Source organism: Triticum urartu, chromosome 4A, assembly GCF_056163025.1.
Source record: "Triticum urartu cultivar PI428250 chromosome 4A, HENAU_Tu73, whole genome shotgun sequence".
Taxonomy (NCBI): Eukaryota; Viridiplantae; Streptophyta; class Magnoliopsida; order Poales; family Poaceae; genus Triticum; species Triticum urartu.
In genome coordinates this window covers 46320543-46392631 of record NC_141876.1, presented here as the reverse complement: position 1 = coordinate 46392631, position 72089 = coordinate 46320543, and positions in this window count along the sequence as shown.

The window sequence follows — 72089 nt, the reverse complement described above, 5'->3', positions numbered from 1 at the left end:
CGTCCCCCACATACGTGGGTGTGTGCGAGATAGATACAAACCTAGACATAATGCGCCGTCCATCCCCATGCCTCCGTCCAGTTCGACCACCAGTCACCACCACGCCCCACTCCTCCTCACCTTATCTCTCATCTTTCTCCCTCCATTTTTATATACAAGGGGCCACTATCAAAATTACATTTTGCAGATATACAAGGCCACTAACACTAATCGATGCAATATTAATGGTGTTTGCCTCATGGTACTAGCAAAGGAGGACATTAATTATCCCTTGCATGCATGCGGGAGTTTGTAAAAAAATGCATCTTGATGTTCCGTGCAATGCACGGGCATCTTGCTAGTCCATGAAAACAACACATGGCAAAATTCCACGGCGAACGAGGGATTTGAATATGTTGGGAGAGGCTGTTTGGATCTTGCTCAGGGTAGCCAAAATATTGGCGACCCTTTTGTCCACCGGAGCCTTTGCCACCGATGAATGAGGAATGGCTCGGGTGCTCATGTTGTCATGCATCCTCCAGCGCGCACGTTGGAGACGAGCTGTGTTTTTTTGTCCCACAACGCCGCCCGAGCCGCCCGCAGACCGACCGGCGACCCGCAAATTACGCCATCCAACCGTAGCCGCACACATTATGACAGCAACTCAACCAACCGGACGAAATTCATGCAAACACGTAGACAAACTGATATTTCATATAAACAACGACGGAAATCATATAAAATACCGGATTTTCATACAAACATGACGGATTTCATTACATTCAAATGAACTACGCGGTGCTAGTTCTGGATAGCACAGGTATATCATACCTAGCCTAAATGGTCTCCTGCCGATCGATTTGTGTTCCTCATGTCCGGCAGCACGATCACCGGACTGCCGGGAGCCCCGGAGGTATATGCTTCAGCGCAAAGGACGGCTCGCTTCCCCACTGCCCAACTGATATCATTGGCTGGTGCCGAAGATGATGGTGGCCGGCACCGGTTCGAGTTCATCACCGGCCACTATTTCGCCATGGCCGGCACCGGCTTGAGTTCATCCTAACATTCCCCTCTTCCGTGGAGACCATGCGGGGTCGACGAAGGTCCTCGCAACAAAAGGATCCGGCAAGACACCTGTCGGTGTCAAAACCAGCGGATCTCGGGTAGGGGGTCCCGAACTGTGCGTCAAGGCCGGATGGTAACAGGAGACAAGGGACACGATGTTTTTACCCAGGTTCGGGCCCTCTCGATGGAGGTAATACCCTACTCCTGCTTGATTAATATTGATGATATGGGTAGTACAAGAGTAGATCTACCACGAGATCAAGCAGGCTAAACCCTAGAAGCTAGCCTATGGTATGATTGTTGTATATGGAGTTGATGTCCTACGGACTACAACCTTCCAGTTTATATAGACATCGGATAGGGTTAGGGTTACACAGAGTTGGTTACAATGGTAGGAGATCTTGAATATCCGCATCGCCAAGCTTGCCTTCCACGCCAAGGAAAGTCCCGTCCGGACACGGGGCGAAGTCTTCAATCTTGTATCTTCATAGTCCAGGAGTCCGGCTACCCCCCTAATCCAGGACTCCCTCAGTAGCCCCTGAACCAGGCTTCAATGACGACGAGTCCGGCGCGCAGATTGTCTTCGGCATTGCAAGGCGTGTTCCTCCTCCAAGTCCTTCATAGAAGATTGTAAACACCAAGAGCAGTGTCCGGCTCTGCAAAATAAGTTTCCACATATTGCCATAGAGAGAATAATATTAACACAAATTAAATCTGCTGACGTATTCCGCAGTGCGTCATCACACTACGGCCAAGTCCTTTACTCGAATCGTTTTTACTTTTCCACCTCAGCATGTTTTGCGAGGCGGTTTCCTTGGCACGTCTTGTCAAAGTAGAGATCGTGTACCCCTTTTACGGGATTCTCATCAATACGGACGTGGGTAACCCAACCGTACCCGTTAGCACGTTTCCTCGATTAAAGACGAGTCCCAAACAATTACGGGGAGGGCTCTTGGTATTCAACCTCTTATAAAGAGACCAAGGCCTTACTCCTTTTTTCAATCGCAAGCGAGTTCGCCCGTCGCCTCGAGTTCCAACACACTAGGCTCCAGATTCCAGGCGCTTCGGACCTTCGACGATGTCAGGTTCTGACCTTCAAGGCCGATGGACGCCCTCCTCCGTCACGAAGGAGGACGTACTAAAGTTGAGGGAGGCTAAGTTCCTGACCGGCGAAATTTCGCATAGGTTGCCTGCTCAAGGGCAGGTCATTCCCAGTCCCCATCCCGGTGAGAGCGTGGTGTTCATGTCTCACTTCCTTCGGGGGTTGGGCTTCCCAATGGATCCCTTTGTGAGGGGACTGCTGTTTTATTACGGGCTGGAATTCCATGACTTGGCTCCGGAGTCCATCCTCCATATCTCCTCGTTCATTGTCATCTGTGAAGCGTTCCTCCGTGTTACCCCTCACTTCGGATTATGGCTCAAGACCTTCAAACTGGAGCCGAAGATGATCAAGGGACGGCACGCAGAGTGCGGAGGCGCTGTTATGAGCAAAAATGCTGATGCTCCATGGCCCGAGGGCTCTTTTCAAGAGGAGCTAGGCTTGTGGCAACGAGAGTGGTTTTATATCACCGTTCCCCGAAGCACCAAGTGGGTGGCGCCTCCTGCCTTTCGCTCGGGTCCCCCACCACGGCTAGCGTCATGGGTCAACAGAGGGTTAGATTGGGGTTTGCCCAAAGATGTGCCCTTGTTGCAGGGCCGCATTAAGGATCTCTTGGAAGGAGACCTCAGCCTGGTCAAGGTGACGCAGGTCATGCTGATTCGCCGAATATTGCCCGGCAAACGTCGCTCCCTTCGCCTGTGGGAGTTTAATCCAGAGGGACCGCGAGCTCTCCAGAATTTCATGGGCGCAACGCCCGTGGAGATGTATAAAATGTTCTTCGGATCACACGAGATGTGTCCGGATTTAACCGAGGACGCAGGCCTAAGCTGCAATCGCCCGGATACTCAAGTAAGCAACCTTGTGCCCGGACCTTCTATCCGTATAATTGTCATAAACTTGCCCCTAAAAGAGCCGTCCTTTTAAACAGGAGTGGATAGCGAAGGCAAAGCTGATCAGGTGTCCGGCTCCCCTTCCCGAAACCAGGCCGGATCCCGTGCTGGTCAGGATGCCGGAGATAATGCCTTTGGAGGGAAGCAAGGGGCAGGACAAGGAAACTATGGCCTCCTCGAAGGAGGCTGCTCCAAAGGGAGGAACCGACAATTCCTCTCCTAAGGGGAAGAAGAGAGCCGCCTCTGACGACCCGGAAACCATGGCCTCAAAGCGGGGGAAAAAATCCTCGCTAGAGGGTCCGACGCCAGGGAGTTCCTCGGCCGGACTACGCCCTCAAGGGGATCAACCCTTCAGCGAGCCGTAAGTAGAGAAAGATCTTCCTTTTGAGGGATGAGGGAAATCCTTGATTTATATCTGAGAAGATTAACCAAATTTTTACCTTGTAGCTCGGACCTCGGCCCTTCTCAGCAGAGCTCGTCTTCGGGGGATCTCCTTCCGGAGATGATGGAGAGCGGGACGCCTCCCCCTGCCTTGCCGCCTAGCGAGGCGGGCGACCCTGAGGTGTCGTCGCGGTGGGTTTCTCTGAATCTGGCAGGGGCGGAAGATAGCTATGTGGCCCCCCGAGGTTCTCCGCGTCCGGCCTTCGAAAGAGGTCGTGGGTCAACTTCGGCACCGTCTGGTGCTCGGCCAGAGGAACTAAAGATTCTGCTGGGGCGAGCTTCTATCTTGGAGGAGCACCGTGTATTGATGGGCACGGTGATTGAAAGGATCTCATCCGCCGAGTGCGGATTGCATGAGGCCGTCAAAAGTTTACTGACGGGTTTTGAGGTACATTAGATAATGTACACTTTTGTCAGTTGCGCATGAATAAGATGCGCCCTGTGTAGATAGTAGCCCCTGAGACTCTGCGCGTCGTCAAGAAATGACGGCACGCGGAGGATCATAATCCCAGGTCTAAGATGTCGCCTTTGAATGTAGGCGACAGGGTGTCCGAAATCGAGCCGAACTGATGATTTTGCCGAACTAAAGTGGCAACTAGACGTGGCAGATGCCGACATCGCGCTTGTCAACAAGCGGCTTGATGAGGCTCAAGGTATTTAATTCCTCGGGCGGCATCAGGTAAGAAGAGTTTTATGCCAGTGTCTTACGATGTGTGTGCTTGACGCAGATGGTGCGGCCGCCGTGGAGAGTCTTAGGGCAGAACTTGCCCGAGCTAAAGAACAAGCCAGAGAAAGTGATGCAGCTGCCAAGAAAGCCCTTGAAGAGCTGAGAGCCGAACAGGCTGCTCATTGCCGAAGCAAGGAAAAGATGGCCGAGATGGCCGAAAAGTTAAAGAGCGCTGCAGACTGTTGCAGACTTCTTGAGAAAGAAGACCAGGCGAAACAAACGGACTTATAGAAGGCCGTTGCCAATGCCAAGGACGCGCGCTCTGCAATGAGAGCTGCGAAGGAGGAGCTGCGTCAGACCAAACAGATTGCGGCTGGAAAGCCCTTTATGCTGCGAAGGAAATTTTGTGATCCGAAGTTTGCTCCGTTGGACCGGATGTGGACTGTGGAGGATACCTATCTGGATTTGGCAGCGAGTGCTGCTGATGCGACCGAACACTTTCGAGATCAGAAAGATCGCGAAGTGGAAAAGCTTTTCTGGTCGCAGTTTCACAATCCTGAGCGTCCACTGGCAGTGGACGATCGTTTGGCTCAATGGGCCGAACTGAATAGGTTGTCCGGACTCGCCATGAAGTACGTCATGGGTCATCTGTGGCCGGGGAGATCGGAGCCGAAGAGTTATTTCAGCTTGGTGCAGCAATTCCTTGACGCGGTGCCGCATATTAATGCAATGAAGCGGTCAGCATGCATAGAGGGTGCAAGGATGGCTCTTGCCCGTGTCAAGACATACTGGGCAGAGATGGATACCACCGTTGTTGCGTCCCGAGATTCGGAGAAAAGCCGAGTACCCTCCGAGCACTATTTTCAGGAAGTCCTTGAAGGCGCTCGTGTAATAGAGACACAGTGCTCGAAAGATGCTATGTTATGATAGCATATGTAATTATAAAGTAATATTCTGATAAACTTTAGTGGCCTTTTTATACTTGTGCCTTCAAGTATTGGGAACACCTCCTGTGCGGCCGTTTTAAGAAATATATATATACAAAATCTGAAAGATGGCAGTCGTTGGCTTCAGCCCCCACGCACATAGTGCGGGGGTGCTCGCAGAAGACGCATTTTCACACTTAACCCAACGTCTTGGTCCTACAAAGGAGGTGATAGCGCAGCGGGCCAGGCAACCGGACTATAATGCTTTAACACTTTCACTTAGCCATAGGAGCTTGACAGTGAGACTATTTAGGTAGCCCCTTGGTGGCGATTGTGCTCGCCCGAGTTCGGGGCGCGTATGTGCCTGACCGGGAAGCGGCCCTTCGTTAAAGCGGAGGAATCCGATAGATTCCGATAGGTCATCGAGTGGCTGGCCAGTCTCACGCTACATCATGACAGTCAGTTTTCGGCTTTCTCTACTGAGGTGCTCGCCCGGCCGAACTGGGGCACAATCGCAGTAGTTCTCCTGGTGCTACCTTAGCCGATAGAGAAGAACGTAAGGTAGCCGAACTCAGGAGCCGGGCAACCCAACATTTGACCAAAGACATGATTCGGAGCTGATGCATATAATGCCAAAACTCGCGACGCCGAACACTCCCTAAGGTGTTTGGTCTTTATGAGTGCGGGAGAAACAACACTCTTTATTAAAAAAGCCCCTAGTGTCCAGGTACGTGCAAAAATTCTGACGTGGCCACATGCCAAGATGCCAGCCTCCTCCTTGGTTATATCAGAAAAAACCAGGGGATGTGTAGCAACAAGAGACAGTAAAAAAGGTGTACGTAGGGTCTTAATCTAAAAAGAATCCATTAGGACTGGTCCCTACTGCACGTCTGCGCCTGTGTCTCTGTTGTGCCGTATCCTGGACGGGCGCCGCACGACGTTCATCTGTAAAAGAGAGGAACTCAGTTGAAAACGGGTCGTGGTGAACAAAAGTTTAAAATAAACAAAGTGTAAAGTAAAATATATAAAATTGAGCTTTATTGTCTCTTATTGTATATGCATGGAGCCCCTAGTGCGGGGGTATGGCCACTAAGCCTGCATCAATGATGATTTTGTACCGAACTCGTCTATCCGCGTTCGTGGTCTTTAATGACCTATTTCGAAGTTTTTTTTGGCCGGTGAGGCCATTTTACTATGGGGCTGTCAAAGCGGCCGCACAGTCCTCCGCTTGGGGAGGCGCACTTTAGTGCTTCCCCTTCAAAGAGATGATGCCTCGTGGACCAGGCATCTTAAGCGTGAGAGATGAATAATGCAGTATTGCATTAAAGTGGGCGAAAGCTTCGCGTCCCAGTAGTGCTTGATAGCGACTTGAGAACGGGACGATATGGAAGGTCAGCTTTTCGCAGCGGAAGTTATAGGCAGAGCCGAATATAACTTCGAGTCGGAGAAAACCCATACAATGGGTGCCCGGACCAGGTGTTACCCCTTGAAAGGAGGTTTTGCTGCGGCGGATTCTTGCTGGGTTTATCCCCATGTGATGGATTGTATCCTGATATATAAGGTTTAGTCCACTGCCGCCGTCCATAAGGACATTTGAAAACAGGAGTCCGCCAATTATTGGATCGAGTATCAAGGCAGTCCAGCCCACATTCTTGATATTTCTAGAATAATCTAGCTGATCGAAGATGATTGGTTTTGACAACCAGTGGCGGGACCCTTTGGGGATAGGTCGTGTGGTGCGTACCTTTATGGGTGCCGCACGTTTTGTTATGTGAAGTAAGTTCACTGTTTTTACTTCTTGTGGGAAGTTCTTTTGTTTCCTGGTGCTCTGCTTTTGGGGTTCGTCCTCGTCTTCGCTTGGTGTGTCGAGCCCCTTGTGTTCGGCATTGAGTCTGCCGGATTGTTTGAAAACCCAACAATCTCTGTGGGTATGGTTAGCAGGCTTCCCGGGAGTACTGTGTATCTGACATATCCTGTCCAGGATTTTATTTAAGTTGGATGGATCGTCCCTGTTATCCTGGAGGGGTGGTTTTGTCTGATTTTGTCGTGAACCTTTGAATCCGGCATTGACTGCCGTGCTCTTCGGACTTTTTTCCTTAGTCCGGCGATGGTCCTTGTTGCGTCGCGGTTTTCCGTTTCCATCCCTGGTTTCAGATGTACTTGGGTTGCTGGGGCTGCACCTTGCCAACCAGTTGTCCTCTCCTGCACAAAAGCGGGTCATGAGGCTTGTTAGTGCGGCCATTGTTCTTGGCTTTTCTTGGCCGAGGTGTCTGGCGAGCCATTAATCTCGGACGTTATGCCTGAAAGCTGCTAAGGCTTCGGCGTCCGGACAGTCGACTATCTGATTCTTTTTAGTGAGGAATCTATTCCAGAACTACCGAGCTAATTCTCCGGGCTGTTGAGTTATGTGACTAAGATTGTCTGCATCCGGGGGGCGGACATAGGTCCCTTGAAAATTTGCTCGGAAAGCATCCTCGAGCTCTTCCCAACTTCCAATTGTGTTTTCAGGAAGGATTTTAAGCCAATGCCGGGCTGGCCCTTTAAGCTTAAGGGGTAAATATTTTATGGCGTGGAGATCATCTCCTCTATCCATGTGTATGTGGAGGATATAATCCTCGATCCAGACTCTAGGGTCTGTTGTTCCATCATATGCCTCTATGTTTACGGGTTTGAATCCCTCTGGAAATTCATAGTCCAGGACCTCATCGGTGAAACATAGGGGGTGTGCGGCGCCCCTGTATTTGGGTGTGCCGGATTCTGATGATGGCTTTATTGCGTTGCTTACGAGAGCTTGCTTTCTTGGCCCATAAATGGACCTAACTGGGCCATGATGTGAATCCTTAGGTGGGTCGCATGCCGATTTAAGTGTGGCGCCGCTTGCCGCTTTATGGGGTCGTCTATCCGACTGTGTGGCTTTCTTATTTTTTGAATGCGAGGGCTCTAGGGCTTCTTCGTCGAATTCAGGCAGTAGCTTTCTTTTCGGATAGCTTTTAGTGCGGCGACCGTCGCCGTATTTATCTGCGGTATTGATTACTTTGCTCCATCTAATCCGGAGTGCATCTTCCGCTGTTTTTAGCTTCCGCTTCTGCTTTTTCAGGCTGCGTGCAGTTGCAACGAGCCTCTCGTGGAGATTCTTCTGCTCCATGGGTTTATCCGGCGTGAGGTCGTCCGGAATGCCATTTTCGCCGGAGGAGGGATGTTCGGTTTCTCTATCCGTGTTGCCCTGTTCGGACGGTTGCTCTAAGGCCTGCTCGTCGTTTACCGGCTGGTCCTGCTCTATGGCTGGATTTTTATCGAGGCGGGGCTTGGGTCAGCGTTTACGCCGACGCTTTGATTGCTTTTTGGGGGGTCGATCTCCCGTTCCATCCCCTTTTTCCTCGTTGTCGCTTCCTTTAGGGGTATCCACCATGTATACATCGTGAGATGAGGTGACTGTCCAATGCCCTATGGGCGTTGGTTCATCGGTATCTCCTGCATCGTCATCCATGCTGTCGATGTCTCCGGAGTCGAAGTTGAGCACGTCGTTTAAATTGTCGACAGTGGCTACCAAGTGGGTGGTGGGTGGGCTTTGAATTTCTTCATCGTCCATATCCCATCCTTGCTGACCGCAGTTCGGCCAGGGCTCTCCTGATAAAGAGAGAGACTTGAGAGAATTCAGGATATCGCAAAAAGGCGAGTGCTGAAAGATGTCCGTGGCGGTGAACTCCATTATTGGCGCCCAATCGGATTCGATCGGCAGGGGCGCGGGGGGTTCGGAGTCCGGAGAGGAGTCCGGATCCTCGGAGTCGTGAGTCACGTAGAGTGTGGGGCCGGCGTTCGGCTCGATCACCTTTGAGATCGCAGCCCCCGAGGTGATGTGCAACCGCTCATCCTCGATTGACACAACTGGCTCCGAATTAAGGGTCACAGCTGGTGCGTTTGCGGCCTCCAGGATACTGTTCGGTGATAGAGCTGGATCATGCCGCGCGAGACAGTGCGGCGCGCTTGGTTGTGGCTCGAATCCGTCGAAGATCAAATCTCCGCGGATGTCTGCCATGTAGTTTAGGCTTCCAAACCTGACTTGATGGCCAGGGGCGTAGCTTTCGATCTGCTCCAGGTGGCCAAGCGAATTGGCCCGCAGTGCGAAACCGCTGAAGACGAAGATCTGTCCGGGGAGAAAAGTCTCACCCTGGACCGCATCGTTGTTGATGATCAAAGGAGCCATCGGGCCTAAAGGCGACGACACAGAGGAACTCTCAATGAAAGCACCAATGTCGGTGTCAAAACCGGCGGATCTCGGGTAGGGGGTCCCGAACTGTGCGTCAAGGCCGGATGGTAACAGGAGACAAGGGACACGATGTTTTTACCCAGGTTCGGGCCCTCTCGATGGAGGTAATACCCTACTCCTGCTTGATTAATATTGATGATATGGGTAGTACAAGAGTAGATCTACCACGAGATCAAGGAGGCTAAACCCTAGAAGCTAGCCTATGGTATGATTGTTGTATATGGAGTTGATGTCCTACGGACTACAACCCTCCGGTTTATATAGACACCGGATAGGGTTAGGGTTACACAGAGTCGGTTACAATGGTAGGAGATCTTGAATATCCGCATCGCCAAGCTTGCCTTCCACGCCAAGGAAAGTCCCATCCGGACACGGGACGAAGTCTTCAATCTTGTATCTTCATAGTCCAGGAGTACTGCTGAAGGTATAGTTCGCCACAGAAACGGGAGACGCGGTACGAGGCGGCGGCGTGGACGGCAGCAATGACGCCCGTGCGCCGCTCCTCGTTGAGCTGGCCTGGAGCAGCGAGTTGCTGAACGCGCACCGGCTTGGGGCGGCAATTGGCTCCGTCGGGCGAGGGGAGGGAGGTGGATCCGTGAGCTGCATAGCTCGTATCTGGCGGGCTACCCAGCCGGCTTGGATGCAGAATAACTACTCTCCATAAGCCATTGTAAGAGTGGACAAAATGGCGGAGGAGATAGGGGAGCGGCGGAGGTGTGCAATTCTTGGCCGGCGTTTGGCCTCGTTTAAATAGGAGATTAAATAGACGGCGGACGGGAGGATCTCGGCCGGCGTTGCGTTTAGCGCCAGCCCGGTCATGAACGGATGTGTGTCGAGAGTGGGTTTCTCAGCTTCCACACGGGCGGGTTTTATGGAGGCGTTTGAATGCGGCACGGAGGTGTGTTCAGCCGGGCGTGCCGCGAGTGGCGCCCTCGACTCTGACCTAGGACACCGTGCCGTTCTTCCACTGACGTGTGGGCTCTTTAGGTGCATGGCCTGCATGTCAGTGACCCAACGCAGGCAGCGCACAGCAGAGGAACCTTTGGTGGGCCAGGGCGGTCAGAAGCGGGCATTTCATAAACCGATGATTGTTCATTGAGTGTGACGTCATCTTTTTCATGTAGATAAGCCTACTATGTTGATAGCCCATTCGATACGTTGTGATTCATAAAGACCGCTGCAAACATCAATGTTCTGCTTATCACAGATAAGATTGATTAATACATGTAACAATCCATGTCCTTAACAAAGGGTGCATGCACGTATAGGTTGAGCGTGTGTCTTGCGTCGTGTGCTGTGTGCATGCAGGCGTGCGAGTGTTGCGGGCGTGCAAGGGTACGTTTCAGTGTTGCATGCATTGGTGCGTACGTGCGTGTGTTCGTGAGTGCATGTGTACGTGTCAGTGTTGCATGCCAGCATGTGTGTGTGTACGTCTCAGTGTTGCACGCCTACATGCGTGCGTGTCTTGCGTGCGTGCATGTGTACGTGCGGGGTGAGGCTACACGTCAGTCGACTCACTTTTTCATCTCTGGTCATTAGATTTTCCAGCCGTTGGATACGAAATCAAGTGCCTCCAGTTTATCATCAAACTCCACCCCCCTGAGCCGGCAGCCACCACCGGCCGAACCACCAGCCCCCGCCGCCCGCGGCCGGCCCGCCCTCCCCAAAACCACTCCCCCCCGCCGGTCCGCCGCCGCACTGGCCATCCCTCTAGCCCCCCCCCCCCCCGCCGAGCTTTTTCTCCGGGGATCCCCACCCCACTGCCCAATGAACACCACCCAACCGCCGGTGACTGCCAACCAGAGGTCTCACGACTTCGAATACCCACCGACCACTAATTTATTAACATTTCTGTCCTTCATTTATGCATTGACGGGTGGGCCCTATGGTAATGTGCGCTGCTGAATGTGGACCATTTGACTGGTCAATTGATCGTGTTATCAACAAATTACGGAGCTGTATGGTGAGCCAGTGACCATATGATCACCCTAAAATGTACTCCTATTTTATTAACACAGTACAGACTCAAACTACCATTTCTTTCTATCATATATGGGCTGACCGGTGGGCCCCATGGTTACGCGCCCCGATGGTGTAACACTAGTTGCACCGCGTGGAACGTTTGACTGGTCAATTAATTGTGTCATCAACAAAATACGGAGTTGCACGGGTGAGCCAGTGATCGTATAATCATGATATGTATTTTTTTAACATGGTACAGACGCAAGGGCTCATATATACGCGCAAGCACTCACCGCTATAAGCGCACACACGCGAACCCTACCACTATGAGCACCTTCGAGAGAGTGGGCCAGCATATATGATCTTGAGATTTTACGAAGTCACCATAGGTGCCTCGTAGTCGAGTGGAACATCTCCTCCCACTGAACGTACATCGCCGGAAAATACTGAAATTAACACAAGATAAATGCGAGCACTAGGACTTTAACCTTGGTGGGCTCGAGAAACCACTGTCCTCTAACCATCCAACCACATGTTGGTTAGCACGACAAAATGTATGTGGTGACCGAGATGAGCTTATTCTGAAGTCCAGTGACCATATCGTGCTTTCACTTCAAATACAATGACTGTAAGTGTCGTCAAAAAAATACGAAGCACGTATCAAATGCAATGTCCGTCAGTGTCATCAACAAAATATGGAGACGTATCGTGAGCTAGATACCGTTGTACTATTGTATATGCTTATTTTCTTAGTGGCCGATTGCGTGTGTGGTGTGGTGGGCACATCATTTCTAGTTGTGGTGGGTCAACATGAAGACTCATGGGTCGGTTCCATCCTGCGCCACATATAGGTTGGACCGAGACGTGTTATACAAAGACCCATGTGGAGGATTCGGCGTACAACACGAAGCTACCAGAGTCGCGGAGGACTCTATCCCCACTGGTGATAAGCTGACTATATATGATTTGTAGCCCTAGGCCCTTAGTATGTTATACAAGCTTGGGGGCTAGTTTGTCGATAGTATACACACACGCACAATGCCTAGTATTCACGTGCACTTTGTACACACCCCTATCACTAATATACAGTACTAGGAGTAGGCTCTTTCTTCAACTGCAAGGGTCCGATCCGAACTAGGGTAAAACTTTGCCTCGTATTACCATCCAGCCTAACAGCCAGGGATATCCTACCGAATGATATGATGAAATCATATCTGCCAACTACTAAGAGAGAGGTGTGTTGGGGGGGGCAATGTGTGCGAGGGAGGCCTAAAGATAATGTGCGTGCGGGAGACACGTAGGCACATATATGTGCGTATAGAGGGCTAGTAGAGACCGTGCATGTGTATATATATGCATGTGAGAGAAATAGTGTTTTCCAACTGAGATTAGTGAAAAGACTGGTACATAGTAGTCAGAAAGAGAGAGAGAGAGAGAGAGAGAGAGAGAGAAATAGAGAGAGCATGTGCGTGAGACACCCCGACACCCTGAGAGAGATTGTGAGCATGTGTGAAAGATAATTGCCGATGCATATAAAGTGTGTGCACTTATGCATTAGATAGAGAGATATATAACGCGTTTGTGAGAACGGGATGAGGCATAGTGCATCTACGTGTAAAAGGCAGTTCTACGCATTAAATTAAAATATAAATGGCATTATTATTTTTGGATGAGATCATGAATTTTGCAAATTGCGTATGGACGAAAATCGGTCTATCAAACACCCATACTCTATTGAATTCTAGCATGTGCATGTGTTTATTTCATATTATCGATCCATAGAGTGAGAGTGGTTTGAAATACATGCAATGGATGCTTTTGCAATTCATATATAAACATTAATTAGTGCACTCCATGTTGTTAGTGTGAAGCACTTTATACATTTGTCACTTGCATGGATACATTCCAAATTGCTAGCTACGAAATAGAATACATGTCGAATTCAACATAAAGGGGGTTTCGAAGATTCAAATTCATAGGAAGTGCATTCATCTATTTGAACACGAGATAATGGCATTTGTAAATCAGATGTAAAAGGGGGCATCAATCTTTGTTGTGAGTTTAAACATGCTATATATATTCATACGCATATCTAACTTTTTTTTGCAACCAAGGAGATTATATCTGGAACCATGCATGAACTGAGGTAAGTTGCATATTTTTTTAATATATACTCGTGTACAATGTATATTCAAATGTACCCCCTCCATTCCAAAATAATCATAGCTTTAGGGATTTCAAGAGTAAAGATTTGTGAAGTTTGACAACTCCTGAAAGTTCAATTCAGGAGAACCGAAAACGTTAATGCTTCTGCTCCCAAATATTGAACGAAGCGCCAAATAGGCCTCTGGTCACCCGAAACCGCGCGAGACTAATGTTTTGGTGGTAGGAAATTACTGTCCTGACTCTGGCCCGTGTAGCCTATCGGCCCGATGTCCAAAGGTCTAAACCTGGGTAGGTTTGTAACTTCACCAAGATGTCAGTCTCAACCGCCTCCGAGAAGCATTCATACGTCGTGGGCGCCTACCCATGCGCTCGGACGAAATCTATCCCGCCCACATTTGGGACACCTGACATGACTGTCCTACCCCCAACCCGCAATATGTCCGAAATTTTAGGTGGGGGCAAAGTTTGTAACTTTCCCCAAATTTCAAACAAGCGCGTCTCAAACCGAAACATTGTTCCCCCTTAGTTCCCCGCCTCCCTCTGTTTCCCCATTCATACTCCATGGGCGCAAAAACTCCCTCTCCACCAGCCGTGAAACCCCAGCCTCCTCCGTCCTCCACCTCATAGCGGCTAATCCACCGCAGCCCTCCTCCATCACACCGGAGCCGGCACCCCGACGTCGTCGTCCAACACAACCGCAACGCCCTCAAGGACTTAGCAGCTGAAGCCGAGGCAGAGCTGCCTCCACGACACCGACGCCGATGTGCGCTGTACCAGAACCACTCTGACCACGCCGTCATGCGCCTCACTGCTGCGGCTCCACTATCGCAACCGTCCACCGCACCGGAGCTGTTCCCGCTACGCCGTCGTTCACCGCCTTAGATCTGCTTCCCCGCCGCCGACAGACGGCCACCGCACCACACTCAACAACTTGGCCATGGGTTCGTCCAAGGCTGCACCGTCCTCCACAACTTCTGGTTTCCGGCGAACAACAAGAAGATCCTCGGAAAAACAGAAGGAGGACACAACACTGCCAGCAGAAAGAGGTACTCCTCTTCCCTTATTCGTGCAAATCTTACGTCTCCACTCACACCGTATTCATCCCACGAAAGAAACTAGTTGAGCACTTCTTACTGCATCTTCTTCGTGATACTAAATGCACAAGGTTTCCTCCCTTTTACTATTTCACCTTTGCTAGAGGTCAGTAGCCCGCATGGATTTCAATTCAGGGTCAGTCGAATCGCAATTAAAAGAAGCAGCACCCGCTTAGGAGCGCGGAGCACCTAGTCCACCTGTTCCCCGGGGAAGCGGTGCATCGGTGTCTATCATAGGGGTGTGGGGCGCAGGAGCTGCTTGCGCCTGATCTGGAGGTCGGCGGGGCTTGAATGGATGGCCGGGGGGCGGTGCCAAGCACGGCGGTGCGGTGAGGTCGAGGGGAGGGCGCATGCAGGGGAGGAATACTGGGCCGGTGGTCGCTGGCGTTTCGAGGAAGATCATCAACACTGACTGGATGGAGGTAGATGAAGGCGATCTGCCCGTTCTTTATACATCGGACGATGCAGAAAAAATGGACTGACCTATTTGCTTTCAGTCGACTGTTATTTTCATAGAATCCTGTAGTAATTTAGTGTGCCATGCATGTTGTAGAGCTATCATATGCCTCACGTCATTTATTTCTCACCGACCTGCTATCTGCTACCTTTACACTATACCAATTGTGCACACACTTCACCCATACTCACACTATTGTTTTTTTATGCATGGATATTTCAGACTCTAACGCAGTGTTGATGAATGCAGAAAAGAAAAGACAAAAGTCGCTCTAGTGTAATTCGAAGATAAGCACTAAGCGTTTCAGCGCTCTAATGGGTGTAGTGTCAGCAGTTGGAGACAGTAAACGTAGCTCTGCAGTTGATGATCTCAATTGCCACACACAACCATCCCAGGTGCGTGCTTTAACTTTGCACTGTCAAATGTGGTTGCATGTTGCATATGGTGTCTAGCTTGTATTGCTTCCAATTTGGTTAAATTGCATCTGCTTACTTTACACATTATACCTTTGATAATGACGTGCCTTCTTGTTTTTGATACATACTACATATGTCTATTAACCATGTTCGTACATCAAACTAATGCTCTTTTGTATCCCTCGTCAATCACTTATGATGAGACAGTCACCCGAGTGGGTTACTGTGAGACGCCCTACTCATTTAAAGAGTGCAGTGTCATCCTCCCCACATGATTCTCAAGAAACAGCAAGGCTAAATGAAGATAGTCAACGTAGCTCTCTAGTTGATCACCGCAATTCCCCCACACCACCATCGCAGGTGCTTGCTCTTACTTGGCAGTGTGATATGTTGTTGCATGTTGCATATGGTGTCTACCTTGTAATGCTTCTAATTAGGATAAATTGCATCTGCTTAGTTAACACATTATACCTGTGAATATGACATGCCTTCCTGTTTTTGGTACATACTACGTCTTTCTATTAACCATGTTCTTACATCAAACTACTTTTCTTGTGTATCCCTCATCAATGCTCCTAATTTGTTAAATTGCATCTCCTTAGCTTACACATTATACATGTGAATATGACACGTCTTCCTGTTTTTGGTACATACTACATCTACCTATCACACCATGTTCTTACATCAAACTACTGTTCTTGTGTATCCTGCGTCTATCACTTATGATGAGACAGTCACGCGCGTGGGTTAATATGAGACGCAATACTCTTATAAAGAATGCAATTTCATCCTCTCCACATGATTCTCAAGAAACAGCAAGCCTAAATGAAGATATTGAACATAGCTCTGTACCTGAAGACCGCACTTCCCCTACACCACCATCACAGGTGCTTGCTCTAACTTCGCAGTGTGATATGTGGTTGCATGTTGCATACAGTGTCTAGCTTGTAATGCTTCTAATTAGGGTAAATTGCATCTGCTTAGTTTACACACTATACCTGTGAATATGACATGCCTTCCTATTTTTCGTACACACTACATCTATGTGTTAACCTTGTTCTTACATGAAACTACCTCTCTTCTGTATCCTACATCAATCACTTACGATGAGTCACCTTTATTCATTGCATATTGCATATTATTTCTAGCCTGTTGCCATGTATTGCTTCTAATTTGGTCAAATACATTTGTTAGGGCGCCCTTTTAATTTGGCAGGGTGATATTGGTTTCATCTTTCATATGGTTTCTAGCTTGCATCGATTCTAACAAGTTCAAGCACCTTGTGCTTAGTTTACACTTTATACATCATACATGTCAATATGTCACGCCGTCCTGTTTTTCATACATATTCCATCCTCCTATCCTGCGGCTGCCTTACATGAAAGTAGTGTTCGTCAGTATCATGCATCAATGAGTTCTGAAGAGCAAATTTTATTCCTTTTTCTTGTGGGTTTGAATTGACAAGGCAAAATCAAGAAAGAGGAAGGAAGGCGGTGATGGTGGTCCTCTGCAGCAACGTAAACAGGAGCATATGTACCGATTCTCCTTGTACTGATAGTGCATTACAAGGTCCAAGTCTCCGCTCCCCTACTCCACCATCCAAGGTGCTTGCTCTAACTTGGTAGTGTGATATCTGGTTGCATGTTGCATATGGTGTCTAGCTCGTATTGCTCCTAATTAGTGTAAACTGCATCTGCTTAGCTTACACATGATACATGTGAATATGACACGCTTTCCTATTTTTGGTACATACTATATCTGTCTATCACACCATGTTCTTACATGAAACTACTCTTCTTGTGTATCCTGCATCAGTCACTAATGATGGGACACCTTTAAGTTGGCAGTGTGATATTGGTTTGCGTCTTGAATATGATCTCTAGCATGTATTGCTTCTAGTTTGATGAACGCCACCTATGACGAGACTGTTTTAACTTGGCAGAGTGATATTGATTGCACCTTCCAAATGGTGTCTTGCAGTGTTCCTAATTTTTTGAAGTGCCTTCTGCTTAGTTACCACATCATAGGTGTGAATATGTCAAGCCGTCCATTTTTTTGTACATATTCCATCCTCGTATCATGACTTTGCCTTTCATTAGAGTAGTGTTCATTAGTATCATGCATGAATGAGTTCTGAAGAGCGAATGATATTCCTTTTTCTTGTCGGCATGACCTCACAATGCAAAATCAATAAAGCTGAAGGAAATTGGCAAGGCATTGGATGATGGTGGTCCTTCCGAGCAACTGAAACAGAGGTTCTCTACAGATTCTACTCCGCCATCCTCCCAACAAGATTTGCAAGACAACACAAGGCTAGACAGTCAATGTAGATGTGTAGATGATGAGCACATCTCCCCTACTCCACCATCATAGGTGCTTGCTCTAACTTGGCACTATTATATGTGGTTGCATGTTGCGTATGATGTCTAGCTTGTATTGCTTCTAACTTTGTTGAATTGCTTCTGCTTACTTTACACATAATGCCTGTGAATATGACATGTGTTCCTGTTTCTACATCAGACTACTATTCTTGCATATCCCGCATCAGTCACTTATGATAAGGCACCTTTAAGTCGCCACTGTGATATTGGTTGTGTCTTGCATATGATTTCTAGCATGTACTGCTTCTAATTTGTTGAAACGCCATACAGTTTGAACTTGGCAGAGTGATATTGGTTGCATCTTTCATATGGTGTCTAGCTTGCAGTGCTTCTAATTTGTTGAAATGCCTTCTTCTTAGTTACCACATCATAGGTGTGAATATGTCACACCATCCTGTATTTCATACATATTCCATCCTCGCATCATGTGTTTCCCTTTCATCCGAGTAGTGTTTGTCAGTATCATGCATGAATGAGTTCTGAAGAGCGAATTTTATTCCTTTTTCTTATCGGTTTGACTTCACAATGCAAAATCATTACAGCTGAAGGAAATTAGTCCGGCAGTGGATGATGGTGGTCCTTCGGAGCAACTCAAATAGGGGGTCTCTACAGATTCTACTCCGCCATCCTCCCAACAAGATTCGCAAGACAACACAAGGCTGGACAGTCAACGTAGCTGTGTAGATGATGAGCACATCTCCCCTAATCCACCATCACAGGTGCTTGCTCTAACTTGACACTATTATATGTGGTTGCATGTTGTGTATGATGTCTAGCTTGTATTGCTTCTAACTTGAATTGCATCTTCTTACTTTACACATAATGCCTGTGCATATGACACGTGTTCCTGTTTCTAGAACATACGTGTACATGATGAGCACATCTCCCCTACTCCACCATCACAGGTGCTTGCTCTTACTTGGAACTGTTATACGTGGTTGCGTTTTCCGTATGATGTCTAGTTTGTATTGCTTCTGATTATGTTGAATTGCATCTGCGTAGCTTACAACTTATACCTGCAACGATCACTTACCCATAGGACACATTTAACTTGGGACTGTGATGTAGGTTGCATCTTGCATTGTCTTCTAGCTTGTACTGCTTCTAATTTCTTGAAATGGCACTTGCAACGAGACACTTTTTACCTGATAGAGTGATATTGGTTGCATGTTCATATGGTGCCTAGGTTTCATTTCTTCTAATTTTGTTGAAATGCCTTCGGCTTACTGTTTTTTCATACATATTCCATCCTCCTATCGTACGTGTGAATATGAAACGCTATCTATTTTTGTATATATTCCATCCTCCTATCCCGCGCTTGCCTTACATCAAAGTAGTGTTCGTCTGTATCATGCATCAACTAGTTATGCAGAGCTAATTTTATTCATCTTCTTGTGGTTTTGAATTCATAAGGCAATATCAGAAAATAGGAAGAAAAAGAGTAAGTTAGGGGATGTTAGTGGTCCTCCACACCGACGCAAACAGAGACTCTCTAGATTTGCCACTGCTACTGCTAATGAAGTTGAAGTCCCAAGTCTACATGATGAGTTCATCTCCCGTACTCCACCATCGCAGGTGCTTGCTCTAAGTTGACAGTGTGATAATTGGTTTCATGTTGCATATGTTGTCTAGCCTGTATTTCTTCTATTTTGATTAAATTGCACCTGCTGAGTTTATACGTTATACATGTGCATATAACATGGTTTTCGGTGTCTAGAATACACTGCATCTATCTATCATACCATGTTCTTAAATCAAAGTACTGCTGTTGTGTATCCCGCATTAGTCACTCATGATTGGACGCTTTTAACATGGCAGTTTGATAGTGGTTGCATCTTGCATTGATTTCTATGTTGTACTGCTTCTAATTTTTTGAATTGCCACTTATGACAAGACACTTTTAACTTGGCAGAGTAATATTGGTTGCATCTTTCATATGGTGTCTAGCTTGCATTACTTCTATTTTCTTGAAAATCCTTCTGCTTAGTTTGCACATCGTAGCTGTGAATATGTCATGACGTCCTGTTTTTCTTACATATTCCATCCTCATACGGTTGTCTTACATCAAAGTATTGCTTGTCTGTATCATGCATCAACGAGTTCTGAAGAGTGATTTTATTCTTTTGTGTTGTGGGTACAGCTTGACATGGCAAAGTAAAAAAAGAGCAAGGAAAATAATATAGTAGGGAATGTTGTTACTCGTCGCGTGAAACGGAAAAGGTTCCGCCGTCGAGATTCTGCTGGTACTTATAGTGCAGCAGAAGGTCCAAGTCCACCGGCTAAATCTACAAACACAGTATCACCTGCTCCACCAGTTGCAGCATCCGCTTCAACTGTACCAGCATCTCAACCAGTTACTTGTTCGTTTGCTCCAGAACTGGCCAGTTCCCAAGCTGCCTTCACACCTAACACTACTTCCGAAGCACTGCTGACACAATAGGACTTGGCAAGATCAGATGAACCTCATGAGCATCAACACCAAGACGGTACCTGACCGAGTCAAGTTGTAGTTGCATGCTCCTTTATATGTACTCTCACAGTTTTATGTACACTAACACTTTCCATATTCGTTGTTGAACTAGCACCACGGCGCAAGCGGAAACAGACATCAGGGATAATGCTTGACAGATTAACAAAATCTAAAGGAGTAAGAATGGTGATCCATTTTGAGGCAGGTTTAAAAAGGCCACGTGATGCCACAGAGTCAGCCAAGTTAGTATGAGAGGCAGCAGTTGCCGTTAGGTGTCATGCACGTACCCTCCCAACGTGGATCCAATACAGGAATGAGAAAGACAATACCCAGTTTAACACCTTACTTGACCATTTATCCATAAGTAATGTTATTCATCGCAATTAGTAATATTGTCTTGCTCTGTCTCATACTTTCTAGCTTCCTCCTAATAAGACTCGCATTATTTTTTCAACAGATGAGGTTCAAGTTGGATCCGAAAGATGATGCAACTAAACAAGCATGCACTCATGTTTTTCAGTCTGCTCTACGACAATATCGATACCACCTTAGAAAATCTCACTTTGAAGGCAAGGCTAACAATGAAATCGCCCAAACATCTCCAGTGGAATATATTACAGATGAAGACTGGATAGCCCTCGTTAAACACTGGTATGATCCAAAGTATCAGGTAGGCTATATGTATTTGATCAGAACACATATTGAACTTGTATTTATGTATGTGCCTTACAAGTGTATCTTCTTCTAGGCTAACTGTTTGAAGAACAAAACCAACCGTTCTAAAGTGAAATTCTAACAGACAACAGGATCTCGTAGCTATATTGCACACTTCGAGGCTCTTGTAAATAGCTGCTACTTCCTTCTTTTTTTGTGCCATATTATCGTACCTATATTGACTTGTTCCAAATACAGAGGAAAGCCCGTGCAGACCAAAAAGAACCTGAACCGAATGCAGTGCAAATCTTCAAGGATTGCCACACCAGCAAGATGAAGGGCATGAGCACACCAGTTCAAGCCGCTGTTGTAAGTCCTTACTCCTCCTGCCTTGAACTGATTGGTACTATGATGTGTTCATTTAACTACTTGGTTTGCAGCCAATGTCAGTTACTCTGTTCACTTTTATTAACAGTTGTCTTAATGTATCATTTCACCTTACATGGTTTAAAAGAGATGAACGATATTCTTTTGGTCTTGATCTGTAATCTAGTTGTTATGTTCACGTGAGCACACAATGATAAAATAGCATGTTTGTTTTATATCTGTTTGCCCATGATATGAATGATGTCATACTATGTTCATCCTACTTTAAACCATGTCTCTTTATCCTTAGATGTCAACGAATGTGAGAAAATAGACAATACAGTAGGCATGCTACATGGACATATGTTCCGAAAGTGATTTTATTATGTAGTTGGCACTACAATACATGCTAATGTATTACAGTAGTTCACCAAAATAAGTTATGTATAAACATTTAACCTACTTTGTTTGTTTTGTCTCATTAGTAACTTATTTGGTACACTAATCTACAAGTTCAAACTTTCAAGAAGCTATGGAACAAATGATTGAACAACCACAACCACCTGAAGGTGATGAGGCTACTACAGGCACAATGTCACCTCTTGCTGCAGTGCTCAGTATCTCTCCACTAACAGTGCAAAAAGCACCTTCCTGCATAATTCTGGGTTGGTTGTCAAGGTAACCTCATCCAAATCGCCTACTGAACAAAATCTTCCTGCTAGACAAAGTGATATATCTGTGCTCCAGACACAAGTCCAATCCCTAATGGACGTTGTTTCGGAAACAAGAATAGTGGTTGAGAAATGTCGTCAAGATATGAATGGTTTCGAAACCAGACTATCAGACATTCGCTTCGTTGTTCAAGAGCAATGGCGGAAAAAAGGTGGAGATCGTGCTACTCCATCAGATTCTACAGCCTGAAACATTAGCACTCAGCTCAAATGATTTGTGCTTCTATATATCTGATGGTGCTTTTATCTGGAAGGACTGTAAACTTTATGCCAACAGGCCTTTTGTTGTATGGTTGGAATTTATTTTGTTGTGATACAACATTTATGATGCTGCCTCAGGCTACAGTAATTACGACGCTATTTTTGTATAGGGTAGGTTTATCTTAGTAATGTATTCGGCCGAAAGCTTCGTAGGAGCCCAACATGCCAACATTCGTCGCGCCCATTCCAATTGGGCTAAAAACGATTACGGGCCGAAATTGGCATGTAGCCCACTAAAAATATCTGGGCCTAAATCAGCATAAGCTTTCATATTTTTCTGGTAGGCCTGGGCCCATAGTGGGCCTTTAACAGGCCTAAACATAATTTGGGCCCTCCGTAAAAATAGGCCGTTTACAGGTGTAAATATCTCGAGCCCATTGTCGGTGTCAAAACCGGCGAATCTCGGGTAGGGGGTCCCGAACTGTGCGTCTAAGGCAGATGGTAACAGGAGGCAGGGGACACGATGTTTTACCCAGGTACGGGCCCTCTTGATGGAGGTAAAACCCTACGTCCTGCTTGATTATTCTTGATAATATGAGTAGTACAAGAGTTGATCTACCACGAGATCGGAGAGGCTAAACCCTAGAAGCTAGCCTATGGTATGATTGTATGTTGTCCTACGGACCAAAACCCTCCGGTTTATATAGACACCAGAGGAGGCTAGGGTTACACAAGGTCGGTTATAAAGGAGGAGATATCCATATTCGTATTGCCTAGCTTGCCTTCCACGTCAAGTAGAGCCCCATCCGGACACGGGACGAAGTCTTCAATCTCGTATCCTCATAGTCCAACAGTCCGGCCAAAGAAAATAGTCCGGCTGTCTAGAGACCCCCTTATCCAGGACTCCCTCAGTAGCCCCTGAACCAGGCTTCAATGACGATGAGTCAGGCGCAGTGTTGTCTTCGGCATTGTAAGGCGGGTTCCTCCTCTGAATACGCCACAGAAGAGTTTGAATACAAGGATAGTGTCCGACCCTGCAAAATAAGTTCCACATACCACTGTAGAGAGAATAATATTTCCAAAAATCTAATCTGCTGACACGTTTTGGTAGCATGACATCACGCCTCTGTGACGCCCCCGATTCAATCGTACACTTATCATACACGCAAACGTGTATGATCAAGATCAGGGACTCACGGGGAGATATCACAACACAACTCTACAAATAAAATAAGTCATACAAGCATCATATTACAAGCCAGGGGCCTCGAGGGCTCGAATACAAGAGCTCGATCATAGACGAGTCAGCGGAAGCAACAATATTGGAGTACAGACATAAGTTAAACAAGTTTGCCTTAAGAAGGCTAGCACAAACTGGGATACAGATCGAAAGAGGCACAGGCCTCCTGCCTGGGATCCTCCTAAACCACTCCTAGTCGTCGTCAGCGGGTTGCACGTAGTAGTAGGCACCTCCCGAGAAGTAGTAGTCGTCATCGACAGTGGCGCTGGCTCCTAGGCTCAAACGTCTGGTCACAGCAATCAGGTATAGAAAGGGGGGAAAGAGGGAGCAAAGCAACCGTGAGTACTCATCCAAAGTACTCGCTAGCAAGGAGCTACACTACATATGTATGCATTGGTATCAAATGGAATAAGGGTATCATATGTGGACTGAACTGCAAAATGCCTGAATAAGAGGGGGATAGCTAGTCCTTTCAAAGACTACGCTTCTGGTAACCTCCATCTTGCAGCAGGAGAAGAGAGTAGATGGTAAGTTCACCAAGTAGCATCGTGTAGCATAATCCTAACCGATGATCCTCCCCTCGTCGCCCTGTGAGAGAGCGATCACCGGTTGTATCTGACACTTGGAAGGGTGTGTTTTATTAAGTATCCGGTTCTAGTTGTCATAAGGTCAAGGTACAACTCCAAATCGTCTTGTTACCAAAGATCACGGCTATTCGAATAGATTAACTTCCCTGCAGGGGTGCACCACATAACCCAACACGCTCGATCCCATTTGGCCGGACAAACTTTCCTGGGTCATCCCGGCCTCGGAAGATCAACACGTCGCAGCCCTACCTAGGCACAACAGAGAGGTCAGCACGCCGGTCTAAATCCTATGGCGCAGGGGTCTGGGCCCATCGCCCATTGCACACCTGCACGTTGCGTACGCGGCCGGTGAGCAGACCTAGCCTCACTTATACAAGAGTAGGCGTTCCGGTCCAACCCGGCGCGCGCCGCTTAGTCGCTGACGTCACGAAGGCTTCGGCTGATACCACGAGGTCGAGTGCCCATAACTGTCCCCGCGTAGATGGTTAGTGCGTATAGGCCAGTGGCCAGACTCAGATCAAATACCAAGATCTCGTTAAGCGTGTTAAGTATCCGCGAACGCTGACCAGGGCCAAGCCCACCTCTCTCCTAGGTGGTCTCAACCTGCCTTGTCGCTCCGCTTCAAAGTAACAGTCGGGGGCTGTCGGGAACTCAAGCCCACCACTACCTGGATGGAGCCACCTGCCCCTTCAGCCCCCATCTCCTAACAGTATCACCGGTAATGTAACAGTGTAAAGTATATAGTATATGCCCGTGATCACCTCCCGAAGTGATCACGGCCCAGTAGTATAGCATGGCAGACGGACAAGAGTGTAGGGCCACTGATGATAAACTAGCATCCTATACTAAGCATTAGGATTGCAGGTAAAGGTAACAACAGTAGTAGCAAGGACAGGCTATGCATCAGGATAGGATTAACGGAAAGCAGTAACATGCTACACTACTCTAATGCAAGCAGTATAGAGAAGAGTAGGCGATATCTGGTGATCAAGGGGGGGCTTGTTTGGTTGCTCTGGCAAGAGAGAGGGGTCATCTTCAATGTAGTTGAACACACGGACATCGGCAGTAGTCTCGGAGTCTACCAGAAAGAAGTAACGGAGGGGGAACATAATAAATAACAGAGCAATCAAAGCAACACAAAGCATAACATGGTGATACGAGGTGCTAGGGGTGACCTAACGCAGTAGGAGGTGATACCGGCGAAGGGGAAAAACATCCGGGAAAATATCCCCGGTGTTTCACATTTTCGGACAGACGAACCGGAGCGGGAAAGTTGCGTGTTCGCTATGCTAGGGATGCGTGGTGGACGAACGGGCTGCGTATCCGGATTCGTCTCGTCGTTCTGAGCAACTTTCATGTACAAAGTGTTTTCATCCGATATACGGTTTAATTTATATGATTTTTTAAAGTTTTATTAATATTCCAAAATTGTTTTAATTATTTATTTCGAATTTAAATAAGGCTGATTCTTTTTATATCCAGGTTGGGCCAGCCATAGTCAACAACATGTGGGGCCAGCCAAAGTCCAGTCAGCAAGTCAACAGTGAACAGTCAAGGTTGACCTTGGTCAAAGTGTGAACAGTTTTAGTGGGGCCTACTTGTCATAGACATTGTGTCTATTAAGTCAATTTATTAGAGATGACCAAGTGGGATGGTCCACATGTCATTTGCTATTAAAGTAAATTAGCACTAATTTAACACTAACTAATCTAATCGTAATTAAACAAGGGGCCGGCCGTACTGGACAATGGCTCAGCCGGCCACACACGCGACACACACACACACACACTAATTACACAGGGCCGGCCACACACAGCACGCGATACCAACTTGTAACGCCCTCGATGCGGCTATAGCTCCCACGTGTTGAGGCACAACTTAGAGACATAACCGCATTGAAAGCAATGTCGCAAGTTAGGCAATCTTCACAACATCCCATGTAATATAAATAATAAAGGGGAGATACAAAGTTGGCTTACACTCGCCACGTCAATCAAAGTACATAAATAGCATTACAACATCCAAACACTCATGGCCCAAGTACGGCGCCAAAATAAAAGATAACCCAACATGCGACACGATCCCGATCACCCCCAACTGGGCACCACTGCTGATCCTCAGGAAAAGACATGTAGTATCGTTGAGAGTCCTCGTCGAACTCCCACTTGAGCTCAAGTGCGTCACCTGGAGCGGAATCATCAGGCCTTGCATCTGGTTTAATAGTAATCTGTGAGCCACAGGGGCTCAGCAATCTCGCACCCTCGCGATCAAGACTATTTAAGCTTAATAGGCAAGGCAAAGTAAATATGTGGAGCTGCAGCAAGCGACTAGCATATATGATGGCTAACCTATTCGCAAAAGAGAGCGAGAAGAGGAGGCAAAGCACGGTCGAACAACTATGGGGCAACCTGCGGCAAGCATTACTCCAACACCGTGTTCACTTCCCGGACTCCGCCGAGAAGAGACCATCACGGCAACTCACACTGTTGATTCATTTTAATTAAGTTAAGGTTCAAGTTATCTACAACCGGACATTAACAAATTCCCATCTGCCCATAACCATGGGCACGGCTTTCGAAAGTTCAAAACCCTGCAGGGGAGTCCCAACTTAGCCCATGACAAGCTCTCATGGTCAACAAAGGAATAGACCTCCTCCCGAGACGTTCTGATCAGACTCGGTACCTCGGTTCTTCAAGACACTTCGACAGGTTAAAACTAATCCAGCAACACCACCCAGATGTGCCGACAAATCCCGATAGGAGCTGCACATATCTCGTTCTTAGGGCACACCGGATGAGCAAGACGTCGGGTAGGCCAGCCCAGAGTTGCCCCTGGTAGCCCCGGACATCGCTCGGTTGGACCAACACTCAGAGGAGCACTGGCCCGGGGGGGCTCAAATAAGATGACCCTCGGGCTCCGGAAACCCAAGGGAAAAAGAGGCTAGGTGGAAAATGGTAAAACCAAGGTTGGGCATTGCTGGAAAAGCTTTAATCAATGCGAACTATCAAGGGGTTCCCATTATAACCCAACCGCGTAAGGAACGCAAAATCTGGGAACATAACACCGATATGACGGAAACTAGGGCGGCAAGAGTGGAAAAAAACACTAGGCGAGAGGTCGAGCCTTCCACCCTTTACCAAGTATATAGATGCATTAAGATAACATGGCAATATAATGATATCCCAACAAGTAAATAATGTTCCAACAAGGAACGGTCTCCAATCTTCACCTGCAACTAGCAACGCTATAAGAGGGGCTGAGCAAAGCGGTAACATAGCCAATCAACGGTTTGCTAGGACATGGTGGGTTAGAGGTTTGACATGGCAATATGGGAGGCTTGAAAGCAAGTGGTAGGCATCGTAGCATTGGCATAGCAAAAGAGCGAGCATCTAGCATAGCAAAGATAGTAGTGATTTCGAGGGTATGATCATCTTGCCTGCAAAGTTCTCAGAGTTGACTAGATCCTCGAAAGCAAACTCAACGGTCTCCTCGTTAGCGAACTCGTCCCCCGCCTCTACCCAAACAAGACAAACAAGCAAACGGAACACAATCAACCACGTGCAAATCTCAAACAATATGATGCAAGGATGGTATGCTACGCGGGATGCGATGCGGGATGCATATGCAAGATGTGACAGGGAAAACATGAACCTGGCCTCAACATGGAAATCCAAGTGTGCCACTAGAAAGATGAGATGAAATCGCTTGAAAAAGATATCAAGAACGCCGAAATCGGAGTTACGGTTTGGAAATGCCAAGCAATTCAAATATGACCACGTTCTGCGGTTTACAGAAAGTACCCATCTAAATGCAACGAGATGAACATGCTACAGCACCCAAACATGACAACAAAATACATGGCCGGGATGCATTCATGATGCTTAACAAAAGTCTAGCACTGTGCTACGGCCAATTCATCCATTAACAGGTTCAAACAAGCATGGCAAAAATGCATTTGACAAACAGATTTCGGACTTAGTGAAATTAACACTTGTCTGGAATCTCAGATCAGATAGCACTCTTCGGAGCATGAAAACTATATGCTACAGGACCTGAACATGGCAAAGTAATGCATGGCAAAGTAAAGCATGGCATGGAGCTACTCAAAGAGCTTAACAAAAATCTCTTAGTGACCTTGAGCCAAAAGGGATCAGAAAATACAATTGCAAGCATGTGAACATGGCAAAAACATAATCAGATCACAGAGTTAGTGAAAACTGGAGCATGCTGAAACAGATATCAAGTAGGCATGTTTACGAGCTTGATGCACTCACTAAAGAGCATGTCATGATAAACTAAGCATACACCCATCAAGAATACACAAAATTCAAGCTAGACATGGCAAGAACAATACCATAGCATGCATGGATCAACTACAACATCATCGGCAAAATTGCTAACAAGTAGACAATCTGCCCAGATTCACGAAATAGCAAAAGTAGAGCTCGATTAAATCAAGCTAGGGTGCTCCATAATTGCAAACAAAGACATGGATGGATAGAGCACTACAAGATTAACAAAACATCCTTACTGATCATCCTCAAAAGAGGCACGGATCACTAGGAAACAACATGAACATATGGCCATATGAGATAAACAGCTCAAGGACTTAGTGAAAACTGCTAAGTCCCTGAAATCAGCGTTACCAAGTGCCTCACTTTGCAAGCTTGTGCTAGTCACTACGCACATCACAAAAATACATGGCTTGCACCTCTGGAAAGATGGAAAAACCCTTAGCAAAACATATGTAGAGCTCATGGGCATATCATGCACACAATAATCATGGCAAAAAATGACAAATAGCTAAATGGAGCAGCAGATCTGACAGTTATCTCAAGTAGCACTCTTCCAACAGCATTTCGGGCATCAATATGAACTCAAATGAAAATGATGCAATGGAATGAAATGATGTACTCTCTGAGACGAACATTTTGATATGCTATACGCTCAAAACGGAGCTACGGATGCGGAGATATAGCATGATGAAAATATGCAAAAATAACTAGGGTTAGGGCAAAAGTCGACCCTCAGATCCAGATCCAGATCGGGCGCGTTCTTCGATGTTCGCCAGAGTCGACGGGGAAGCAGACCGCGGTCGGAGGAGGACAGGGTGGCCAGATCCCGTGCGGTGGCGGGCGTGGACGGCAGCGGAGCTCGTCGCCGGTGCAGTGGCGGTGGCCGGCGCCGGGTGCGGCGACGAGGCGGAGCGGCGGCGGGCACCGGCGCGCTGGGCGGTGGTTGGTGATGGCGGCGGTGGCCGGCGAAGGAGAGGCGGGCGGCGCTCGGGCGGGACCTGCCACGGGCGGCGGCGACGAGGAGACGGGCCGCGGGGGCCCGGTTCGGGCTACGGCGGGCCGCGCGGCGCGGGGGCGAGGAGCTGCCACGTGGCACGCTGTGGGTGGCGGTGGCGAGGTGTGTCCGGCGCCGGCGGACACGTCCGGCGCACGGAGAGGAGCGGGGCTAGGGTTAGGGTAAGTAGGGATCCGAGAATTTCGAGGGGGGTCTTTATATAGAGGTAGAGGGAGCTAGGAGAGTCCAAATGAGGTGCGGTTTTCGGCCACGCGATCGTGATCGAACGCTCTAGATGATGGAGAGGGTTTAGGTGGGTTTTGGGCCAACTTGGAGGGGTGTTGGGCTGCAACACACACGAGGCCTTTTCGGTCCCTCGGTTAACCGCTGGAGTATCAAACGAAGTCCAAATGATACGAAACTTGACAGGCGGTCTACCGGTAGTAAACCAAGGCCGCTTGGCAAGTCTCGGTCCAATCCGGAAATGTTTAAACCCCACACACGAAAGAAAGGTAGAAATGACCACCGGAGGAGAACGAAGCGCCGGAATGCAAAACGGACAACGGGGAAAATGCTCGAATGCATGAGATGAACACGTATGCAAATGCAATGCACATGATGACATGATATGAGATGCATGACAACGATAACAACACACGGAGACAAAGACTCGAACCCGAGAAAATAAAATAACTTAAGGCCGGAAACGGCAAGAGTTGGAATACATATTGGGAAAGTCATATCCGGGGTGTTACAACACTCCACCACTACGAAAGGATCTCGTCCCGAGATCTAGGACTGAAAGAACGCCGGGTACTCAAAACGGAGGTGATCCTCCCATTCCCAGGTAGCTTCACGGTCGGAATGGTGTGACCACTTGACTTTGAGGAATTTGATTGACTTGCTGCGAGTCTTGCGTTCAGTCTCTTCAAGAATAGCAACGGGGTGCTCACGGTAAGAGAGATCTTCTTGGAGCTCAATGTCCTCGAAGTTGACGGTGCGGTCAGGAGTCTTGAAGCACTTTCGGAGCTGAGAGACATGGAACACGTCATGAACATTTGCAAAGTTTGAAGGAAGCTCGAGTTGATAGGCGAGATCGCCTCTCTTGCTGAAGATCTTGAAAGGTCCCACGTATCTAGGGGCAAGCTTCCCTTTGATACCGAAGTGACGAGTACCTTTCATTGGAGAGACGCGGAGGTAAACATGATCTCCGATCTCGAAAGCCAAATAACGGTGCTTACTGTCATAGTAGCTCTTCTGGCGGGATTGGGCTGCTTTGAGGTTATCTCGAATGACTTTGCACATTTCCTCTGCCTCTGTGATTAAGTCATTTCCGAGAAGCTGACGTTCACCGGTTTTGGACCAGTTGAGAGGGGTACGGCACTTCCTGCCATACAGAATTTCAAATGGGGCCTTGCCCGAACTTGCTTGAAAACTGTTGTTGTAGGAGAATTCAGCATATGGAAGACAATCCTCCCACTTCATGCCGAAGGAGATCACATAAGCCCTGAGCATATCTTCAAGAATCTGATTGACACGCTTGACTTGACCGCCAGTTTGAGGATGGAAAGCTGTGCTGAAGCGGATGTTGGTGCCCATGGCCTTCTGAAAAAGAGTCCCAAAACTTGGAGGTAAAGATGCTGCCACGGTCTGAAGAGATCACTTGTGGAATACCGTGCAGAGAGACAATTCGAGAGGTATAGAGCTCCGCCAATTGAGCTGTAGTGATTGACTCTTTGATAGGCAGAAAGTGAGCCACTTTAGTGAGTTTGTCGATGACAACGAATATAGCATCATTGCCACGTTTGGACTTTGGAAACCTAGTCACGAAGTCCATCTCAATGTGGTCAAACTTCCATTCTGGAATGGCAAGAGGTTGGAGGAGACCAACTGGCCTTTGGTGTTCTGCCTTCACCCTTCTGCAGACATCACATTCATTCACGAATTGAGCAATCTCGCGCTTCATTCGAGTCCACCAATAAGCCTGCTTGAGGTCCTGATACATCTTCGTGCTCCCAGGGTGGATGGAGAGGAGAGAATTGTGAGCCTCATTCATGATCACTTTACGAAGGTCACCTTTGGGTACAACAATACGATCCTCGAAGAGGAGAGTGTCCTTGTCATCAAGGCGGTAGTACTTGTATTGGGTTGACTCTTGGCAATCCCAATCTTCACCTTTTTCACCATAGCATCGAGAAGCTGAGCTTGGTGAATCTGGTCTTCCAAGGTAGGAGAGACTTGAAGGTTGGCGAGGAAACCTTGAGGAACAACTTGCAGATTGAGTTTGCAGAAAGCTTCACAAAGCTCGGGTTGATAAGGCTTGAGAATCAGGCTGTTGCAGTAAGCCTTTCTGCTCAATGCGTCAGCAATCACATTGGCCTTGCCTGGAGTATACTCGATACTCGGATTATACTCTTGAATCATTTCGACCCATCGAGTTTTCCTGAGGTTGAGATTAGGCTGAGTGAAGATATACTTGAGACTCTTGTGGTCAGTGAAGATGTCCACTTTTCTTCCCAATAAGAGATGTCTCCAAGTAAAAAGAGCATGCACAACTGCCGCCAACTCGATATCATGAGTGGGGTAGTTCTTCTCATTGGGCTTTAGCTGGCGAGAGGTATACGCCACAACTTTCTTCTCTTGCATCAATACTGTGCCAAGACCTTGGAGAGAGGCATCACAAAAGACCTCGTATGGCTTGGATTCATCAGGCGGAGTCAGAACTGGAGCAGTGATCAATTTCTCTTTCAAAGTGTTGAAAGCAATGTCACACTCTGGAGACCAAACGTACTTGACGTGCTTCTGGAGAAGATTTCAGAGAGGCTTCACGATCTTAGAAAAGTTTTCAACGAATCTTCGGCAGTAGCTTGCGAGACCGAGGAAGCTACAGAGTTGCTTCACGTTCTGAGGAGGTTCCCCATTCACAATTGCAGACACCTTCTCAGGATTCACCGCAATGCCCTTGGCAGAGATGATATGACCAAGATAAAGAACCTCATCGAGCCAAAATTCACACTTGGAGAACTTGGCGTAGAACTTGTGTTCCCTTAGTTTATCGAGTACCAAACGCAAGTGTTTGGCATGATCTTCCTTGTTCTTCAAGAAAACCAGAATGTCGTCGAGATAGACCAAAACAAAGTCATTGGTGTAGGCGTTGAAGATGAAGTTCATCATGCGAGAGAAAGTCGGAGGAGCGTTGACGAGGCCAAAAGACATGACAGTGTATTCATATGAACCATAGCTTGTCCTGAAAGCCGTCTTGGGAATATCTTGCTCACGGATTCGAATCTGATGATAACCCATACGGATATCAAGCTTGGAGAATACTTGGGCACCTTTGAGTTGTTCGAACAGCTCGTTGATGTTGGGAAGTGGGTATTTGTTCTTGATAGTCTTCTTGTTCAATGGACGGTAATCAACACAAAGTCGGTCCGTTCCATCCTTCTTCTTCACAAAAAGAACACCACAACCCCACGGAGAAGAACTAGGTCGGATGAGACCCATTCTCTCTTGAATATCGAGTTGCTTCTTCAGCTCCTTCAATTCTTCAGGTCCGAGCTTGTAAGGACGCTTGCACACAAGTTCCGTGCAAGGCTCAAGATCAATGACGAATTCAACTGGCCGGTGCGGAGGCATTCCTGGAAGCTCTTCTGGAAAGACGTCTTGATATTCGCAAACGACTGGAATTTGCGAGATGTCATCCAGTTCACCCTTGTCATTGAGAGAAAACAGACGGATAGTATCATCCTGAGCGGCAAAGACAATTACATCCTCAGACGAATGAGTCAATTGAATCTGCCTGGCTGCACAATCAAGATGCGCCTTGTGCTTAGAAAGCCAATCCATCCCGAGAATAAGATCAATATCCGAGTTACCAAGAACCATAGGAGAAGAAAGAAACTTGTAATCGCCCAACGTGATAGTAACATTCGGAGCCATCATTTTGGTGTTCATGAACAAACCCGGAGAAGAGACCACTATCGGCTTAGGCAAATCAATAGTATGCACATCATGCATGGATGCAAAAGGCTTCAATAAAAATGATAAAGATGCACTAGTGTCAAAAAGAACTCTTGCAGGAATGTCATTAACAGGAAGGTTACCCATAATCACATCTGGCGAGTCCTCTGCCTGAGCTGCATTCAGCAAGTTGACCTTGGTGGACTTGGTGTTATGCTTGACCATAGCTGTATTTGCCGATCTGACAGGAGGAGGAGGAGGAAGACGCCTCTGGTTGAAACACTTGTTGGCATAGTGACCCTTCTGTTGGCACTTGTTGCACGTGACCTTTGAAAGCGGACGGTGATACGGAGCACTCGATCTTGGAGCTTGAGACGAAGTCTTGTTCTGAAAGCCAGGGTTGGGTGGGTGGGAAGATCCACTGCCACCTTTGCTCTTCTGCTGATACGGCTGGCAGAACGGAGGAGGAGGAAGCCAAAACTTCTGCTGCTTGGCCACTTGAGTAGAGGAACAAGGAGTAGCATCTCTGACTCGCTTCTTGGAAGCATCACACCTCAGTTGAGCGGCCTCTTGCTTCAGTGCCATGTTGTAGAACTCATCGTATCTCAAGGGTTCAAAGAGAACAAGAGCTAGCTGAATTTCTTCTCTGAGACCACCCCTGAACTGGTATATCATGCTCTTCTCATTAGGGACGTCCTGCTTAGCAAAGCGGGCGAGCTTCTGGAACAACTTGTTGTAGTCATAGACAGACAAAGAGCCTTGCTTCAGGTTGCGGAATTCCTCACGCTTGCTTTCAACCACGCTCTGAGGGATATGGTGAGCTCTGAAATCTTGACAGAATTCATCCCAAGCGTTCTCTGTTAACAGAAGATAGCAATTTGTGATTTTCATAGGATTTAATCCATGCATCAAATGGATTTGGTCCAATGAACACATTTGAGCCTTGTCAAGTGTACTACCTTCCCATATTTTTTTAACCCTGATAACATTTGTTTAACTGCAGTTTAGGAGCAGTTGAGGGGGTTACTCGATGTAATATTCACAAAGCTAGCCTCATTTATAGTAATTAGTAGCAACGGCCAACACCAATAGGTGCCGGCGAGAGCAGCAAAGCAGCAGAGGAAGGCTCGACAGCAGCAGTAACTAGCAGCTATGCGGCAGAGTAGAGCAACGGCAGGACGAGCAGCGGAAGCAAAGAAACAGCGACAACAGCAGTTGAGCAGGCGTAGTGTAACACCCCGGATGTAACTTTCCCAATTTGTACTCCAACTCTTGCCGTTTCCGGCGTTAAGTTATATTTATTTCCTCGGGTTCGGGTTTTTGTCTCCGTGTGTTGTTGTCGTTGTGATGCATCTCATATCATGTCATCATGTACATTGCATTTGCATACGTATTCATCTCATGCATTCGAGCATTTTCCCCGTTGTCCGTTTTGCATTCCGGCGCTTCGTTCTCCTCCGGTGGTCATTTCTGGCTTTCTTTCGTGTGTGGGGTTTAAACATTTCCGGATTGGACCGAGACTTGCCAAGAGGCCTTGGTTTACTACCGGTAGACCGCCTGTCAAGTTTCGTATCATTTGGACTTCGTTTGATACTCCAACGGTTAACCGAGGGACCGAAAAGGCCTCGTGTGTGTTGCAGCCCAACACCCCTTCAATTTGGCCCAAAACCCACCTAAGCCTTCTCCATCATCTAGAGCGTTCGATCACGATCACGTGGCCGAAAACCGCACCTCATTTGGACTCTCCTAGCTCCCTCTATGCCTATTTAAAGAACCCCTCCGAATTCGGATCTCCCTCTTCCCCGAAACCCTAATTTTTTCCTCTCCACGCCGGCCGGACACGTCCGTCCGGGCCAGACACGTCCGATCCGCCGCCGCCGACCAATCGCCGAGCGCCACCTGTCCCGCACCCACATCGCCGTCCCGCGCGCCGCCAGGCCCGTCGGGGCCCGAGGCCGGCCCCCGCGGCCCAGCGCGCCGCCGCCCGCACCGCACCCCGCCGCCCGAGCGCGCCGCCTCCTCCTCCGAGCCGCCGCCGCCGGAGCAAGCCGGCCCGAGCCACCGTGCGCCGCCTCCACCGCCCGCCGCCTTCGCGCCTCGCCGCGCGCGAGCTCGCCGCCGCCATCCGCCGTTGCTAGGCCGGCCCGAGTACCTCTCCTCGCCGGCGTGCCCCGCTCCTCTCGCCAGAGCCCATCGTCGCCGGAGCCGCCGCCTCGCCGGAGTTCTCCTCCCTCGCCAGCCGGATCTGGTGGTTGGACCAGATCCACCGGTCCCTGATCCAAACGCCCGCGCCGTTCCCCGGATCTCCTCGTCCCGGGTCCTCCTCGTCCCGTTTCCCGCGAGGTCTAATTTCTTCTAAGTCCCGAAATTCTCAGATCCAAGTGCTCCTGTTCATGGCCTCGTAACTTTGCATCCGTAGCTCCGATTCATGCATATAGCATATCAAAACTTTCATCTCAGAGAGTACATCATTTCATTCCATTGCATCATTTTCATTTGAGCTCATGTTGATGCCCGAAATGCTGTTAGAAGAGAGCTACTTGAGTTAATTGTCAGATCTGCTACTCCATTTAGGTTTTTGTCATTTTTGCCGTGATTAATGTGTGCATGATAAGCCCTGATGCTCTACATATGTTCTGTTAAGAGTTTTGTCATATTTCCAGAGGTGCAACCCATATATTTTTGTGATGTGTGTGGTGACTTGTGCAAGCTTGCAAAGTGGTGCACTTAGTAATTCTGTTTTCAGGGACTTAGCATTTCCACTAAGTCCTTGATCTGTTTATCTCATGATGACATATGTTCATGTTGTTTCCTAATGATCCGTGTCTGTTTTGAGGATGATCGGTAAGGATGTTTTGTTTATCTTGTAGTGCTCTATCCATCCATGTCTTTGTTTGCAATTATGGAGCACCCTAGCTTGAGTCAATCGAGCTCTACTTTTGCTACTTTGTGAATCTGGGCAGATTGTCAACTTGTTTGCAATTTTGCCAATGATGTTGTAGTTGATCCGTGCATGCTATGCTATTGTTCTTGCCATGTATAGCTTGAATTTTGTGTGTTCTTAATAGATGTATGCTTATCTTGTCATTACTTGCTCTGTGGTGAGTGCATCGAGCTCGTAAACATGCCTACTTGAGTTATATTTCAGCATGTGCGAGTTTTCGCTAAGTCTGTGATCTGATTATGTTTTTGCTATGTTCACATGCTTGCAATTGTATTTTCTGATCCCTTTTGGCTCAAGGTCACTAAGGGACTTTTGTTAAGCTCTTTGAGTAGCTCCATGCCATGCTTCACTTTGCCATGTTCAAGTCCTGTAGCATGTAGTTTTGTTGCTCCGAAGAGAGCTACCTGATCTGAAATTCCAGACAAGTGTTAATTTCACTAAGTCTGAGATCTGTTTGCCATATGCATTTTTGCCATGCTTGTTTGAACCTGTTAATGGATGAATTGGCTGTAGCTCAGTGCTAGACTTTTGTTAAGCATCTTGTATGCATCCCTGCCATGTATTTTGTTGTCATGTTTGGGTGCTGTAGCATGTTCGTCTCATTGCATTTAGATGAGTACTTGCTGTAAATCGCAGACCGGTGTCATTTTTGAATCGTTTGCCATTTCCAAACCGTAACTCCGATTCCGGCGTTCTTTATAGCGTTTTCAAGCGATTTCATCTCATCTTTCCAGTGGCATACTTGGATTTCCATGTTGAGGCCAGATTCTTGCATTTCCTATCATATCTTGCATTTTGCATCCCGCATCGCATCCCGCATAGCATATCATCATTGCATCGTGTTGTTTGAGTTCGCACGTGGTTGATTGTGTCCTTGTTGCTTTTTTTTATTGTTTGGGTAGAGCCGGGAGACGAGTTCGCTAACGAGGAGCCCGTTGAGTTTGCTTTCGAGGATCCAGTCAACTCTGACAACTGTGCAGGCAAGATGATCATACCCTCGAAATCACTACTATCTTTGCTATGCTAGTTTGCTCGCTCTTTTGCTATGCCATTGCTACGATGCCTACCACTTGCTTTCAAGCCTCCCAAATTGCCATGTCAAACCTCTAACCCACCATGTCCTAGCAAACCGTTGATTGGCTATGTTACCGCGTTGCTCAGCCCCTTTTATAGAGTTGCTAGTTGCAGGTGAAGATCGAAGGCCGTTCCTTGTTGGAACATTTATTTACTTGTTGGGATATCATTATATTATCTTGTTATCTTAATGCATCTATACACTTGGTAAAGGGTGGAAGGCTCGTCCTCTCGCCTAGTGTTTTGTTCCACTCTTGCCGCCCTAGTTTCCGTCATATCGGAGTTATGTTCCCGGATTTTGTGTTCCTTACGCGGTTGGGTTATAATGGGAACCCCTTGATAGTTCGCCTTGATTAAAGCTTTTCCAGCAATGCCCAACATTGGTCTTACCATTTGCCACCCAGCCTTTTCTTTCCCTTGGGTTCTGCAGACTCAAGGGTCATCATTGTTTTAAACCCCCCCCCCCCGGGCCAGTGCTCCTCTGAGTGTTGGTCCAACCGAGCGATGTCCGGGGCTACCAGGGGCAACTCTGGGCTGGCCTACCCGACGTCTGGCTCATCTGAGTGTGCCCTGAGAACGAGATATGTGCAGCTCCTATCGGGATTTGTCGGCACATTCGGGCGGTGTTGCTGGTCTTGTTTTAACCTGTCGAAGTGTCTTGAAGAACCGAGATACCGAGTCTGATCGGAACGTCTTGGGAGGAGGTCTATTCCTTTGTTGACCGTGAGAGCTTGTCATGGGCTAAGTTGGGACTCCCCTGCAGGGTTTTGAACTTTCGAAAGTCATGCCCGCGGTTATGGGAAGATGGGAATTTGTTAATGTCCGGTTGTAGATAACTTGAACCTTAACTTAAATAAAATGAATCAACTGAGTGTGTTACCGTGATGGCCTCTTCTCGGCGGAGTCCGGGAAGTGGACACGGTGTTGGAGTAATGCTTGCGCAGGTTGTTCTCTAGTTTCTCGCTCACGCTTTGCCTCCTCTTCTCGCTCTCTTTTGCGAATAAGTTAGCCACCATATCTTGCTAGTCGCTTGCTGCAGCTCCACATATACTTTTACCTTGCCTTACCTATAAGCTTATATAGTCTTGATCGTGAGGGTGCGAGATTGCTGAGTCTCTGTGGCTCACAATTTACTATTACACCAGATGCAGGGCCTGATGATTCTGCTCCAGGTGACGCGCTTGAGCTCAAGTGGGAGTTCGACGAAGACTCACAACGTTACTATGTTTCTTTTCCTGATGATCAGTAGTGGTGCCCAGTTGGGGGTGATTGGGACTGTGTCGCATGTTGGGTTCTCTTTTATTTTGGCGCCGTAGTCGGGCCATGAGTGTTTGGATGATGTAATGTTATTTATGTACTTGTTTGACATGGCGAGTGTAAGCCAACTATGTTATCTTCCCCTTATTATTTATATTACATGGGATGTTGTGAAGACTGCCTAACTTGCGACATATGCCTTCAATGCGATTATGTCTCTAAGTCGTGCCTCGACACGTGGGAGCTATAGTCGCATCGAGGGTGTTACAAGTTGGTAATCAGAGCCTTCCCCGACCTTAGGAGCCCCATTGCTTGATTGTTTTTAGCAGCCGAGTTGTGTCTAGAAAAATGTTTTGAGTCATTTAGGAATTATATATCAGAGAGTTTAGGAATTCTTTTTACTTCCCAGTCTCCTCATCGCTCTAGTAAGGCATCCTGACGTAGAGTTTTGACTCTTCTCTTCTCAAATTTCACTAAAAAAAATTAGGATCACGCGGGTATCTTGGAATCGTTCCGATGGTTTTATGATGAGAACATTGACTTGGTGCCTCCTGTCAGGGGTTTAGTGGAAGTGTCCCGGGGAGTTGAGATCTGAGGTGTTGTCATCATAATTTTATCGTTGCAGTTCTGGAATACCTGAGTTTAGTATGCCGACATCGAAAATCTCTTTTATGCAGTTCGTTGGTGAGATAACCTCGACGCCATCCAGTACTGGGGCGGGAGTTCGGGAGTATCGCCATAACTTGTATAACGTATGCTTTTCGAAGGTTGAGGTAGATGGTTTCCGAAGGTTTCTTGGTTATGTTTGAAGGATGGATACAGCTGGATGTAGGATTTGCTAGTTTGGGTGAGATATTATGCTTCCCCTGTATCCCCAACACCTGATTGCATAACCGGAAAGGTTCGGGAGTTTCATAGGTGGGAATTCTTGTAGCTCTAGTTCTTCTTCCATGGATATTGGTTTGAGATGGGGATTTCTTACCGATTATTCATTCTTGATCCGTACCTTGTTGATTTATTTCTCTACCTTAATTCTACGTGGCTTCTCAATTTATGGATATGTGACCATTTCAAGAGGAATGCATTCGTTCATTTTGTTCGGATGTGAAGACTATATGTTGCAATTTTCATTCCGTTGGATTCAGCTTCAATATTTGTCTATCAATGTGCTAATGGTGGTCAACCTCTTCAGGATGGCTCCTCCAACGCGCACGACTCCGAATCCTGATCCGCCACCACCTCCACCTCCTCCGGAGGCATGGAAAGTTGTGATGGCCGCAACCAATGCAAACACACAGTTGATCATGCAAATTCTTCAAGAGCGCAATCAAGGCAACCAAGGGAATCAAGGCAATAATCTGAATCACTTTGCTACACTCAACCAGTTCCTTGCTAACGGGCCAAAGACTTTTAGCAATTGTGTTGAGGCAATCGATGCTGACGATTGGCTAGTGGATCTGTGCAAGCATTTCGAGTGCAGTAACGTCAGGCCTGAGGACTTTGTCAAGTTCGCTTCCTTCCAACTCAAAGATCAAGCTGCAGAATGGTTCCAACAGTACAAGGACTCCAGAGGTGGACGTGTTATCACTTGGGATGAATTTCGTCAAGATTTCCGAGCTCATCATATTCCCCAGAGCGTGGTTGAAAGCAAGCGTGAGGAATTCCACAACCTGAAGCAAGGCTCTTTGTCTGTCTATGACTACAACAAGTTGTTTCAGAAGCTCGCCCGCTTTGCCAAGTAGGACGTCCCTGATGAGAAGAGCATGATATATCAGTTCAGGGGTGGTCTCAGAGAAGAAATTCAGCTAGCTCTTGTTCTCTTCGAGCACTTGAGATACGATGAGTTCTACAACATGGCACTGAAACAAGAGGCTGCTTAGTTGAGGTGTGATGCTTCCAAGAAGCGAGTCAGAGATGTTACTGCTTCTTCCTCTACTCAAGTGGCCAAGCAGCAGAAGTATTGGCTTCCTCCTCCTCCGTTCCGTCAGCCGTATCAGCAGAAGAGCAAAGGTGGCAGTGGTTCTTCCCACCCACCCAACCCTGGCTTTCAGAACAAGACTTCGTCTCAAGCTCCAAGATCGAGTGCTCCGTATCACCGTCCGCTTTCAGAGGTCACGTGCAACAAGTGCCAACAGAAGGGTCACTATGCCAACAAGTGTTTCAACCAGAGGCGTCTTCCTCCTCCTCCTGTTAGATCGGCAAGTACAGTTATGGTCAAGCATAACCCCAAGTCCGCGAAGGTCAACTTGATGAATGCAGCGCAGGCAGACGATTCATTAGATGTCATCATGGGTAACCTTCCTGTTAATGATATTCCAGCTAAAGTTCTTTTTGACACGGGTGCATCGCATTGTTTTATCTCGAGGCCATTTGTTTCTAAGCATGAGTTGCCTTTACAAGATTTGCCTAGATAGTTATCTGTTGTTTCTCCAGGTAAATTCATGAATGCAAGCGCTATTACCCCAGATGTTACTATCACGTTGGGTGACTACAAGTTTCTCTCTTCTCCGGTGGTTCTTGGAAACTCGGATATTGATCTTATTCTCGGAATGGATTGGCTCTCTAAGCACAAGGCACATCTTGATTGTGCTGCCAGGCAGATTCAATTGACTCATTCGTCTGAGGATGTAATTGTCTTTGCCGCTCGTGACGATACTATCCGTCTGTTTTCTCTCAATGAGAAGGGTGAATTGGACGCTATCTCGCAAGTTCCAGTCGTTTGCGAATATCAAGACGTATTTCTAGAAGAGCTCCCAGGAATGCCTCCGCACCGGCCAGTTGAATTCGTTATTGATCTTGAGCCTGGCACGGAACCTGTGTGCAAACGTCCTTACAAGCTCGGACCTAAAGAGTTTAAGGAGCTGAAGAAGCAACTCGATATTCAAGAGAAAATGGGTCTCATCCGGCCTAGTTCTTCTCCGTGGGGTTGTGGTGTTCTTTTTGTGAAGAAGAAGGATGGAACGGACCGACTTTGTGTTGATTACCGTCCAGTGAACAAGAAGACCATCAAGAACAAATACCCACTTCCCAACATCAATAAGCTATTCGAACAACTCAAAGGTGCCCCAGTATTCTCCAAACTTGATCTCCGTATGGGTTATCATCAGATTCGAATCCGTGAGCAAGATATTCCCAAGACGGCTTTCAGGACAAGCTATGGTTCATATGAATACACTGTCATGTCTTTTGGCCTCGTCAACGCTCCTCCGACTTTCTCTCGCATGATGAACTTCATCTTCAACGCCTACACCAATGACTTTGTTTTGGTCTATCTCGACGACATTCTGGTTTTCTTGAAGAACAAGGAAGATCATGCCAAACACTTGCGTTTGGTACTCGATAAACTAAGGGAACACAAGTTCTACGCCAAGTTCTCCAAGTGTGAATTTTGGCTCGATGAGGTTCTTTATCTTGGTCATATCATCTCTGCCAAGGGCATTGCGGTGAATCCTGAGAAGGTGTCTGCAATTGTGAATGGGGAACCTCCTCAGAACGTGAAGCAACTCTGTAGCTTCCTCGGTCTCGCAAGCTACTGCCGAAGATTCGTTGAAAACTTTTCTAAGATCGTGAAGCCTCTCTGAAATCTTCTCCAGAAGCACGTCAAGTACGTTTGGTCTCCAGAGTGTGACATTGCTTTCAACACTTTGAAAGAGAAATTGATCACTGCTCCAGTTCTGACTCCGCCTGATGAATCCAAGCCATACGAGGTCTTTTGTGATGCCTCTCTCCAAGGTCTTGGCACAGTATTGATGCAAGAGAAGAAAGTTGTGGCGTATACCTCTCGCCAGCTAAAGCCCAATGAGAAGAACTACCCCACTCATGATCTCGAGTTGGCTGCAGTTGTGCATGCTCTTTTGACTTGGAGACATCTTCTATTGGGAAGAAAAGTGGACATTTTCACTGATCACAAGAGTCTCAAGTACATCTTCACTCAGCCTAATCTCAACCTTAGGCAAACTCGATGGGTCGAAATGATTCAAGAGTATAATCCGAGTATCGAGTATACTCCAGGCAAGGCCAATGTGATTGCTGATGCACTGAGCAGAAAGGCTTACTGCAACAGTCTGATTCTCAAGCCTTATCAACCCGAGCTTTGTGAAGCTTTCCGCAAACTTAATCTGCAAGTTGTTCCTCAAGGTTTCCTCGCCAACCTTCATGTCTCTCCTACCTTGGAAGATCAGATTCACCAAGTCCAGCTTCTTGATGCTATGGTGAAAAAGGTGAAGATTGGGATTGCCAAGAGTCAACCCAAGTACAAGTGCTACCGCCTTGATGACAAGGACACTCTCTTCTTCGAGGATCAAATTGTTGTACCCAAAGGTGAACTCCGTAAAGTGATCTTGAACGAGGCTCACAATTCTCTCCTCTCCATCCACCCTGGGAGCACGAAGATGTATCAGGACCTCAAGCAAGCTTATTGGTGGACTCGAATGAAGCGCGAGATTGCTCAATTCGTGAATGAATGTGATGTCTGCAGAAGAGTGAAGGAAGAACACCAAAGGCCAGCTGGTCTCCTCCAACCTCTTGCCATTCCAGAATGGAAGTTTTTTCCACATTGAAATGGACTTCCTGACTGGGTTTCCAAAGTCCAAGCGTGGCAATGATGCTATATTCGTTGTCATCAACAAACTCACCAAAGTGGCTCACTTTTTGCCTATCGAAGAGTCGATCACTGCAGCTCAATTGGCGGAACTATATACCTCTTGTATTGTCTCTCTGCACGGTATTCCACAAGTGATCTCTTCAGACCGTGGCAGCATCTTTACCTCGAAGTTTTGGGATTCTTTTCAGAAGGCCATGGGCACGAACATCCGCTTCAGCACAGCTTTCCATCCTCAAACTAGCGGTCAAGTCGAGCGTGTCAACCAGATTCTTGAAGATATGCTCAGGGCTTGTGTGATCTCCTTCGGCATGAAGTGGGAGGATTGTCTTCCTTATGCTGAATTCTCCTACAACAACAGTTTTCAAGCAAGTTCGGGCAAGGCCCCATTTGAAATTCTGTATGGCAGAAAGTGTCGTACCCCTCTCAACTGGTCTGAAACCGGTGAACGTCAGCTTTTGGGTAATGACTTAATCAGAGAGGCAGAGGAAATGTGCAAAGTCATCCGTGATAACCTCAAAGCAGCCCAATCCCGCCAGAAGAGCTACTATGATAGTAAGCACCGTGATTTGGCTTTCGAGATTGGAGATCATGTTTACCTCCGCGTCTCTCCTATGAAAGGTACTCATTGCTTCGGTATCAAAGGGAAGCTTGCCCCTAGATACGTGGGACCTTTCAAGATTGTCAGCAAGAGAGGCGACCTCGCCTATCAACTCGAGCTTCCTTCAAACTTTGCAAATGTTCATGACGTGTTCCATGTCTCTCAGCTTCGAAAGTGCTTCAAGACTCCTGACCGCACCATCAACTTCGAGGACATTGAGCTCCAAGAAGATCTCTCTTATCGTGAGCACCCAGTTGCTATTCTTGAAGAGACTGAACGCAAGACTCGCAACAAGTCGATCAAATTTCTCAAAGTCAAGTGGTCACACCATTCCGACCGTGAAGCTACCTGGAACGCGAGGATCACCTCCGTTCTGAGTACCCGGCGTTCTTTCAGTCCTAGATCTCGGGACGAGATCCTTTCGTAGTGGTGGAGTGTTGTAACACCCCGGATGTAACTTTCCCAATTTGTACTCCAACTCTTGCCGTTTCCGGCGTTAAGTTATATTTATTTCCTCGGGTTCGGGTTTTTGTCTCCGTGTGTTGTTGTCGTTGTCATGCATCTCATATCATGTCATCATGTGCATTGCATTTGCATACGTGTTCATCTCATGCATTCGAGCATTTTCCCCGTTGTCCGTTTTGCATTCCGGCGCTTCGTTCTCCTCCGGTGGTCATTTCTAGCTTTCTTTCGTGTGTGGGGTTTAAACATTTCCGGATTGGACCGAGACTTTCCAAGCGGCCTTGATTTACTACCGGTAGACCGCCTGTCAAGTTTCGTATCATTTGGACTTCGCTTGATACTCCAACAGTTAACCGAGGGACCGAAAAGGCCTCGTGTGTGTTGCAGCCCAACACCCCTTCAATTTGGCCCAAAATCCAACTAAGCCTTCTCCATCATCTAGAGCTTTCGATCACGATCGCGTGGCCGAAAACTGCACCTCATTTGGACTCTCCTAGCTCCCTCTATGCCTATTTAAAGAACCCCTCCGAATCCGGATCTCCCTCTTCCCCGAAACCCTAATTTTTTCCTCTCCGCGCCGGCCGGACACGTCCGTCCGGGCCGGACACGTCCGATCCGCCGCCGCCGACCAATCGCCGAGCGCCACCTGTCCCGCGCCCACATCGCCGTCCCGCGCGCCGCCAGGCCCGCCGGGGCCCGAGGCCGGCCCCCGCGGCCCAGCGCGCCGCCTCCTCCTCCGAGCCGCCGCCGCCGGAGCAAGCCGGCCCGAGCCGCCGTGCGCCGCCTCCACCGCCCGCCGCCTTCGCGCCTCGCCGCACGCGAGCTCGCCGCCGCCATCCGCCGTTGCTAGGTCGGCCCGAGTACCTCTCCTCGCCGGCGTGCCCCGCTCCTCTCGCCGGAGCCCATCGTCGCCGGAGCCGCCGCCTCGCCGGAGTTCTCCTCCCTCGTCGGCCGGATCTGGTGGTTGGACCAGATCCACCGGTCCCTGATCCAAACGCCCGCGCCGTTCCCCGGATCTCCTCGTCCCGGGTCCTCCTCGTCCCATTTCCCGCGAGGTCTAATTTCTTCTAAGTCCCGAAATTCTCAGATCCAAGTGCTCCTGTTCATGGCCTCTTAACTTTGCATCCATAGCTCCGATTCATGCATATAGCATATCAAAACTTTCATCTCAGAGAGTACATCATTTCATTCCATTGCATCATTTTCATTTGAGCTCATCTTGATGCCCGAAATGCTGTTAGAAGAGGGCTACTTGAGTTAATTCTCAGATCTGCTACTCCATTTAGGTTTTTGTCATTTTTGCCATGATTAATGTGTGCATGATAAGCCCTGATGCTCTACATATGTTTTGTTAAGGGTTTTGTCATATTTCCAGAGGTGCAACCCATATATTTTTGTGATGTGTGTGGTGACTTGTGCAAGCTTGCAAAGTGGTGCACTTAGTAATTCTGTTTTCAGGGACTTAGCATTTCCACTAAGTCCTTGATCTGTTTATCTCATGATGCCATATGTTCATGTTGTTTCCTAGTGATCCGTGCCTGTTTTGAGGATGATCAGTAAGGATGTTTTGTTAATCTTGTAGTTCTCTATCCATCCATGTCTTTGTTTGCAATTATGGAGCACCCTAGCTTGAGTCAATCGAGCTATACTTTTGCTACTTTGTGAATCTGGGCAGATTGTCAACTTGTTTGCAATTTTGCCGATGATGTTGTAGTTGATCCGTGCATGCTATGCTATTGTTCTTGCCATGTCTAGCTTGCATTTTGTGTGTTCTTAATAGATGTATGATTAGCTTGTCATTACTTGCTCTGTGGTGAGTGCATCGAGCTCGTAAACATGCCTACTTGAGTTATATTTCAGCATGTGCCAGTTTTCACTAAGTCTGTGATCTGATTATGTTTTTGCTATGTTCACATGCTTGCAATTGTATTTTATGATCCCTTTTGGCTCAAGGTCACTAAGGGACTTTTGTTAAGCTCTTTGAGTAGATCCATGCCATGCTTCACTTTGCCATGTTCAGGTCCTGTAGCATGTAGTTTTGTTGCTCCGAAGAGAGCTACCTGATCTAAAATTCCAGACAAGTGTTAATTTCACTAAGTCTGAGATCTGTTTGCCATATGCATTTTTGCCATGCTTGTTTGAACCTGTTAATGGATGAATTGGCCGTAGCTCAGTGCTAGACTTTTGTTAAGCATCTTGTATGCATCCCTGCCATGTATTTTGTTGTCATGTTTGGGTGCTGTAGCATGTTCATCTCATTGCATTTAGATGAGTACTTGCTGTAAATCGCAGACCGGTGTCATTTTTGAATCGTTTGCCATTTCCAAACCGTAACTCCGATTCCGGCGTTCTTTATAGCGTTTTCAAGCGATTTCATCTCATCTTTCCAGTGGCATACTTGGATTTCCATGTTGAGGCCAGATTCTTGCATTTCCTGTCATATCTTGCATTTTGCATCCCGCATCGCATCCCGCATAGCATATCATCATTGCATCGTGTTGTTTTTTGTTCGCACGTGGTTGATTGTGTCCTTGTTGCTTTTTTTTATTGTTTGGGTAGAGCCGGGAGACGAGTTCGCTAACGAGGAGCCCGTTGAGTTTGCTTTCGAGGATCCAGTCAACTCTGACAACTGTGCAGGCAAGATGATCATACCCTCGAAATCACTACTATCTTTGCTATGCTAGTTTGCTCGCTCTTTTGCTATGCCATTGCTACGATGCCTACCACTTGCTTTCAAGCCTCCCAAATTGCCATGTCAAACCTCTAACCCACCATGTCCTAGCAAACCGTTGATTGGCTATGTTACCGCGTTGCTCAGCCCCTTTTATAGAGTTGCTAGTTGCAGGTGAAGATCGAAGGCCGTTCCTTGTTGGAACATTTATTTACTTGTTGGGATATCATTATATTATCTTGTTATCTTAATGCATCTATACACTTGGTAAAGGGTGGAAGGCTCGTCCTCTCGCCTAGTGTTTTGTTCCACTCTTGCCGCCCTAGTTTCCGTCATATCGGAGTTATGTTCCCGGATTTTGTGTTCCTTACGCGGTTGGGTTATAATGGGAACCCCTTGATAGTTCGCCTTGATTAAAGCTTTTCCAGCAATGCCCAACATTGGTCTTACCATTTGCCACCCAGCCTTTTCTTTCCCTTGGGTTCTGCAGACTCAAGGGTCATCATTGTTTTAAACCCCCCCCCCCCCCGGGCCAGTGCTCCTCTGAGTGTTGGTCCAACCGAGCGATGTCCGGGGCTACCAGGGGCAACTCTGGGCTGGCCTACCCGACGTCTGGCTCATCTGAGTGTGCCCTGAGAACGAGATATGTGCAGCTCCTATCGGGATTTGTCGGCACATTCGGGCGGTGTTGCTGGTCTTGTTTTAACCTGTCGAAGTGTCTTGAAGAACCGAGATACCGAGTCTGATCGGAACGTCTTGGGAGGAGGTCTATTCCTTTGTTGACCGTGAGAGCTTGTCATGGGCTAAGTTGGGACTCCCCTGCAGGGTTTTGAACTTTCGAAAGTCATGCCCGCGGTTATGGGAAGATGGGAATTTGTTAATGTCCGGTTGTAGATAACTTGAACCTTAACTTAAATAAAATGAATCAACTGAGTGTGTTACCGTGATGGCCTCTTCTCGGCGGAGTCCGGGAAGTGGACACGGTGTTGGAGTAATGCTTGCGCAGGTTGTTCTCTAGTTTCTCGCTCACGCTTTGCCTCCTCTTCTCCCTCTCTTTTGCGAATAAGTTAGCCACCATATCTTGCTAGTCGCTTGCTGCAGCTCCACATATACTTTTACCTTGCCTTACCTATAAGCTTATATAGTCTTGATCGCGAGGGTGCAAGATTGCTGAGTCCATGTGGCTCACAGTTTACTATTACACAGATGCAGGGCCTGATGATTCCACTCCAGGTGACGTGCTTGAGCTCAAGTGGGAGTTCGATGAAGATTCACAACGTTACTATGTTTCTTTTCCTGATGATCAGTAGTGGTGCCCAGTTGGGGGTGATTGGGACCGTGTCGCATGTTGGGTTCTCTTTTATTTTGGCGCCGTAGTCAGGCCATGAGTGTTTGGATGATGTAATGTTATTTATGTACTTGTTTGACGTGGTGAGTGTAAGCCAACTATGTGATCTTCCCCTTATTATTTATATTACATGGGATGTTGTGAATATTGCCTAACTTGCGACATATGCCTTCAATGCAATTATGTCTCTAAGTCGTGCCTCGACACATGGGAGCTATAGTCGCATCGAGGGTGTTACATGCAGGCCTGGGCGGGGAGCCACGGAGGCCGCGGCTAGGCGAGCACTAGGTGGAGACGGGCGCGGGGCGCGGTTGGCAGCAGCGGCGACAGCAGAAGCAGAGGCAGCGGCGCAGCAGAACAAGGTAGCACCGGGAGAAGGCCGACCGGCGGGCAGCGGCCACGTGCGCATGCAGGGCGAGGCCTGAGCGCGACGAGCGCGCACGGGGGAAGCGGGCGGGCGCGGCCCGGTGCGTGGGACGACGCAGTACGTGCAGGGGCGAGCGCGGACTGGTGCAGTCTGGCGTGCTTGGCCATCGGCCATGCAGGGCACCGGGAGAGGAGGTATGGGTCACATTGGAAGGCGGGGGAGATGAGGAGCACAATGTCGTGCTCGGACGCGAGCGGTAGTGGTTGTGGCCATGGCTGCGCCATGCCCGATGGCGAGGAGCTCTCTGTCACGATAGGACAGCGATGGGGCGACGAAAATGAGCAGGGAAGAGAGGAGGTTGACGCGGAGCTCACCTAGGGAGCACAAGGAGGCTCGGTGAATAGCTTAGGAGCAGCAGGGGGTAGCCGGATTTGGCGATGAACGCCGACGACCGAAGGAAGTAGATGAAGTCGATCCCGGCGATGTCGTCCCCTCCAGCTCAAACGGTGGTGCGTAGAGGACGTAGACGAACACTGCGGAGCTCCTGGACTTGTTGCAGCAACGAGGGGAGTCCGGTGGCCGCGGGATCGACGAGGTGGCGGCGACCACGCGCTCGGACGATGAAGAAAAAGAAAGGGGCGAGCGAGAGGGAGGAATGGTTGGCCTAGGGTTTGTCTGATGCGTCGGGGAGGGCTTTATACACCTCGGGGTGCCGGTGGATGATCGACACGGTGACAGACGAGGCCATGGTGGGCGTGGACGCACGCCACACACAGGCACTGTCTCCTCTCTGTACAGAGGAGGAGGAAAAGGCCGTGGTGGGGCTGGGTCTGCACTGTAGCATTGGGCTACAAGTGCACAGTGTAGCTTTTAGTTTTCTTTTTTTTATTTCCTTTTCTTTCTTTTTTTACCTCAGCTTCTATTTATTTTAATTTTAGTAAAAATACAAAAGTTGTACCTAATTTAGTATATGTAATTATGTCACTGCCACAAATATTTTGACACATTAAATACAGTAGTTTGTATTTGTTTATTATTTTAAGAGCATCTAAATAATAGTTTTGTCGCTGTTTTACTTATTATAGTGCAATTTAATACTTTAAAGAAGTGTGGTTTCTTCTGTAATATTTAGTATGGATTATTTGGCACAACCTGAACATTTTACTTTAAATATGTGAAAAGTTTTACCATTTGACTTGACGTTGAATTTTGAATTCGAATGGGATTTGAATCAGAGTGAGTTTAGTACCGTAATAGTGGTGACGTCGCATCATTAGTAGAGGGTTACTGTAGCTTAATTACCTGGGCGTCACAATTCTCCTCCACTACAAGAAATCTAATCCCGAGATTTAAGGGGTGTGTAAGGGGGAAATATCTGGTTATGAAGTTCTAACGGATCTTCTCGTTCTTGGTTGCCCTTCTCGAAGAAGTTGATCCCGACATTGGTGTCTTGCTTTCTCTGCTTCAATGCATCATGATGAAGTTGTCGTCCTTCCTTCAGGATCTCCATCGTACTTACGGAAAGGATAAGGGGTAGCTTCGAAAGGACGGACCTCTACAAGGTTGCTTATCTGGTAGATAATATCGGGGAAGGTGGCGGAAAGTAACACTCGAATTGAAACTTCAGAAATTATCGAGATCAAAGTAAGAAGGTGCAAAATAGAAGTTTCAAGCGCACAGGCAATTATTCGATGCATGTAACAAGGCATGAAAAGGGGTTTAGAGCAGCGGGAATAAGTAGTGTGTCTAATACCAGAATAGATCATCTCTAGGAAGGTGACCCGCGTATTACATACGGTGTCAAACACGAGGAATAACTTTCACAACAGGGGTGTACAGGAGAGTCATGTTTCGACCCTGTGGAACTATGGGTTACGGGCCCACCATGTGGGTTAAAAGTAGGACGGGCGGTGACGTCTTGCACAATCATGTAAGCAAGGCATGCCAGGGAATAGCCTGTCAGTTATGTCGGCAGCAACATTGGTACCAAGGGCGAGGGACGAAGAGAACCATTTCTTGCTCTTTGAACGAGGCAGACCAATAGGCAAAGTTCTCGTCCATCGGTGGTTACCGGTGAAGGAAATATGCCCTAGAGGCAATAATAAAGTTATAATTTATTTCCTTATATCATGATAAATGTTTATTATTCATGCTAGAATTGTATTAACCGGAAACTTAGTACATGTGTGAATACATAGACAAACAGAGTGTCACTAGTATGCCTCTACTTGACTAGCTCATTAATCAAAGATGGTTATGTTTCCTAACCATGGACAAAGAGTTGTTATTTGATTAACAGGATCACATCATTAGGTGAATGATCTGATTGACATGACCCATTCCATTAGCTTAGCACCCGATCGTTTAGTATGTTGCTATTGCTTTCTTCATGACTTATACATGTTCCTATGACTATGAGATTATGCAACTCCCGTTTGCCGGAGGAACACTTTGTGTGCTACCAAACGTCACAACGTAACTGGGTGATTATAAAGGTGCTCTACAGGTGTCTCCAAAGGTACATGTTGGGTTGGCGTATTTCGAGATTAGGATTTGTCACTCTGATTGTCGGAGAGGTATCTCTGGGCCCTCTCGGTAATGCACATCACATAAGCCTTGCAAGCATTGCAACTAATGAGTTAGTTGTGAGATGATGTATTACGGAACGAGTAAAGAGACTTGCCGGTAACGAGATTGAACTAGGTCTTGAGATACCGACGATCGAATCTCGGGCAAGTAACATACCGATGACAAAGGGAACAACGTATGTTGTTATGCGGTCTGACCGATAAAGATCTTCGTAGAATATGTAGGAGCCAATATGGGCATCCAGGTCCCGCTATTGGTTATTGACCAGAGACGTGTCTCGGTCATGTCTACATTGTTCTCGAACCGTAGGGTCCGCACGCTTAAGGTTTTGATGACAGTTATATTATGAGTTTATGAGTTTTGATGTACCGAAGGAGTTGGGAGTCCCGGATGAGATCGGGGACATGACGAGGAGTCTCGAAATGGTCGAGACGTAAAGATCGATATATTGGACAACTATATTCGGACATCGGAAAGGTTCCGAGTGATTCGGGTATTTTTCGGAGTACCGGGTAGTTACTGGAGAAGCAATGGGCCTTGATGGGCTTTAGTGGGAAGAGGAGAAAGGGCCAAGGGGCTTATGCACCCCCCCTCCCCTCTAGTCCGAATTGGACTAGGGAAAAGGGGGCCGGACACCTTTCCTTCTCCTCCACTTCCTTCTCCCTTCCTCCCCTCTTGGTGGACTCCTACTAGGACTTGGAGTCCTAGTAGGACTCCACATCCTGGCCGCACCAATTGCCTTGGCCGGCCTCCTCCTCCATCCTTTATATACTGAGGCAAGGGGCACCCCATGAACACAAGTTGATCTTCGTGATCATTCCTTAGCCGTGTGCGGTGCCCCCCTCCACCATATTCCACCTCGGTTATATTGTAGCGGTGCTTAGGCGAAGCCCTGCGACGGTAGAACATCAAGATCGTCACCACGCCGTCGTGCTGACGGAACTCCTCCCCGACGCTTTGCTGGATCAGAGCCCGGGGATCATCATCGAGCTGAACGTGTGCCAAGAACTCGGAGATGCCGGAGTAACGGTGCTTGGATCGGTCGGATCGGGAAGACGTACGACTACTTCCTATACGTTGCGTCAACGCTTCCGCTTCGGTCTACGAGGGTACGTAGACAACACTCTCCCCTCTCGTTGCTATGCATCACCATGATCTTGCATGTGCGTAGGAATTTTTTTGAAATTACTACGTTCCCCAACAACCGGAATGTCATCAACAGTATAAGCAGGGTCTGACTGACAGAGTTGTACACCGAGGTGCTTACATAATCAGTGAATTATTACTGCTTAGATTATATAGATCACGAGAAAGGTCAAACAAAGCAATGGAAAGGAAAATGTGATCATCAGTTGAAATAGAACAATGGAAAGGAAAATGTGTTTAAACACACAATTCAAGGGTATATCCTTCCCAAGGACAAACAAAGCAACGATATCCATGACAGGATAAAACGTAGAAAACCTTTTAGGAAAGGGGAGAGAAATATCATGACATTACCCATACAACAGTGTTTGGGTAACTAATAGAGAAATTTTAGCATTGTGCTTCAAATGTTCTTATTGAAAATCGGAGTACCACATACATGCTTCGAGATAGCATTGACAAGGTCTTTAAGCAAAGGTCAGACTTTGGATACAGAAAGGATCCATCAGGAACCACTCATAGAATAAGTGTTACAATTTCCTCATGAAAGAATGGATAACCTTGCTAAAAAGGAAACTATAACAATGGGTCCTCCGGCCAGGTGCACTAGGCATGACATCACCTTACTGGGCTATACGAAATCCAATGTTACGCCTTTTGGAAAATGCCCCAACCATCATATCTGACCGAGATTCAGTTCTGATTGGTGTCAGGATACCTCAGAATCATGATGCCTGAGAAGGAAGGGGTGCAACACAATTTGACGAGATGGGAGTTGCAGGATTCTCGGGAAATGAACTATGGAAGCAAGTTCTGAATCATGAGTTCATTATTTAACCAAGGAGAGGACGAGGAGGTGGCTGATGAACTTAGCGACAATTCATTGAGATTTTTAGAAGATGGATTTCCACAATTATGTGAACAAGGAGATAACAATTGTCAGATCAAATGATATAAAGAGGTATGCTCGAGGAAAACATACACAGTTAAACATTGGTTGAAAAGTGCACCTGAATTATGGACTTAGGTAGCATGATCAATGTTAGAATGGTGATTCGATAACCAATAGTCTAATAATGAATTATCGACCATTTACTTCAAAGCAATAGGGTTGCTAGAAGTTTTGAAGTCGCACCACATAGTTCAGTTGTCGGGTTTCTGGTTAGAAACAACACGGGGACCAAGGAATGATCAGATATGGCAAGAAGTATAACCTGTATCAAGAATTCTTAAGAGGTGGTGAAATTCTCACGACATTCTTGACATAAAAGATGGTAATACTCCAAGGCAGAACATAACACAAGCTGGATAGAAAGAAACTCAAAGTACTACACAAAACATGAACAATTTTGTGTCGGAGGGAGGGTAATAAAGTTGTTGTTGATAACATAAATCATCGAGGGGCAAGGATGGTATTTCTCATCAAGAATTTGATTCTTATTCTGGAAGGAGTCAAAATGTTGATGATGATCACAAAAAGTTTTGTTGAGAGGCTCAACAACGAAGCAATCGAACAACGACTGCATCAAACAAAAGGACTGATGTAGCGAAATATTATTGGATCCACGGATACGACATCAACTCGGAATCAACTTGGAATCAAGCTTGCTGTTCGAGGTGAAATGATAAGACAAGGGAGATCAGCGTAAGCTTAGCTCATCATCAAAAATTGTGCTCTGAGAAGGATCATGTAGCACAGTTAAAATTTAGCACGATAATGATATAGCCGATCAGGCTTGGGATGACTTGAAGAATTATTAAACTCGTAAGCGACGAAAATTACTTAGAGTTGTTGAATCGGGGTGCGAACTCGATTCACTATTTGGTGTTCTTGGTTGACGACAACCCAGAACCCAGGGAAATAGGAATCGGTGAGAAGCAATACTAGATGAAGACTCGTAGGAAGCAACATAGTTCTCGAGATACCAGAGGGTAATACTCGAGGAAGATCAAAAATAGAGGTTGTGGAGAAGTATCGATCAACAAATTACAAGTGCTTTAACTTGTCTGAGAAATGGAATCAAGGAGAAAATGTGGCCGGTACCACGATTGCAAAGGATCAATTCATCGATTCCATATGATAGTATACTATTATTACAAGAAGCTTCCATGATAGGATCTACATTGTTTCCATGGGCATGAACACAAAGTCCAAGGTCGACTCCCACTTCTTCAATGCATAACCTTTCATTCACTGCTCTAGATAAAAATGATTTTAGTGTCAAAACCTACCTGGTGAATTACCAGAGGAGTATGACCCGTGAAAACTTTCGGGTTCACACAGATTAAGAAAAGCATAGGTTCAACCCGTCAGGGTATCGTGGAAACATATACCACAAGCTTCAATCGTAAATACCACCAGCTCAAAAACAGAGCATGGTTGAGAAAACAGAGGATACAATTTACCAAAAGCATTATGTATCTGAGGAAAGGCTCACAAGGTTATTGAATAAGGAGGACACTGTCGAATAATAATCCAATAAAGGATCTGACGGTCCATAGCGGAGCTGATGTGAGCTTCGGCACACAATCAGTTGAAGAAAGGATGCAAGGGCATCCGATTATAGAACACCTAAATGATTCGATGCTTAGATATCAAAGGAATTATGATTTCCAAATAGAAGGATTAGAAGTAGACGCTTTGATCAAGGGTGGATAAGTTCAATAGACCTAAGGGTACAATTGACGGCAAACAGATTGATCGAGAACAAGCTCATGTTCAAAAATGATGTCTAAGCCAGGAAGATAATTTGAAAGGATCAACTGATGATTGCGTGCATTCGCACTCATGTTGAATCAAAAGGATCAAAATGACGGTGCCTAAGGATACTAACGAATATTGCCAGACATATGGAAAGCATCCATCATGCAAGTAGACAAGTATTGTAGAGAAATAAGCTACTAAGGATTTTTGGAGGATCGAATAGTATTTCGAAGACCATCGTGAAACACATGAACAACTGGGGGATGAGCAGATACTCGATAAGTGCGAGAAATTATTCGTAGGGGTATTCAGGTGGCAAAGAACTGCAAGGCGGTAGGCACAAAGTATCCTCGGGGTACCTTGTAATAATAAGATCGACTGGGAATAAAAGTAAGAACGACAGGTGTAAGTATTTATCCATAGGGATATTTCGGTGGTAGGGAATTGCAAAAGCAACAGGCACAAGGTCTCGAGAGGATATCGGAGAGTATTGTCAGAATCTTCTGTTGAAGCAGTCGATCATCCGTAAATAAAGGGCTCTTCGGCAGGAAGTGGTAACGAGAACCTAGAGTTAGATTTTAGCAAAATCATTTAACCCGAATAGAAGAGATGTCAGAGTCCGAGAGTATAGGTCAAGGAGTAAAAGATCCTAATACCACCCAATGGCGACGTGGGCCCATGGGCCGCACAACCATGTTAGTAAAAACAATTTTCATCTACTAGACTCAACTTCGGCCAAGGAGTGTGGAAGGAGGATTCCTACAGGCAGTCGGCTCTGATACCAACTTGTGATGTCCCCGATTTAATCGTACACTAACCATACACACAAATGTGTACGATCAAGATCAGGGACTCATGGGAAGATATCACAACACAACTCTACAAATAAAATAAGTCATACAAGCATCATATTACAAGCCAGGGGCCTCGAGGGCTCGAATACAAGAGCTCGATCATAGACGAGTAAGCGGAAGCAACAATATCTGAGTACAGACATAAGTTAAACAAGTTTGCCTTAAGCAGGCTAGCACAAACTGGGATACAGGTCGAAAGAGGCGCAGGCCTCCTGCCTGGGATCCTCCTAAACCACTCCTGGTCGTCGTCAGCTGGCTGCACGTAGTAGTAGGCACCTCCCGAGTAGTAGTAGTAGTCATCGACAGTGGCGTCTGGCTCCTAGGCTCCAACGTATGGTCGCGGCAATCGGGTATAGAAAGGGGGAAAAGAGGGAGCAAAGCAACTGTGAGTACTCATCCAAAGTACTCGCAAGCAAGAAGCTACACTACATGTGTATGCATTGGTATCAAATGGAATAAGGGTATCTATGTGGACTGAACTGCAGAATGCCGGAATAAGAGGGGGATAGCTAGTCCTTTCGAAGACTACGCTTCTGGTAACCTCCATCTTGCAACAGGAGAAGAGAGTAGATGGTAAGTTCACCAAGTAGCATCGTGTAGCATAATCCTAACCGATGATCCTCCCCTCGTCGCCCTGTGAGAGAGCGATCACCGGTTGTATCTGGCACTTGGAAGGGTGTGTTTTATTAAGTATCCGGTTCTAGTTGTCATAAGGTCAAGGTACAACTCCAAATCGTCCTGTTACCGAAGATCACGTCTATTCGAATAGATTAACTTCCCTGCAGGGGTGCACCACGTAACCCAACACACTCGATCCCATTTGGCCGGACACACTTTCCTGGGTCATGCCCGGCCTCGGAAGATCAACACGTCGCAGCCCTACCTAGGCACAACAGAGAGGTCAGCACGCCGGTCTAAATCCTATGGCGCAGGGGTCTGGGCCCATCGCCCATTGCACACCTGCACGTTGCATACGCTGCCAGTGAGCAGACCTAGCCTCCCTTATACAAGAGTAGGTGTTCCAGTCCAACCCGGCGCGCGCCGCTCAGTCGCTGACGTCACGAAGGCTTCGGCCGATACCACGACGTCGAGTGCCCATAACTGTCCCCGCGTAGATGGTTAGTGCATATAGGCCAGTGGCCAGACTCAGATCAAATACCAAGATCTCGTTAAGCGTGTTAAGTATCCGCAAACGCCGACCAGGGCCAGGTCCACCTCTCTCCTAGGTGGTCTCAACCTGCCCTGTCGCTCCGCCTCAAAGTAACAGTCGGGGGCCGTCGGGAACTCAGGCCAACCACTACCTGGACGGAGCCACCTGCCCCTTCAGCCCCCATCTCCTAACAGTATCACCGGTAATGTAACAGTGTAAAGTATATAGTATATGCCCGTGATCACCTCCCGAAGTGATCACGGCCCAGTAGTATAGCATGGCAGACGGACAAGAGTGTAGGGCCACTGATGATAAACTAGCATCCTATACTAAGCATTAGGATTGCAGGTAAAGGTAACAACAGCAGTAGCAAGGACAAGCTATGCATCAGGATAGGATTAACGGAAAGCAGTAACATGCTACACTACTCTAATGCAAGCAGTATAGAGAAGAGTAGGCGATATCTAGTGGTCAAGGGGGGGGCTTGCCTGGTTGCTCTGGCAAGAGAGAGGGGTCATCTTCAATGTAGTCGAACACACGGACATCGGCAGTAGTCTCGGAGTCTACCGGAAAGAAGTAACGGAGGGGGAACATAATAAATAACAGAGCAATCAAAGCAACACAAAGCATAACATGGTGATACGCGGTGCTAGGGGTGACCTAACGCAGTAGGAGGTGATACCGGCGAAGGGGAAAAACATCCGAGAAAATATCCCCGGTGTTTCGCATTTTCGGACAGACGAACCGGAGGGGGAAAGTTGTGTGTTCGCTATGCTAGGGATGCGTGGTGGACGAACGGGCTGCGTATCCGGATTCGTCTCATCGTTCTGAGTAACTTTTATGTACAAAGTGTTTTCATCCGATATACGGTTTAATTTATATGATTTTTCAAAGCTTTATTAATATTCCAAAATTGTTTTAATTATTTATTTCGAATTTAAATAAGGCTGATTCTTTTTATACCCAGGTTGGGCCAGCCATAGTCAACGACATGTGGGGCCAGCCAAAGTCCAGTCAGCAAGTCAACAATGAACAGTCAAGGTTGACCTTGGTCAAAGTGTGAACAGTTTTAGTGGGGCCTACTTATCATAGACACGGTGTCTATTAAGTCAATTTATTAGAGATGACCAAGTGGGATGGTCCACATGTCATTTGCTATTAAAATAAATTAGCACTAATTTAACACTAACTAATCTAATCCTAATTAAACAAGGGGCCGGCCGTACTGGACAATGGCTCAGCCGGCCACACACGCGACACACACACTAATTACACAGGGCCGGCCACACACAGCACGCAACACCTAGGGGTTAGATATGTTCTCTGTTAGCAGAAGATAGCAATTTGTGATTTTCATAGGATTTAATCCATGCATCAAATGGATTTGGTCCAATGAACACATTTGAGCCTTGTCAAGTGTACTACTTTCCTATATTTTTTTTAACCCTGATAACATTTGTTTAACCGCAGTTTAGGAGCAGTTGAGGGGGTTACTCGATGTAATATTCACAAAGCTAGCCTCATCTACAGTAATTAGTAGCAGCGGCCAACACCAACAGGCGGCGCCGAGAGCAGCAAAGCAGCAGAGGAAGGCTCGGCAGCAGCAGTAACTAGCAGCTATGCGGCAGAGTAGAGCAACGGCAGGACGAGCAGCGGCAGCAAAGCAGCAGCGACAACAGCAGTTGAGCAGGCGTAGGCCTGGGCGGGGAGCCACGGAGGGCGCGGCTAGGCGAGCACTAGGCGAAGACGGGCGCGGGGCGCGGTTGGCAGCGGCGGCGACAGCAGAAGCAGAGGCAGCGGCGCAGCAGAACAAGGTAGTAGCGGGAGGAGGCCGACCGGCGGGCAGCGGCCACGTGCGCGTGCAGGGCGAGGCCTGAGCACGACGAGCGCGCACGGGGGAAGTGGGCGGGCGCGGCCCGGTGCGTGGGGCGACGCAGTACGCGCAGGGGCGAGCGCGGACTGGTGCAGTCGGGCGTGCTGGGCCATCGGCCATGCAGGGCACGGGGAGAGGAGGTATGGGTCACGTTGGAAGGCGGGGGAGACGAGGAGCACAATGCCGTGCTCGGACGCGAGCGGTAGTGGCTATGGCCATGGCTGCGCCATGCCCGGCGGCGAGGAGCTCTCTGTCACGACGGGACAGCGATGGGGCGACGAAAATGAGCGGGGAAGAGAGGAGGTTGACGCGGAGCTCACCTAGGGAGCACAAGGAGGCTCGGTGAGTAGCTTAGGAGCAGCAGGGGGTAGCCGGATTTGGCGATGAACGCCGACGACCGAAGGAAGTAGATGAAGTCGATCCCGGCGATGTCGTCCCCTCCAGCTCAAACGGTGGTGCGTAGAGGACGTAGACGAACACTGCGGAGCTCCTGGACTTGTTGCAGCGACAAGGGGAGTCCGGTGGCCGCGGGATCGACGAGGTGGCGGCGACCACGCGCTCGAACGATGAAGAAAAAGAAAGGGGCGAGCGAGAGGGAGGAATGGTTGGCCTAGGGTTTGTCTGATGCGTCGGGGAGGGCTTTATACACCTCGGGGTGCCGGTGGGTGATCGACACGGTGACAGACGAGGCCATGGCGGGCGTGGACGCACGCCACGCACAGGCACTGTCTCCTCTCTGTACAGAGGAGGAGGAAAAGGTCGTGGTGGGCCTGGGTCTGGACTGTAGCATTGGGCTACAAGTGCACAGTGTAGCTTTTAGTTTACTTTTTTTTAATTTCCTTTTCTTTCTTTTTTTACCTCAGCTTCTATTTATTTTAGTTTTAGTAAAAATACAAAAGTTGTACCTAATTTAGTATATGTAATTATGCCACTGCCACAAATATTTTGACACATTAAATATAGTACTTTGTATTTGTTCATTATTTTAAGAGCATCTAAATAATAGTTTTGTCGCTGTTTTACTTATTATAGTGCAATTTAATACTTTAAAGAAGTGTGGTTTCTTCTGTAATATTTAGTATGGATTATTTGGCACAACCTGAACATTTTAGTTTAAATATGTGAAAAGTTTTACCGTTTGACTTGACGTTGAATTTTGAATTCGAATGGGATTTGAATCAGAGTGAGTTTAGTACCGTAACAGTGGTGACGTCGCATCATTAGTAGAGGGTTACTGTAGCTTAATTATCTGGGCGTCACAGCCACGACCCGGTAATTATTTGAACCGTCTTTTCTTTAACCAGCCCCGCACATAACGCGAGGCGTTTTCTTGACACGTCTTGTCAAAGCACAGATCGTATTCCCCTTATCACGGGATTCTCATCAATACGGACGTGGGTAATCCAACCGCACCACCAATTACAGCGCTTGGGGGATAAGCGAGTTTTACCAGGCTAGTGGGGGCGCATAGTTTCGTCCGTCGTTATAAAAGGATAAGGTCTCACCTTTTTCTACCCACGCCTTCTTCCCCCTTGCTCATCCATTCTCACGCACTCGAGCTCCAGCGCCCAAGTCCACATCCTTCTCCTCAACTCTCCTCAAACATGTCCGGAGCGGGAGGCAAGTGGATGGTCTCCTCCGTCACCGAGGGACACATCAAAAAACTACGTGAGGCCGGATACTTAGGCGCGGATATCGTGCACCGGCTGCCAGCCGCGGGGCAGATCGTCCCTACCCCGGAACCTCATGAAAGGGTGGTTTTCCTCCCCCACTTCGTTCGCGGACTGGGGTTTCCCCTCCATCCATTCGTCCGCGGCCTTATGTTCTATTATGGGCTGGACTTTCATGATCTGGCCCCGAATTTCATCCTCAACATCTCGGCGTTAATCGTCGTGTGTGAGGCTTTCCTCCGCATCCGGACCCACTTCGGCCTGTGGCTGAAGACCTTCAATATCAAGCCGAAGGTGGTTGGCGGCCAACAAGCGGAATGCGGCGGAGCCATGGTGGGCAAAATGCCCAACGTTATATGGCTCGAGGGTTCCTTCATGGAGACCATAAAGGGGTGGTAATCGGGGTGGTTCTACATCACCGAGCCGCGCGACACCAACTGGGTGGTCGCCCCCGAGTTTCGATCCGGAATCCCCACGCGGCTCACTTCCTGAAAGGAGAAGGGCCTGTCCTGGGGTTCATTGGTGGAGCTGGACGGACTCCAGAAGTGTATCTGGAACATGATAAGCAAGAAACTTAAGCTTGTCAACATAGTCCAGGTCATGCTCTTCCGCCGGATCCTCCCGTGTCAACAACGGGATTTCAACTTATGGGAGTTCGACCCGACCCAGCACTAGACTCTACACGAGCTCTTCGACACGACGCATAAGGACGTCTGGAGGGTGCTGTTCAAGGGCCCCGAGGTCCCTCCTTCTCTTACCGAGGACCGCGGGCTAAGCGCGAAGCACCCTGCGAATTCGGTAAGTTCTGTACATCTGGTAGGATATTTATTTCCCATAGCTTAACCATGTGCGGGGTCTGAGCTCCCATGCCTTTGACATGACTGGGTGGAGACATCGGAGCAGATTAACTGTCCGGCCCCTCTGCCCGAAGACCCTGCGGACGCTCTCCTGATGGAGATGCGGACTCCGGCTCCTTATGAGGTGCCGGAGAAGACAAAGAAGAAGGCCAAGGGAACCCGAAAGAGTTCCCGGCGCCAGGTTGTATCGGACTCATCGTCCGATAGCACCGAGATGCACTCCTCCCGTGAAAACAAGGAGAAAGAAGATGAATATTCTCCCCCTCTAGCCGGGGGAGACAAGAAAAGGAAGGCCGCCCCAACCGGGGAGGCCGAAGGGTCCAAGAAGGGAAGGACTCTCCTTCCGGACTGCTCCACCACTGCCGCCGACGGCGAAGACGAGTGGTTGCTCACGGCCAAGCCCCTGGCGAAGTCGTAAGTATTCGGATACCAGAGTAACTCATAGCATACCTTTGTCGCACTGCTTCTCCTAACGTCGAATATGATTATGCAGTCCGCCCCAAGCCCGTATCGACGTATCATCGTCGGACGGTTCCTTGGACTCGTCGGACATGAATAGTGATACACTTCCAACCGCCTCCTCTCCTTGCCCTACGGACAATGCCGAGGTGTTGTCTCAAGGGGCATCGAACCGGGGGCAGACAGTCCCGGAGGCGCCTCAAGGTGACCTTCTGGACTCCAGGAGCAAAGGGAGCAAGGCTCCCAGGGGCTCCAAGTTCGGCCCTCAGCCGGACACCGTGCCGGAACCTCCAGTGGTTCCGGACTCGAGCAGGCGGCCCTCTTCCAAGAGGGGCAAGCCGTCCATGCCGGTGACCTCTGTCCAACCAGAGGCACCGGACGAACTGCTAGGAGCGCTTCACGGCGCTTCCATCAATGAAGAGCACTGCACTATTATGAGTGTGGTGATCAAGAGGGTTCAGTCCGTCAAGAGCGGACTGACTGAAGCCTGTGCCAGCCTTCTAACAGGCTTTGAGGTAAGTATTTAAAATATAGGAAAAATATTACCGCATAGACAGTAGCCCCTAATGCTCTGTTTGGTGTTCACAAAGAAAAGCCGAATAGAGGATCAAATAATATCTGCAGGAGTCTAATATAAGTATGTCTATATGCGTATGTAGGCTTCGCTGCTCACCTCTGCCGCACTGACTGTAGAAGTTGCCACACTGAAGCGGGACCTCAGGGGGTCCGAGAAAGAGCTCGGCCTTGCCAAGAGGAAGCTCGAGGAGAATAAAGGTAAGTAATACCTTGTCTATATAAAAAAGAAAATGTGGTTGCGAAATGACAGGATCATCATGAATTTGCCAGGGGCCACAACCGAAGTGGCGACCCTGAAGCAAGCGATGTCCGATGCCGAAAACAAAGCGACCAAGGAGCGCACCGAGCGGGAAAAACAAGAGGCACAGGTGGGCGAGGTGCAGCAAGAGCTCCAGGCTCTCGTGCAGAAGCACAAGGCTTTGGAGCTTGACTCGAAGACGCGAGAGTCCGAGCTTGCCGCGGCCCTCGAGAGCACAAAGCATGCCAAGGCTGAATCCCAAAAGGCCCTCCAGGAAATTGAGGCAATGAGGAAGATAGCGGCAGGTAAGGCATTCAATATGCAAAGCAAGCATGTGAAAGTAAATTACTTGTTACTTACCCGAGTCCGGAGCTCTCCAGGAGGATTCACAGATTTGCCCCGCAACGTGTTGGATGCCGCGAAGTATTACCAGGCCGAGGAGGAAAGCTCGACGGAGAAGTTGTTCTAGTCTCAGTATACTGGGGCTGAACACCCGATGCCTATGAGTGACCAGCTGAAGCAACTGGTCGAGCTGCACAAGGCGGCCGAACAGGCCATGAAGGGCTTTATAGTCCGGATGTGGCCTGGCGACTCCCTTCCCAACAGCTACTTCGGCCTGGTGAGGCAGCTTGTGGATGCCTGCCCACGGCTGGAAGTCATCAAGCGGTCCGTCTGTATCGAAGGTGCCCGCCGGGCTTTTGCCCGTGCAAAGGTGCACTGGGCCAAGATGGACATCGAGAAGCTGGTGAAGGAGGGGCCGCCACAGGGCAAGGAGCATCGCCACCCCGAGATGTATTATGAGGGTGTCCTGAAGGGTGCCCGTCTTGTGGCGGACGAGTGTGCGAAGGATGTAATATTTGAATGAATTCGCTCGTGTGATCCTATATTATGAAAACTTGTTCATATGCGCTATGCAATGCTTGTTTGAATTTAAAATATTACCTTCTTTGCAGCTGTTTATCAAATCTGAGAGATGGGCAGTCGTCGGCTTCTGCCCCCATGCCACGAGTGCTGGGGTGTTCGGGATAAACATGAGCACTCTTTTTCTCATTGTTGGGTCCTTCGAGGGAGGTGCTCAGCACAACGAACAAGGCAATCGGACTATAATGCTTTATCACTCTCACTTAGCCATAGAAGTCTACAATTTTAAATTTCGGCGAAGCCCCTAGTATTCGGAAGGCCGAATTCGGGGCGCTATACACACCTTAAGCCGGACAAAGCCGACTCCTCACTCTAAGCGGCATAAGTCTTTAGGGACTTGAGACCTCTCGAACAGCGACCAGCTCTCGCCTTATCATGACAGTCATTTTTAGCTTTCTCTACTGAGGTGCTTAGCCCAGATGAACCGGGGCACAATCGCAGTAGTTCTCCCAGTGCTACCTTAGCCGATATAGCGGAACGTAAGGTACCAAAACACGGGAGCCGGGCAAACCCAACTATTGACCCAAGACATGATTCGGAGCTGATGCATATAATGCTATAAGTTCGGGGTGCCGCACTGTCGAAAGTGTTCGGACTTCTCACGCCGTATTATGGGGTACGCTTAAGCCCCTGACGTATTGGCCGTACCAGAGTGTACGGGTGCTGAATGTCATGAACGAACATATATAAAAAAGAAGAGTATGATAATAGTCTAGTGCTATGCATTGTTTATTCAAAAAAGGTGCGTCAAAGCAGAATGATACAAGTAGTGCGATAAGCAAAAAGTAGGACTATTTGACATGTCCCCTCCAAGGGCAAGCTGAGGAATGGTATTTAAAGCAGGTATTTCACTCGTTGTCACAGACCACCTGGGAATTCCTTGATGCGACATAGCTTTCTGCCTCCTTGGTTGTTGTATCGTGTGTCCGACAATCGTACTGCCGGACGGGGCTTCCAGAGATTAAAGTCTTGAAAGAAAGAAAAATAACAAAGAGGGAAGCCCCTAGTGCGATTGAGCCGCGTCTTGGGGCGTGCCATAGTCGTGCCCCCCTCCCCACCTGTGCCCATGGTATTTTCAATGCGTAATTATATACGCGTGGCACGGATTTCGCCGTTTGGCTGGGACTGGGGCGGGGGCCGCATTGCTATGCGAGCTCGGAACATGCCAGGTGGTCTTGTTGCCGATTACTCCGGGCGCGCTTGAAGGTGTCCGGGTCTTTAATCGCCGAACTGGTGGATTGCCTTAAGAGGCTGCTTTGCGCTTCTGCTGCGAGGTCCGCAGTGTGCTCCTTCGTGCAGAGAGAGCGCTCTGTGTTTCCATTGACTGTGATGACCCCCCGAGGTCCTGGCATCTTGAGCTTGAGGTATGCATAATGCGGTACCGCATTGAATCTCGCAAATGCGGTTCACCCGAGCAGTGCATGATAGCCACTGCAGAACGGGACTATATCGAAAATTAAATCCTCGCTTCAGATGTTATCCGGGGATCCAAAGACCACTTCCAGTGTGACTGAGCCTGTGCAATGGGCCTCTACACCTGGTATGATGCCTTTGAAGGTCATTTTTGTGGGTTTGATCCTTGAGGGGTCTATACCCATTTTGTGCACTATGTCCTGATAAAGCAGGTTCAGGCTGCTGCCGCCATCCATAAGGACTCGAGTGAGGTGAAATTCGTCAATGATTGGGTCTAGGACCCGTGCGGCGAATCCACCATGACGGATACTAGTGGGGTGGTCCCTGCGATCGAAGGTGATCGGACAGGAGGACCATGGGTTGAACTTTGGGGCGACTGGCTCCAACGCATATACGTCCCTCAGCGCACGCTTCCGCTCCCTCTTGGGGATGTGGGTTGCGTATATCATGTTCACCGTCCGCACTTGTGGGGGGAACCTCTTCTGTCTTCCGGTGTTCGGCTGCCGGGGCTCCTCCTCATCATCGCTATATGACCCCTTATCTTTGTTTTCGGCATTTAACTTGCTGGCCTGCTTGAACAGCCAACAATCCCTGTTGGTGTGGTTGGCTGGCTTGTCGGGGGTGCCGTCTATTTGACATGAGCGACCGAGTATACGGTCCAAACTGGACGGGCCCAGAGTGCTTCTTTTGAATGCCTTTTTCCGCTGACCGAGTTTAGAGCCTTTGAATTCGGCATTAACTGCCATATCCTCTGTATTGTCACTGTTGATGCGGCACTTGTGTTTGTTGCGACGTGACCTTCCATTTCCATCCTTGGTATCCGAAGTACCATGATTCTTTGATATATTATTGCTGCGAGCTAGCCAGCTGTCTTCTCCCGTGAAAAAGTGGGTCATGAGTGTCGTGAGGGCTGCCATAGATTTCGGATTTTCCTGGCCAAGGTGCCGGGCGAGCCACTCGTCGCCGATGTTGTGCTTAAAAGCTGCTAGGGCCTCTGCATCCGGACAGTCGACGATTTGATTTTTCTTTGTCAGGAACCGTGTCCAGAATTGCCTGGCCAATTCGTCTGGCTGCTGAATTATGTGGCTCAAGTCATCGGCATCTGGTGGTCGCACATAAGTGCCCTGGAAGTTGTCGAGGAATGCGGCTTCCAAATCTTCCCAACAGCCAATGGATTCTGCTGGCAGGCAGTTGAGCCAATGCCGATCTGGTCCTTTGAGTTTGAGTGGGAGGTATTTGATGGCGTGTAGATCGTCACCGCGGGCCATGTGGATGTGCAGGAGGAAGTCCTCGATCCATACCGCAGGATTTGTTGTGTCGTTGTATGATTCGATATTTACGGGTTTGAAACCCTCTGGGATTTGGTGATCCATTACTTCGTCTGTGAAGCATAGGGGGTGTGCAGCGCCTCTGTACTGGGCTATATCGCGACGCAGCTCGAATGAGTCTTATCCGTTGTGTTCGGCCCGACCGGACTTACTTTTACTGTATCCGGCGTGACGGTTATCGTCTCGCATAGTGGCGCGCCCTCGTGGTCCGTAGATTGATCTTGCATGTTTTGCTTTGTCCTCCTATACGTCTCGCAGTTCTAGCGTGTTTCCCCGTCCCTTGTCATTTTTATTTGAGTGGCGTCGGGGTGCGGACTGAGTTTTTGGCTGAAATGCCTCTCTGTCGCGGCCACGAGGTGGCCGATCAGCCGCATCATATGCTGGAGATGTAGGTTTGAATGCTTCCTACTCCAGTCGGGGTAGCAACCTACACTTTGGGTAACTCTTGGAGGGGCGTTCGAGTTCATATTCCCCGGCCGCAAGGACTTCAGTCCATCTGTCAGCTACCAAATCTTGATCAGCTTGAAGCTGCTGCTGCTTTTTCTTAAGGCTATTTGCCGTGGCTATAAGCCGGCGCTTGAAGCGCTCTTGTTCGACGGGATCCTCAGGCATGACAAATTCATCATCGTCGAGGCTTGCCTCGTCTTCGGAGGGAGGCATATAATTATCATCCTCCGCCTTTCCATCTGCCGCTCTCTTGGGAGGGCTGACTTCTCCATCCTCCTGCTCTAAGTCTTGCTGGAGGGGATTGTTGTCGTCTTTGGCACTGTCCGGAGTGCTATTATCTCCTCTGCCAATGTCACCGATTTTGCTTTGGCGAGACTTAGAGCGGCGCCACTGACGTCGGCGCTTGGGTTGCTTCTTGGAGGGGTCATCATCCACTGTCTCGTCGCCATTGCCTTCTTTGGGTGTGTCCACCATGTATATATCATATGATGAGGTGGCTGTCCAGTGCCCTGTGGGCAGTGGTTCCTCTTCGTCTCCCGCATCGTCGTCCATACCGTCGATGTCTTCGGAGTCGAAGTCGAGCATGTCGGTCAAATTGTCGACAGTGGCTACTAAGTGGGTGGTGGGTGGGTGGTGAATTTCTTCGTCATCCGCATCCCAATTCTGCCGAACATAGTTCATCCAGGACTCTCCTGATAGGGAGAGAGACCTTAATGAGTTCAGTATGTCGCCAAAAGGCGAGTGCTGAAAGATATCCGCGGAGGTGAACTCCATGATCGGCGCCCAGTCAGATTTGACAGGCACGGGCGCAGGCGGTTCGGAGTCCGTGGCCGGGGAAGAATCCGGTAGTTCGGCGTCACGGCTCCCGTGAAGGGTAAGGTCGATCCTCGGCTCGATTGCCGCTGAGAATACGACTTCCGTGGCGGGGTCTATCCACCCATCCATGGATGGTGCAATTGGCTCCGAATTGAGGGTCGGAGCGGTTGCCAGTGCGGTCTCCTGAACACTGTCCGATGGTAGAGCTAAATCATGCTCATCGTGACCGTGCGGCGCACTCGGCAGGGGCTCGAATCCGTCAAAGATCAAGTCTCCGCGGATGTCGGCCATGTAGTTTAAGCTTCCAAACCTGACCTGGTGGCCAGGGGCGTAACTCTCGATCTGCTCCAGATGGCCAAGCGAGTTGGCCCGCAGTGCGAAGCCGCCGAATACAAAGATCTGTCCGGGGAGAAAAGTCTCACCCTGGACTGCATCGCTATCGATGATCGAAGGAGCCATCAAGCCTAACAACGACGACACAGTGGAACTCTCAAAGCACCAATGTCGGTGTCAAAACCGGCGGATCTCGGGCAGGGGGTCCCGAACTGTGCGTCTAAGGCGGATGGTAACAGGAGGCAGGGGACATGATGTTTTACCCAGGTTCGGGCCCTCTTGATGGAGGTCAAACGCTACGTCCTGCTTGATTATTCTTGATAATATGAGTACTACAAGAGTTGATCTACCACGAGATCGGAGAGGCTAAACCCTAGAAGCTAGCCTATGGTATGATTGTATGTTGTCCTACGGACTAAAACCCTCCGGTTTATATAGACACTAGAGGAGGCTAGGGTTACACAAGGTCAGTTACAAAGGAGAAGATATCCATATCCGTATTGCCTAGCTTGCCTTCCATGCCAAGTAGAGCCCCATCCGGACACGGGACAAAGTCTTCAATCTCGTATCCTCATAGTCCAACAGTCCGGCCAAAGGATATAGTCCGGCTGTCCGGAGACCCCCTAATCCAGGACTCCCTCACCCATAAAAAACATGGGCCTTTAATAGACCGAAAGTGAGATTTGGCCCTGATTGTGCCAAATAACCCACTGGACTTAGCAGGCCAAAATGGTGGCCCATTTACGATGCGGATCTTTGACAGGCCAAAATTCGGACGGGCCGTAAATGCGCCGACCTAATACACGGGCCTTTAACAGGCCGGAACTTCGGTCGGGCTAGATTATCGTCATTTTTATATGGGCCGTTAATGGGCCCGATATGACGTTGGGCCACATATGGCCCATGGTTTACGTCCAGCGTTAACAGGACGAAAATGACAACAGGCCGAAAGTGGCCCAAAGCTATAGTGGGCCTCTAACAGGCCGAATGTCAGACATGGCCGAATATGACCCAAATCCTTCACGGTCGTTTATGGGCCGAAAGTTTTGATGGCTTGTAAATGGGCCCAAATGAAGCCGGACCTTCAACAGGCTGGAAATACACCGGGCCGTAATTCGGCCCAATTACTTAGCGGACTGTTAGCGGGCTAGAAGTGACCATGGGCCGCGTTGATGACAAGTTTAGGATAGGTCGTTGACGGGCCGATTTGACAGAGAATGTTGGGCCTTTAGCTAGGCCAGCCCATTATGGTCTGCATAATCTTGTGGGCCTTTAGCTGGGCCGTCCCATTGTGGTCCGCAAAATCTTGTGGGCCTTTAGCTGGGCCAGCCCATTATGGTCTGCAAAATCGTGTGGGCCTTTAGCTGGGCCGGCCCATTATGGTTTGCTAAATTTTGTGGGCCTTTAGCTGGGCCGGCCCATTATGGTCCGCTAAATCTTATGAGCCTTCGGTTGGGCCGGCCCATTTAAACTTTGTGGGCCACTTTTGGGCCGGTCCATGTGTCAACATATCATAGGGCCATGTCGGCCATTGGATGAGTGACACCTGTGCCAACGCGGAGCTGACGCATGGATCCGTCAGCCAATGAGAATTTTACATGTGGAAAATCGGCATTGGTCGTGGCTGTTAATGGGTTATCGGATCCAAAATCTGACCCGATAGCTTAACGACGTTCCGTTACGGTGGATGCCACGTGTCGGTCACCCTTGACGAAAGCACTTCTGTGACGCGCGATTTATCTTCATGGAAGTGGACACTTCCGTGATGATAATTTTGGCAATGTCATGGAACACTTCTACGACAGCATAGGTATGACTATCTTGATTCTGTCATAAATTTGTCATGGATGTACATGCATGACAGAAAATGCGACCTACTGTGACAAACACGTATCATCACGGAAGTGTATTTTTTTGTAGTGTATTACTCCACACATCGACCGCTATCCAGCATGCATCTAGTGTATTAAGTTCATGGAGAAACAGAGTAATGTAATAAGAACGATGACATGATGTAGACAAGATCTATCAATGTAGAGATATACCCCATCGTTCTATCCTTAGTAGCAACGATGCATACGTGTTGTTTCCATTTCTATCACTGGGATCAAGCACCGTAAGATCGACCCCACTACAAAGCACCTCTTCCCATTGCAAAATAAATAGATCAAGTTGGCCAAACAAAACCCAAATATCAGAGAAGAAATATGAGGCTATAAGCAATCATGCATATAAGACATCAATGAAACTCAAATAACTTTCATGGATATAAAAAGATAGATCTGATCATAAACTCAAAGTTCATCGATCCCAACAAACACACCGTAGAAGAGTTAATTACATCATATGGATCTCCAAGAGACCATTGTATTGAGGATCAATAGAGAGAGATGAAGCCATCTAGCTACTAACTATGGACCCGAAGGTCTACAAAGAGCTACTCACGCATCATCGGAGAGGCACCAATGGAGGTGGTGAACCCCATCCGAGATGGTGTCTAGATTGTATCTGGAGGTTCTGGACTTTGCGGCGGCTGGATGAATATTTCCTCGACTCCCCTAGCGTTCTGGTATTTTTGGGGTATTTATAGAGCAAAGAGGCGGTCCGGGGGGCACCCGAGGTGGGCACAACCCACCAGGGCGCGTTTGGGCCTCCTGGCGCGCCCTGGTGGGTTGTCCCCTCCTCAGGACTCCCCCAGGTGCAACTAGGGCCCAACATGTTCCTTCTAGTCCATAAAAAATCTCCGTAAAGTTTCGTGGCATTTGGACTCCCTCTAATATTGATTTTCTACCATGTAAAAACACGGAAAAAACAGGAACTGACACTTATGTCAATAGGTTAGTACCAAAAATGATATAAAATGATTATAAAACATCCAAGATTGATAATATAACAGCATGGAACAATCAAAAATTATAGATACGTTGGAGACGTATCAGCATCCCCAAGCTTAAATCCTACTCGTTGATGTCTACTACTCAACCTTCTTCTTGTAGACGTTGTTGGGCCTCCAAGTGCAGTGGTTTGTAGGACAGTAGCAAATTTCCCTCAAGTGGATGACCTAAGGTTTATCAATCCGTAGGAGGCGTAGGATGAAGATGGTCTCTCTCAAGCAACCCTGCAACCAAATAACAAAGAGTCTCTTGTGTCCCCAACAAACCCAATACAATGGTAAATTGTATAGGTGCACTAGTTCGGCGAAGAGATGGTGATACAAGTGGTATATGGATAGTAGATAAAGGTATTTGTAATCTGAAATTATAAAAACAGTAAGGTAACTAATGATAAAAGTGAGCGTAAACGGTATTGCAATGCGTTGAAACAAGGCCTAGGGTTCATACTTTCAGTAGTGCAAGTTCCCTCAACAATACTAACATAATTGGATCACATAACTATCCCTCAACATGCAACAAAGAGTCACTCCAAAGTCACTAATAGCGGGGAACAAACGAAGAGATTATGGTAGGGTACGAAACCACCTCAAAGTTATTCTTTCCAATCAATCCGTTGGGCTATTCCTATAAGTGTCACAAACGGCCCTAGAGTTCGTACTAGAATAACACCTTAAGACACAAATCAACCAAAACCCTAATGTCACCTAGATACTCCAATGTCACCTCAAGTGTCCGTGGGTATGATTATACGATATGCATCACACAAGCTCATATTCATCTATTCAACCAACACAAAGGACCTCAAAGAGTGCCCCAAAGTTTCTATTGGAGAATCACGACGAAAACGTGTGCCAACCCCTATGGATAGGTTCATGGTCGAAACCCGCAAGTTGATCACCAAAACATACATCAAGTGAATCATGTGGTATCCCATTGTCACCACAGATACGCACGGCAAGACATACATCAAGTGTTCCCAAATCTTTAAAGACTCAATCCGATAAGATAACTTCAAAGGGGAAACTCAATTCATTACAAGAGAGTAGAGGGGGAAGGAGAAACATAAGATCCAACTATAATAGCAAAGCTCGCGATACATCAAGATCGTGCCAAATCAAGAACACGAGAGAGAGAGATCAAACACATAGCTACTGGTACATACCCTCAGCCCCGAGGGAGAACTACTCCC